The 72089-nt window shown below is 30.0% G+C and overlaps 8 protein-coding genes across 11 annotated transcripts; 4 read left to right on the top strand and 4 right to left on the bottom strand.

The window, feature by feature from the left end:
• The first annotated feature begins 11774 nt into the window (after window positions 1-11774).
• LOC113384105 (low-density lipoprotein receptor-related protein-like) lies at window positions 11775-40349 on the top strand. The gene is made up of 9 exons (XM_026622084.1): window positions 11775-11861; window positions 13434-13584; window positions 17718-17849; window positions 33106-33401; window positions 33478-33595; window positions 36640-36818; window positions 37176-37441; window positions 37511-37687; window positions 40120-40349. Exons 1-9 carry the CDS (start codon window positions 11775-11777, stop codon window positions 40298-40300), a joined length of 1587 nt encoding a protein of 528 aa, XP_026477869.1. The 3' UTR covers window positions 40301-40349.
• Window positions 40350-42376: 2027 nt separating this feature from the next.
• Window positions 42377-44631, bottom strand: LOC113375657 (DNA primase small subunit). 3 transcript variants are annotated; one of them, XM_026615582.1, is made up of 9 exons: window positions 44349-44631; window positions 44122-44278; window positions 43823-43998; window positions 43656-43754; window positions 43458-43554; window positions 43175-43385; window positions 42863-43071; window positions 42609-42793; window positions 42377-42518 (listed from the first exon to the last, which is right to left on the bottom strand). In XM_026615582.1, the coding sequence occupies exons 1-9, from the start codon at window positions 44470-44472 to the stop codon at window positions 42499-42501; spliced, it is 1278 nt and encodes a 425-aa protein (XP_026471367.1). In that variant the 5' UTR covers window positions 44473-44631; the 3' UTR covers window positions 42377-42498. The 3 variants fall into 3 exon arrangements, with proteins under 3 accessions (XP_026471367.1, XP_026471369.1, XP_026471376.1); XM_026615584.1 differs by having other exon boundaries at window positions 44355-44628; XM_026615591.1 differs by having other exon boundaries at window positions 43172-43385; window positions 44349-44494.
• Window positions 44632-44663: 32 nt separating this feature from the next.
• Window positions 44664-45802, top strand: LOC113375663 (coenzyme Q-binding protein COQ10 homolog B, mitochondrial). Its single transcript, XM_026615599.1, has 3 exons — window positions 44664-44800; window positions 44861-44974; window positions 45285-45802. The coding sequence occupies exons 1-3, from the start codon at window positions 44727-44729 to the stop codon at window positions 45739-45741; spliced, it is 645 nt and encodes a 214-aa protein (XP_026471384.1). The 5' UTR covers window positions 44664-44726; the 3' UTR covers window positions 45742-45802.
• Window positions 45803-45873: 71 nt separating this feature from the next.
• Window positions 45874-46782, bottom strand: LOC113378137 (peptidyl-prolyl cis-trans isomerase H). Its single transcript, XM_026618664.1, has 4 exons — window positions 46619-46782; window positions 46367-46543; window positions 46180-46300; window positions 45874-46046 (listed from the first exon to the last, which is right to left on the bottom strand). Exons 1-4 carry the CDS (start codon window positions 46700-46702, stop codon window positions 45874-45876), a joined length of 555 nt encoding a protein of 184 aa, XP_026474449.1. The 5' UTR covers window positions 46703-46782.
• A 95-nt stretch (window positions 46783-46877) lies between these two features.
• On the top strand, window positions 46878-48515 carry LOC113364118 (tRNA (guanine-N(7)-)-methyltransferase). Of its 2 annotated transcripts, none has more exons than XM_026606589.1 (6): window positions 46878-47131; window positions 47300-47424; window positions 47486-47784; window positions 47849-47950; window positions 48027-48138; window positions 48249-48486. In XM_026606589.1, exons 1-6 carry the CDS (start codon window positions 47004-47006, stop codon window positions 48353-48355), a joined length of 873 nt encoding a protein of 290 aa, XP_026462374.1. In that variant the 5' UTR covers window positions 46878-47003; the 3' UTR covers window positions 48356-48486. The 2 variants fall into 2 exon arrangements, with proteins under 2 accessions (XP_026462374.1, XP_026462373.1); XM_026606588.1 differs by having other exon boundaries at window positions 46879-47131; window positions 48328-48515.
• Window positions 48516-57265: 8750 nt separating this feature from the next.
• Window positions 57266-67777, bottom strand: LOC113384089. Its single transcript, XM_026622083.1, has 11 exons — window positions 67645-67777; window positions 63700-63923; window positions 63339-63504; window positions 62788-62952; window positions 61765-62024; window positions 60618-60834; window positions 59990-60142; window positions 58665-58762; window positions 58471-58590; window positions 58257-58407; window positions 57266-57340 (listed from the first exon to the last, which is right to left on the bottom strand). The coding sequence occupies exons 2-11, from the start codon at window positions 63801-63803 to the stop codon at window positions 57266-57268; spliced, it is 1509 nt and encodes a 502-aa protein (XP_026477868.1). The 5' UTR covers window positions 63804-63923; window positions 67645-67777.
• A 165-nt stretch (window positions 67778-67942) lies between these two features.
• On the top strand, window positions 67943-69451 carry LOC113363466 (tRNA methyltransferase 10 homolog A-like). Its single transcript, XM_026605967.1, has 4 exons — window positions 67943-68511; window positions 68610-68759; window positions 68844-69096; window positions 69167-69451. Exons 1-4 carry the CDS (start codon window positions 68071-68073, stop codon window positions 69304-69306), a joined length of 984 nt encoding a protein of 327 aa, XP_026461752.1. The 5' UTR covers window positions 67943-68070; the 3' UTR covers window positions 69307-69451.
• A 166-nt stretch (window positions 69452-69617) lies between these two features.
• Window positions 69618-71333, bottom strand: LOC113384071. Its single transcript, XM_026622082.1, has 4 exons — window positions 71268-71333; window positions 71019-71174; window positions 70570-70702; window positions 69618-70411 (listed from the first exon to the last, which is right to left on the bottom strand). Exons 1-4 carry the CDS (start codon window positions 71331-71333, stop codon window positions 69855-69857), a joined length of 912 nt encoding a protein of 303 aa, XP_026477867.1. The 3' UTR covers window positions 69618-69854.
• Window positions 71334-72089: the final 756 nt, after the last annotated feature.

Genomic DNA, 72089 nt, shown 5'->3' with positions numbered 1-72089 from the left:
AAAGACCTGACAATAAAATTTTAATTATTATTATATTTAAACTATCTTATATAACAATATTAGGTATATTGATCATAATCAAAATATGCGAGGAATAATTCTTAGATATTGTCTTCGTCACACACATATTTGAAGTGTTTAATCTTTAACCTTCCAATTAACCTATCTTATATCATATTGTATATTGTAATACTATTACTAGATCACTAAGATCTGCTAGTTTCCCACAATTTTAAAATCAAACTGTTAATTAGATTTTAATAGTAAAATCAAATCAAATAAAAACGTAGTGGTTACGGGCAAAGTGTGTCAATAGAGACTATGAAAATAATAAAGAAAATCACATTACTGTATAATTTAATAATAAATGTAATCGAGTTCCAACTTTTTTTTCTCTTGGATGAATATACCGACAATTTCTATGAAGTCTATTGTGCTTGAACTATAAACACTGTAATTTTCTTTATCATTTATTTTCATCTTCAATATCCATTTGTTTATTCGTTCCATATTCGAATATCCGTATGAAAGTTTTGTTCGTGCATCTTCTTATTTCGAACAAATGGAAAAATTTAGTAGAAGAAGTTGCGAATGCATGGAATAGACTAAATGATAAATATAGAGCAGAAAAAAACATTTATAATAAAATTGATAATAAACAATAAAAATTGATCTTGAATTTGAAAAAAAAACAAATCAAGTTAAAACGCCCAGGTTTATAATTAACTTTTATCTACCTACTAGTTAGATAATCAGAATACAATAAATGTATTAAAGAATGAAAGTCCGAATCCTAACCCTTAAAATGAATTAATTTTAAGTAACAATTTTTGAGATTGATTTAGTATGTTAACATGATTTGCTATTTATCAATAAATTACTATAAGTAAATAGTTAAAAAACGATTATTTTTCGGAAAGCTCTCTGGCAAGAATTATCTTGTTGAGTATGAATTAATAAATTATAATATTTGAAACAAGATTGTAAGAAATTATTTTTAGATTTGGAGTCCAGGGCAGATCCGTCAGATGAATTGAACTTCAACTAAATTCAGGGAAGAATAGTGCGAGACATTTTCACACCGCGGTGTCCGAAATGGGCTATTTTTTATCTATATTTTTAAGTAAAATGGACATTGCTACTGCACGATGTCAGGTTGTCCAGAGATATTCGAATTCATGACCTAGTCCACACAAGTCCATAGGCTTAACCACTACACTATGAATCACCCATTAAAGAACTTTATGAAAAAGCACCTCTTTCACATGATTCGTTTCACACATTTATGATGAATATGAAGAACATATCAAATGAAAACTCTTACAAAATATTAGTTTTATTACAATGCATTTAACGCAAATATGTACTTAATTTCATAACATATTATGGTGTATTGTTAGTGAAAACTCTATGAACTGTATATTTCTTTTACCAAAATGTCATAAAAAAATAAATATGGTTTTTGAACCCCTTTTTTTCGATGCATTGAATTAGCTCGACTATATTTTGTTTTCCTATTGATAACATACATATCAAATTAACAATTATAATTTATTCATATTTTGTTATATGTAGAACATCTTCCACATGTATCGTTATAAACTAAATATATAAATAAAAAAATTTAAGATCCATTAAAATGAATGCAAAACAATTGATGTTGAAATGATATTTGATGTGGATTATCTCTATAAAATTCCGAGGGCAGTATCTAAAAGGATTAATGATTAATTAATTATATATGTACGCGTTTAGTTTTGTTATGAACTCAGCGAGTTAAATTAGAGCCAAATGATCAGTAATGAGTTTGGATCCCATAGTAAAAGCTGCAAGAATTCATAAACTTGCATCCTATAGATATATTTGCAAGAGAGCATAAAATTCGCTCGCGGGCTTCGACTTGTACTACCACATGCCATATTTCAATTTATGGAAAGCAAACGTCTCGGTGATCAATTACTATTCGTTATTTTTTTTATTATCTTCTCATCCAAGTGAGCATATGCATGTTTTATTTCCATGCTCGGTAATAATCAAGGGCAACAGTAATTAGTACGTTAGTTATTATTTCTGCGCCTCGTTGGCTTACTATCTGAAAATGATTTCCCGGAAAAGCAAAAATTTCACCATAGACTTTCGCGGAATTCTTCATCCGTGCTCAGATAATAAAGTGATTAATGAATATTAATTGAGAATTTGTATATTGCCAATTTTGCACGCTTTGCATGTGTATCGGGATCGATAAACATCTGATCGATGGAATAATAGAACTAGAAAATAGATGATATAAATAGAATATGCAAAACAGTTATATTTTATATTTTATGTAGCTTGTTCATGAATTCAATTTTAAGAGTAAAAACAGATTTGAAAGCTCTAAATTTAGTGAAAATTATATTTCTGTCCAAATGAAAATGAAACATCAGTATGAAACTTTATATAATTGTTTAAAAATAGCTTATTATTTAATATATTATTATTTAAAAATTTATTACTATGATTATACTATTCATAGATTTAAACAATTGGTGATTTCAACAAATATTCAAATATTATATAAATTTTTAATATTTATTTCATTTAAGACAGATTATTAACTTCCCGTGGGGTAAGTTATTGTAATGGGCCGAAAATCGAAATTGAAAATTTTTACATTTCTCGACGTTTTGAAGGTTTCTGAACATTTTGGCATACCTCGGAAAAAATGGATGTGTGTGTGTATGTATGTATGTATGGATACAAATTTCCACTCGCGTTTTCGGGCGCACGGATCAACCGATTTGAATGGTTCAAAAATCATTCGATTCCTAATAATAGGGAGATGAGCTGATTAGTTTTTGGCAAAGGCAGGTCCAGCAGTTACGGAGATAAAGAGCAAGAGTGCAGAAAATAGAAATCGAGTTTTTGAGATAACGGAGCATCCGATTTGAATGTTCTAAAAAACATTCAATTAGTAATGATTGGGAGAATATATATATATATATATATATATATATATATATGTAGGCGGAATGAAAATGTTCTTGACAGATGTCAGTTGATTGACGCCAATGTGATGACTAAACTACACAGCATACTTGGAGCTACGCTTTTAGAATTATGGCTCACTTATGCCATATATATATATATATATATATATATATATATATATATTATATTTATATTTTTTTTGTTGTTAAGTGTTGCTGTTTGTTAATTTTTCTCTTATATTATAATTACTATACTAATCCACATATATTATAATTACCTAGATATACTGATTTTCATACTGTTTTTAGATCCACTGATGATGACATTAAATTGAATGTCGAAACGTTTGGAATTAAAGATTATTCTATAAATCTTTGCCTTTTCTTTGTTTGATGTATCGCCCTCAAGAACTCACTCATATATTTCAACAACAAAATTAACTACTAAATCATATATATATATATATATATATATATATATATATATATATATGTATGTATATATATATATTTAAAAATATATGTCGATTGACGATGCTCTACTCAAAGGCAGGATCGTGGTATGGAAGCACTTTAATATACCCTTCTTCCACTTTATATATCACTATTTACATTTCAAACTTTTAATGTACAAATTTAAATAAAAACTTTGAATTGAATATATATTTGGAAACATTTTTAGTTCAAATTATATAAATATTAATAATTTGTTCGATATGTACAAATAATATATTTTTGATGCAAATCGTAGCAGAATATTATTCACGTGATTGATGTGTTGTATGTAGAACATATATAGAGTGTCTCTATCATCATCTACTACCAAATTATGGGTTGGAATCTTCATGGTATGAGAATTGTTAGGATAATGCCAATTAAAAATCTATAAGTTTAATGCTTTCACTTAAATATCCCAAAATATTTATATTAATATTATTAAGTTTTGAACCGAACTTTACAATAAAATTAGCTCAATTATAATTCTGATATAGTGATATACTAATTTTTCAAAGCATGAAAATAATCAATCATTAGTAGAAAATCAAAGTAAGCTCATACTGTGATGAGTTATCATAACATCCATATTATGATTATAAAATCGAATCGTACTATTAATAACAATGTAGTATATTTTGAACCGATGAGGTATTTTAAATCGATCTAGCTAGCTCTGTATCAAATGCCCTAGAATCTCCGTTGTAATAACTTTTCGAACAGTCTATTATCGTCCGTCATGCCCTGCACCAATGAAACGGTCCATTAAGAAAAACGGCAAATACAAAAGGTTTTTCAATAGAAATAGTTGAGCATTACTTTCATTCCGAATTACCATATAACTGTTCATATAAATTGAATAAATGTGCGGCCAGGAATCAGGAATTTTGATTCAAAATTGGTTAGGAGCTCGATTGAATTGACTCGACTTGAGTCATCATATATTTTCGTTTGCATACCTAAAATAACTAAAATATTAAAATACTTTTTATTTAACTTAATGAATTTGGGAAAGAAAACTCAATTATTTATCAAGCAATGTTATCAACTTGTTACACAGGCTACAAGGCATTAATTCCGATTTTTGCTTTAGAACCATTTGAATATATCCTTTAGAAAATTTTTATATTTATTACGAGTGAAGAAATTTCCAGTAACGTTATTTTCATATCGTCTTCAACTATGTATGCGTTCGTATTCATATTATTTAACCTATTAATGGTCGTATTACACACTTAACTACAAAAGTTGTAAATCTAAAAGTAAATTATACGCGCTTATTATACTAGCATTAGAATAATATTTATTATTATCATACATTAAAATTTTATTCAGGCGTTTCATCTAAAATTGGTTTTCGAAATTATGCATACAACATCATAAAAGAAACATTTCATTTTCTTCAAAATGATCGTGTGAGAGTATAATTTCACAACTTAAAATTATCGATTTGTTGCCAGTTCGTCCACAAATCAATCGTGTCAAAAACAGTACGATAATTTTAGCATTCACGCTACTTCATATTAGTAAATTAAAACGTATAATGCAGATAATAAATATTTTAATCGCTCATTACTACTCGGTTATCAGATTTGATCCGTGGGAGAGCTGCTAATAATTTCACCGCCAGTCGAAAGATACTCGAAAAATAATACAAAACTTTTAATTACGATCTACGACCGCGCGGTAATAAATAACGTGTAATTATGTCTTGTGAAGCCACTTAATGGGACACGTAGCAATCGCCGACGCCGATGCGGTCGTAAGAAATTTTACGGGAGAGCTAGAAAACATTGTGAGGTCTTAGATTAAATCTAGGCACTTATTCAATATGATTTATATTCAAACTTGGAAATTTCAATATATGTTATTATGACTACAAAATACATAATTATTTTTACACTTATGCAATATAAACTGTAAGAAAAGTCATTGTTTCAGCAGTCTTATATATCTGTATTGACTAATTCTGATTATTCTGTAATTATGCAAGAAAAGCATTGTATGTTTAATTTTATTCTGATATATCACGTCATAAAAAGTAAGGTGACCAAATTTTTTTTAAGTCAAAACCGAAACGGCACTTTTTAGTTATGCAAATGACGGGGGAGGAGTTACTTTAAAATAACAAACGCTATTTAGGGATACAATAAAAAAACAGTTTTTTTATTATGAATCAATTTTTTTTAAACAAAATTGCGGGCTTTTAGTACATACTTTTTTATTACTTGTATAGTGTGAGTATATATAATATAGTGAGTATATATAATACTTTTTTATGTATGATACTATATCTTAAATCGATATGTTTTTTTTTTCGCTTTTGAGCTGTGTATAAAATTCTATTCAATTTTCTTCATAATTAATTTGATAATAAAATAGCTCTTATTCGTTTGTTTTCATAAGTCTTGTTAATTTACCTATTAATTATCAAAAAAAAACAGGACAAACTGAGACAAAAAATCTAAATCCGGGACAAATATTGCTTTTAGAAAACACAAGGTGGAAAACCGGGAATATGGACACCTTATAAAAAGGAATTGTTTAAGTTAATCACTATATGAAAATCAAAGACTTCCAGATTTAAAAAAATGACTGGAAAATTAAGTTATATTAGTGAACATACAATGTTCAAACATAAATATTATATTACAATTAGTACTAGATAGTTTTCGAAATTTATTAAATGTCCTAATTTGGAAGGTCCCAAATTCTAAAACACGTACAAGTAATTCATAATGAACGGCACATTTTATTGAATTTTACCGAAATTAATTTATCCGATTGAAGTTTTAAAAACTATTTCCTGCTACTCGTACTAAATTCCTATATTTTATTTAACAAAAATGCTGTATCTCTACCCTAATTATTTCGAAAAAAATCTAAATCGATCGTTAACTCATATTATTTTGTATAAATTGTATTTAATGTAATTGTATGCTTACTAATATCGTTGTTAAATAATTATTACCAAAATAATATTAAAGAGAATTTTAAACAAGTTATGACAATATTTATGATTCAGTATAACAATATTTGTAACATTTTTGGTACATAGAAAAAAACTTTGAATGTATTGCTTATTTGCCAATGAATTATTAGGAGTTCTTGTCACGAACATTCAAATGTGAAGGAATGATCTATATAGTTTTTACGCTGGATTAGAATCTTTATTCGATTCCGAATGATCAGGATTTTGAGTATATATCGAACCTGAATGTTATTTGCATTTGTACTTGTAATGCAAATATATCGCATTGAAACATTATTTTTGATTTTTTTTTTTGAAAATCAAGTGTAGACATATTCACAAAGATTTTTATATTTCAACTGTTGTAATTATGTACGTAGTTATAGAATTTATTAAAACTCCCCTTCGATAAGTCAGGTTGTTGGGTAATAATTTAATCCTTATAGCTGTGGACTGTATTAAACACTGATTTGTTTGTATATTATGTATTTGTTGCAGTTCTAATTACAATCACTGATTTGTTACTAAGTTATAAAGAAAGAAGATATATTTATTTTTATTGGTTATTTACATGTTGTTAAGCGGGCTTTACTTTTAGAAGTGAACCACTAGTTCAATTAAAACACTCCGCTATCCCCTCTACCAGAGGTAGCAACCATTCCGTGTAAAGCTTAATGCCTTGAAGTTTGTCACCTTCATGGCCAATATAATAAAACGAAAAGACGTCCGAACAGCATTATTGATCTACTCACATGCATCTCACATGCTTGCCATAACATAACAATACGTACGTATAAATGCATTATCACACAGTATAGTTCTGTTCTCTAGAGATATTGCGAGAAACAATCAATAAATAGTTTTACTCCCAAATTCCAACGACAAGACAAAGCATAATCCTGTAACTTTCGAATTGGTATCCACCAGCTTGAGATATATATATATATATATATATATATATATATATTTGAAAAATATAACTATTCACAAAATGAACGAAGCAACTAGATCTGAAATTTTTGAAGATTTTTTGAGTAACAATCAATAAAAATTTTTACTTCCAAATTGCAACTTCTGGACAAGTCATAGAAGGTCCTGCAACTTTCAAATTAGTATCCACCAGCCCTTTCTCTAGTCGATCTAGTACGCTATATCGTGAGTTTAGCGCGATTTATTATAATTGTTTAGAACGAAAGGCAAGCGTTTATCATAACTCGTGCATCTCGCAGATGAAGTATCATCCATCCGTGATAGAACTAAGAGCGCGGCATCAAATCATGCGTTGATTTACTACTAATGAACTCGTAAACGCGCGTTACGGACACTCCATTACACGAGTTGTCGCGGACGCCACGGGCGGCGGCGATTATTAGCTACAACCGCTACGGCCGCACGACACCGAGGGATAGATTTATTGCGGCTACTGAATTATATGCGAACCGGACGCCATGTGACGATATTTAGGTGGGCACGTAAACGAGAACATTATCTCATATTGGGTTATCTTACTACGAAAATAAGAATAAACGTAGAAAAAACTAATGCTATCATATTTACCAACAAAAGAAACAACTATATACTGCAAGGACCTCTTAATGTAGGCGATGTAAACTTTAATTGGGTTGACAAGGTAAAGTATCTAGGTATTACACTAGATAAAAAACTAAAATTCAATGAACATATAAAATCAAGAGCAAACTTGTCTATAGCTATTATGAATAAACTACACCCAATAATTTGTCCTCACTCCAAACTTAATATACACAACTAGCAAACTCGACGAACTCCGTTTCGCCACAAGATAGTTTCGTGAGAAAGATGAAGAAATTCTTTGTTTGTTTCATATTTGAAATGAAAAAAATTGATTTTATTATACAACAGTGATGAATTAATTTCGATTACAAAAATGAAGTGTTTTTATGTGGAGTTTCTCAAAGTAAATGGCACTAAGGCAGGATGTACCACTAATTTTCTTAGCTGCAAACTTTGCGGATCCCGAGACCTTTCCAACGAATGCAAAATTGTCGAAATCGGTTCGTGCGTTCTGGAGTTATTTCGTCAGGAAGGAAAACCCGACTTATTTTTATATATATATATAGAAGATAATCTATTTGAAATTATTTAAAACAGTTATTGATTATTTTTATTATTCGAATTTTTAATTACGGTGCGTGAAGTTCCAGCAGCTTGAATTAAGGCACGATGCCATGCACAACTAATTTTCTTAGCTATAAACCTTGCGGAGTCCAAGACCTTTCCAAAGAATGCAAAATTGTCGAAATCGGTTTGTGCGTTCTGGAGTTATTTCGTCAGGAAAGAAAACCCGACTTATTTTTATATATGTAGAAGATAATCTATTTGAAATTATTTAAAACAGTTATTGATTATTTTTATTACTCGAATTTTTAATTAAGGTGCGTGAAGTTCCAGCAGCTTGCATTAAGGCACGATGCCATGCACAACTAATTTTCTTAGCTATAAACCTTGCGGAGCCCGAGACATTTCCAACAAATGCAAAATTTTCGAAATCGGTTCGTGCGTTCTGGAGTTATTTCGTCAGGAAGGAAAACCCGACTTATTTTTATATATATAGAAGATAAACGACTATTATATTTATCATTAGTAAGACCAATTTTAACATATGGATCTCCGGTATGGGGAAACACAACAAAAACTAATTTAGCAATAATACAAAGACTACAAAATAAATACACTAGATTAATATTGGGAATTAGTAGAAACCCAATAACCAAAAGATATGTATCAAATGAAAAAAATCATAATTCTATCAATATTCCATATATAACAGAATACATCACAAAGCTCACTAATAATTTTCAATCTAATTGTAGAACACATGTTAATACAACCATAGCAAATATAACTGAACAAATTTGATAAATTTCTTATAACTTATAGTATAATTTGTACATTGTTATTTAGTTGTAAATATGTATATATTTTTATTATCTTTTGTTAACTAGTTATAAGAACACTTGATGGCAGTATGTTTTTAATAGCTCTTTTCATACTTATATAAGCTAATTGAAACAAATATATATATATATATGCAAACAATAGGTGTATACAATTTGTATCTTTATGTAAAAATCAATGTATGTATTTAAGTCAAATAAAGCAAATTTTCAAATTAAAAAAAAATTACTACCTGAAAGATAAAAATATAATAAGGCTAATATATTTTCGAATTTTGTAGGAATTTATATCAATAGATATATGAATAGCTGTGAACACGTCTCCAACTACCTATTGCCATATTACCTAAATTAACTTGGCCTAGTATAATTCAGGGAACATGTTTTATTGCTTAGAATATTCTATTCTTACAATCAGTAAAAATATTTAAACATGTTGAATTCCAAAAATTAAAATCTCATCAGGATTATATTATCTGGTCTGTACGTGAAACATGAAATATTAGCAGGATAGTAATTTTTTCTCGTAGTCGCGGCTAATGTTATTTAATTAATTCTGCTATTAATGAAGATAAATTTATAAATAAAAAAATATCTTTTGATCTATAAGTGTTATCAATTTTATCAAGAAACACTCTGTACCTTCATTACAATTGAATCAATTTCTACGAGATGAAGAGCTAAAGCTGCAATAAGCTTTATTCGTATATAGATTACTTTAATAAAAAAAGAAATAATTTACAGGAAAATAGATCTGGTGAATACTCTATTTGTCTCATGATATTTCTTTCATGAGTATTTGGGCGAAAAAGCGTTCATATTATAGGACTTATGCAACGGTGCTTTATCAAGAAGCAAAATACATTATAGTTTTCTTCCCACAAATTGAAAAGTTTTCTAAGCACAATCTTTCTGAAATGACGCATAACTTCTAAATAATATTCTTTATTTACTGTAAAACCATATATAACGATTTCTGAATGCACAACCACAGCACAAGTGACTTAGGGGACGATTTTATCCATTGAAGACTTTGATGTATGATTAGGTCTTCCACGACTTTTTGGCCCTCTGCCAATATTTTACAACACTCATAAGTCAAATTCTTTTTGAAAAACACTTGTCATACTCTTTATATACAATTTTAAATTATTCCGTTCAAAATACAAAAGTTAAGACAAAGCTTTTGTTCTATAATTTTGACCGTTGTAAAAATCGCCAAATATGCAGGTACCTTCGCAATTGAATGGAAATAACAATTATTGACGGTTAAAAATCAAACTTTGCACCAATATTAAATACAATTGTGCAAGCATTTCAGCGAAAATATACATTGCAGCCCACTATTAAATCAGCAATTCCCGGTATTTAGTTGACAGCATATATGTTAACTAATCTTTTATAGAAATCATCATATATTTTATCATGTTCTAACATTATGCCAATTATTATAATTTATGAATTTTCGATAACTCATATGTTTTGTCCTAAAAAAAATATCGTTGTATGCCTATTGTTTTTGTGCCTTACAAAGCTACGTTGTAATGTCAAATTCTTCTTGAGACAAGAGCTTATTGTATGGTATATTCGATGAATCAAATTATAAAACTTTTACAAGACGCTTTCAATTAAGTAGCAAACAATTAAATTGTAGAATGAAAAAACTATTGAACGATATCAAACGCACTTCGTTATGAGATACGTATTGTAATAAAAGTTTAAATAGAGTATTACTAACGGCTTAACGGCAATTTTACTATGTTGCTAATCTTTATTAACGTTTATTAAGACACTAATAAAACTAGTATCAGGTAATTAAGAAATATATTTGAATTAATATATTCTGAATGTGTGACGTACGTCGTTAGTCCTTGAGGTTTAATTCTTTACAAGTTTTCGTATTTCTTTTAATAATTAATGATCATTTAGTTCATAAAACTCATTTTGATTTGAGCTATATTCTATGTCAATTCTTCAGTTTAACGTTCTATTGTTTCAATGAAGATAAAATGGAATATAGAACCATATGCATTATAAGCCAAAAATACTTTATCGGATTATATTATAACATATTTTAAGTAGATGTACACAAGTTGCAAAAATATAGAAGAAATAACTACGTGCATTATTAAATTTCATACAAATATAAATTTAAATCAGTAATTAAAATTAGTTTAAATAAATAAAAATCAATACTGCAGTCTATGACGTCTGCATTGTAATTGCTTAATGGATTTTTTTTTCAAATTCAAGATAGTGATGAATCTCTTTGAACTGTGATCATAATAAAAATAATGCCTTTACCCAAATTAAGCCAATTTAACCATACTTAATTCAAAATTGGGATATCGTAGATATCTGTAGTAATGTGAATAAAATTTCAACCGAAGCCACGACTATAAAATGTCGTTAAGGATTGGAAGATGGTATACTCCGGACATGATTATTACCTCTGTGATACTCAAGATCACAAATACGATTAGGTCTGAGGTAATTCAGATAAGTCCCGGAGCGAAATGTATATATTATATATGCGAGAAGAACATAGTGCGTGATATGTAGATTATCAAACAAACACATCGTTTCCGCGGAGAAACTACACGGTTGCAGATCGATGCAAAAACTTTGAAATTTCTTGATGACTTAATCGTAAGATATTGGCGATTTAGATTAGAGTTCGTCCAATAACTTTAATAGGATACTTACGTGTGAGTGCATGGTGATAATAGGTTTTTTTTTTGCAAAGATATGGATAGAAACTAGTTGGTAGTTCGCATAGCGCAAATTAATATTCTATTATTGCATTAGTAATAAGAATTCGAATGATTATTAACAGCTGAGTTCTTTTTTTTCCTAAATTAGTTTTCGCATTTGTTACTTCAGTTAACAAATTAAGGTATGTCCTTATTATTCATCTAATTTCATGGAAAATAATGTACCAAATACAGTTTTAATTATTTTTTTCGAAAAATCCGAAGCTGTGTCATGCGAACGCTTTTAATTCTAGAGATATACCACGCCAAATGTTTTTCGATAATTCCTTAAAAGTTCTCAGATTTATAAAAGTAGATTTTCAATTCAACACTGATTAAGTCTAACAATATGGTTTTTTGTACAACATATATTTTTGTCAAATTTTGATTCATTTTGAAGTTTTTGAATACATGTTAGAATATAATGACTTATGCTCTCTGATTGCTGAGTTTGATATTTATTAATTTCTTATATATGGGATTCAATATAATTTCACCCTTAATTATAGAGAGTTTCAATAATATTCTGGTTATTTAAAATTATAAACAATGCTAAAACAATACGATGCCATTTACATAATCCTATTTTGTTTGTCATCTATTATCTCATAAGAAAACATGTCTGACCCATTGCTCTATTTAATGAACCATCTTAATAAGACCATATTTCAAGAACTAGAGATATTTCTCTTCATTACTACATACAAAAGTAACAGTTTTCTTGCATTGTATGCTAGGAACATAATACATTTGCGTAAATTTATAGCCGTTAAAATTCCGTAGCACAATTGAATGCCCAAGCCACCAGCTGTTTTGCATGCATTATTTCATTTGCTTACGTTCTTTGCATTTCACATGATGGTCTGGGAACATTTACTTAATAAAAATGCCATGCAGTTGGCAGAGGCATATATTACTTCCGTGTATTCTTCTGTATTTAATGCATTTTGTAATTTGTTGAACATTTTGATTATTATTTAATAGCCTAGGTTTGCGTAAAACTTAATTAAAAGTAATATTATCGGCCTCCATAAAGTAGTATTTAACTATATTTCTCCAACAAAGATCATGGATGTGATTTATGTATCAAAATTCATCTGTTATTCAAATGTGCTTCTGGAAGTATTCAACGTCGAGCGAATTCTGAAGTAATGATATGCAATTTAACTATACTTTTCCCAATCGAAGCAAGCGGACCTGCTTTAGACCAAAGTATCCAATAATATTTTTATCTGACTCCCTCATAATACCAGCAATAAAAACTACTTTTAACCTCTGCATTATTATACTAACAATTTCCTTTTTTCAGTCCTTGTGCAGTCACGGAAGTCAACTGATCGGATCAAGTTGTGTGGACAATATAGATTGTGAAGAAATCGTAGCTAATAGTAGGTGCTTAGAAGGCAGATGCGCGTGTAAACCCTATCATGCTACATTTAATATGACTGCCTGTCTTCCCGGTAAGCAAGTTAACTAATAATTTAGATCATAAAGCAGATCATTGTGCCATTATGTAGCTTCATGTTTCAAGTCATATTTAAAAAAAAATATTGAGGCCTAAATTAATATTCATTTGCAAAGTAGCAAACCTTATTACCGGAAATATTAAGTTCACATTAATTGATGAATGCTACCACAATTTTTAACATCTATAATTGTAGTGTAATTGATTCTTATATATAAAAATGAATCGCAAAATGTGTTGGGAAGCGCATAACTCAACAACGCCTGAACCAATTTGATCAATTCTTTTTTTAAAATGTTCGTTGAAGTCCAAGGATGGTTCTTACGGAAAAAATCGAATAATTGTCGAGAAAACCCTAAAAACAGCCCTCTTATTTTTCTCATATAAAAGTTTTTTAACTAAAACGTAAAATCAATTTGAGCTTTATTGCTATTAAAGATCATATTAAATTACAAGCACTCACTGTATACTCCTTTTAAACGATTATTTGAATTTTGATAAATCTTTCTGAAGTTTGTTAAGAAAATTTTCTAGGATGTATGTATTACAAAGTACTGGGATGTATGTGCAATATTGTAGAAATCTATAATATAAAATAAATGAAAAAAATTGAAAAAAAAAACGACATGCCATTGTTTGCATTGAAACCAAATGAAAACTATCATCTGCCAAAAATTTCAATTTACTTATTAACCTAGACAATATTAAAATATATATAATAAATGTATGATTATGAATAAGAAAAATGAAATGTCTACATTATTATTGCCAAAGAGCATCTGAGATGTGCCAGAAATTAAAATAATATAAGATACAGTATATGTATGGCAGATTGAATGATACACATATGAACACGATATGACAAATTAATTCACTTAAAATATGAAATTAAGTATTAATCAGGGACGGTCCTACCTTTAATGCGATGCATGCAAAAAATACTATCGCACACCTTAGGGGGCGCCAACACAATATTCGGATATTAAATTTTCAATATAGATTTTTTTCCAATATATATTTTCTTTGCATCTTTCCACAATATTTTTAAAATTCGTAAAAATTTCACTTTATACCAACTAATGAGAGAGTAAAGATGAATACATACAATTCGGCCCTCGCGATATCGATTAAGAGAAGTTCAAGATGCAACTTTGGATATCTTAAATAATAAAAAAATTGAATTTATTTAATCCAACATGAAGTACCAGTGTTATGTTATGGTTATGTTATACCGTTTAAAAGACTTCAATTTCCAATATAGTGTGGGAATTGAGACTCATCATTTTATTTAAAGCAGTTCTACATTTAACATTGCTCATATTATAAATGTATATGCATTTTGGCGTAAAGAGTAATTTAAAAAACAATAATTATTAATTTTAGGTAAACGGTAAATATTAGTATATTATATTTAAAAAAATGTAGACATGAGTACAGGACAACGTCTGTCGTGTCATCTAGTAATTCAATATAAATAATGTGAGTTCCCATAATGATTTATTGAAATTTATTTAACACTACACACAATTAACCAAAAAACTAGTCATTTATTTTAGAGAATCAGAAACTAATTCATTTTAAATATTATAAGGAGTTCCTAGACAAAAAGCTCCTAAGGGGACAATGTTCAGTACCTGTTAGTTCTGACAAATATCTCCTTTTTGTCATGCAGCCGTTCGTGGAATATAATATAAATAACGCGCGGTATCTGGTCAGTCAGCTCCGAGCGGTTATCGCAATAACGGTCGTCCGCGGCGCGATTCGTTGTCCACTATTTCACGAACCGCAACGGAACGATTGCGCCCGCAGCGTTCGCGACTGATAGCAGTTTTCATTTTTCTAGCGACTCGGACTTTTATTGCACCCGATTTGTTACTGCCTGATCACGAATAATCGAACTTCATAGATGAACAGCTGGTGGTCATGATAATAGAATTAGGCGAATAGTTGGGATATCTCGATAATTGGAGTAAATTGATTTCATGCTGGGTATTGCGTTCTCTTCTTGGCTTTTTAAAATCTATAGATTTTTCCGATCATTTAAAGCATGGGTTATATTATTTTCTTCGTACTTATTTTTCAAAAGCATTCAAAATAACTTTAGAATTTATTTAGACCATAGGTTCCCAAACTTGTTTGTGCCGTTGACCCTTGCAATGTTTTTTCTTTTGCTATGGACATCCTATATTAAAGTGATCACACGTACCAGTTTCGCCGGAACAGTCACGGATTTCCATCTAGTGATCCGGGTTTTTATAAATTCAATTTTCGATCCGGATTGTGCCGTATTCTCAAAAAGTTTAGATTTATATCGAATCTCCGCAATGCTTGAAACTAAAATTACAACTACCCATCAAATATCTGGAAACGATATATTTCACATCACTCAATAAATCTGTAGGATAACTAAGAAAAACCAATTTTATGCCAAATTTCTTTCTTTTTATGCAACATAGTTTCTTCGAAGACGATATAAAAATTAAAGCAAACTTCAAAATTTCGAAACCATTTATTTAGTACGATTTGTACTTTGCCACAAAAATCATCTCATCGTTTGGTAAAAGTTTCCTCAAAGCAACCATCCTTTTGAGATCTGAGATCGGTATATGGTCGCTGGGAAACAGATCTAGAAAATATGGTAAAAGAAAAAGCAATTTGGAGTCCAATTCATATTTTTCTTCTATATGCGAGGTTGATGGGTGGCTGGCTCCGCTCTCAATAAGAGTATTGAAACAGATTATACGTTTCCAAAAATGCATAATTCGATTTTGATGAAACATGACGTACATTGTTACAACACTTTACTAAATATTTGACAAAAATTTAAAGTTGAATCGTTCAATAGTTTTTAAGATATGCGAGGTTGATGGGTGGCTGACTCCGCTCTCAATACTAGTATTGAAACAGATTGTACGTTTTCAAAAATGCATAATTCGATTTTGATGAAACTTGACACACATTGTTTCTATACTTTACCAAGATTGTGACCAAAATTTAAAGTTGGGACATTCAATTGTTTCTAAGATATGCGAGATTGATGGATGGCTGGCTCCGTGCTCAATACTAACATTTAAAGTTTAAATCATTTCTAAATATGCCATGACCCCCATTTTCATTTCGGGGCCCCCCAAATTTTGTTTTCCCTGCCGTGGACCTCTTGAAAGTTGCCATGGACCCCTGGGGGTCTATGTGGACCACTTTGCGAATCACTGATTTAGACAAACTAATCAAGAACAACAATCGAGAGATCAACAACAATCGAAAGTTGCAATGGTATTACTGTTGAATTGCTTTGTATCTATGGGACGAGGTGTATACGTAAGGCATGTATGTATGTATATCTAAAAGTTGTTCAATTATAATAAATAAGTGCATTGCAATGTATGAAACTAATAACTTGAATACTTTCACGAAAGTTATCATTCAAATGTCTTCCTTCCAAACTTTATTAACTTCCCGTATGGTAAGTTATTGTGATCGTCCAAAAATCGAAATTGAAAATTGTTGCATTTCTTCACGTTTTGAAGGTATTTGAACATTTTGGCATACCTCAAAAGAAATGGATATGTGTGTGTATGTAAGGATACAATTTTTCGTCCACGTTTTCGGGCGCACGGATCAACCGATTTGAGTGATTCAAAAACATTCGATTTTTATTGATAGGGAGATTTCCAGCCATTTCGAATATATCTTCCAATGGTGTAATTTATTTATTCAACACGAAGACGAAGTTCAAGCAATGATGGCATTAATTTCAAAATTATTTATACTAACATTTAATTCTTAATATTACTTAAGCTGTTGCCAAAATTGGGTCACCTAAACAGAGCTAAATGTACAAAAAATGGCAGTTTCTGAGAGAACTAAGCAACCGATTTGAATGATTCAAACAACTTTTTGATTGTGTTGACAAAACAATTGCTTTTGGAAAAAAAATTTTTATTACAATTAAAACATTTAATATTCCTCGAACATTTCGTTACGCTGCAGGAACTTCCAACAATTTGCCTTAAGGCACGATGCCATACACCACTAGTTTTGTATTATTATTCAAAGTGATTCTATTTCAGTTCATTTACATTATAGAATAATTACACATTTGATATCAATATCTTTTCTATATTTCAGCAAGTCTTCTAGGCGCATCATGCGTAACCGAAGCACAATGCACGAATCGGGTGCCGAACAGTGAATGCAAGGAAGCTGTGTGCTCCTGCAAACACGGCTTCTTACAGTACAGAAAGCACACCTGTCTTGAAGGTAAGCCGAGATCAAAATGAAAAATCCTATCATTGACAATAGTATTGCTGTATATGTTAAAACGAAACAGACTTTGGGATCAGTTGTAGAATTTTCAATATGCCAATGTCAATATGCCTATACAGCATATATAAGACTTGGTGTACCTCTAATTATATATATAGTCTACTATTGTAGATTTATATAAATAATTTTATGATAATACTTCTAAGAAGTACAATTAATAAATAATTATTCAAAAAACATATAAACCATCAATAATGGTGAATAAAATTTGTTCAATGATGTACATTTCTTGAGCTAATATTAACTTGATTTGAAGAAAATTTATACAATTCTTCCCTATTCCCATCGGGCATCCCGATTAACTAACTTGATTTGAAGAAAATTTATACAATTCTTCCCTATTCCCAACGGGCATTCCACCTTAATTGCAAATTATGTGTATTCTATTATGCATTTCTAACTGCAATAAAACGTGACGTCTCAATGGTCACGATGCATTATATTATATGTGGGTAACCCGTTGCTCGATATCTCTTAAATGAATCTTTGCTAACAATTGGCGATGCTGGACGGTCCAGAAACTGAGTAGACACAGAGCTAATGATTTAGCAACATTTTGATTTTAAGAATATTTATTATCATATTTGCATGTGTAACATTTTAAACATGTCTCACAGCAACATATATTTCATTGCTGGATGATTGGAAATTAAGGAAATTTGTTCTCCTAATGTTCAATTTCTATTACTTAAATAACTGTTTGTATTTCACTGGTAAAATATTTCATTTAACACGTTGAGTCCTAGGGACGAACAGTCAACTTTGCGTCAACTTAGCATATGACTGGCATCTGACATCGGTCCCAAAGACCGGGGCTAGAATTTTGCATGGTTTGTATGATCGAAGTATGTATGTATGAACAGTACAAAATATGGTTAGTCTCAATGAAATGCTAAGGACTATAATTTTTATGTAATTTATTGAACCATTCTACATAAAAATGTGTTACGTGGTGAACGTTGGCTACCATTCGTCATTGCCGGCTGAACGGAAAGGGAAGAAAATTGAGCGCTGTGCTCACCGTGTCAAAGCAGTAAATGTTGTTGTGGCAACCCCAACGCTGCCAGCAATTAATGTTGTGCAACCTTGAGCTAACAACAAATATGTTGAGATCCCAACACTGGTACCAAATGTTACCAAAACCTTACAAAAACCGTTACTCTGACTTGCACGTGCGTCTTATCTTTGCATACAATGTTGCAAGGCTATGAATCATGCTAACTGCGTTGTTCATATTGACTGTTATATAAAATTTATAATATTATTTATAATTATTACAAAGGGGTGGATAGCACTACAATGTACACAAACTTATCCTACTTCGATCAGACTTTCAAAAGATTTTTTAGCAAAATATGTCTATAAAATTGTAAGCGCCAGATCGTATAGTTAAAATCTAATATGAATAAAATTGTTTAGTAAATAGAATAGGAAGCTAAGCTAAATTTAGCTAATTACATTATTTCTATAATACTATATAACTGAAGATGAGTAACTTATAAGAAAAACCAAATCGATATTAATGAATTAGGATGCTAAGAATTACTAAGCATGTAACACCTACTGTTATATGACTAGCGGGAAATGACTGAAATTCAGGTGCATCTGTATATTACATAAAAAGATGCTTCAATCATTATTCAAGTTTGAAACGTTTACCGACTGCTATATTAAAACAAGTGTGCCGGTCGGCCCCACACGCTTCCTCTATTGACACAGCACGACGCGACGCTACATAACGCCGGAAAATTATTAATCGGCCGACCTCTAATCCGCGGATATTTTATCGATATTTTAGTCTTAACGGTTAATTCCTTTTACATCCGGCAAAGGTTCGAATGAATAACTCAGCGCGAAAACTATGGAAATATTACCGGTAAATCGTTATTTGTACAGCATTACATGCAAAATATATATATATTTGTGAGCGCCGCGGATCTGGAAATTAATAACTATTAATAATAATATGATTTATTTTTAAGCTTTCAATTTTGAGATGATATTATAGTTTATAATAGTTGCTGCATTATTTTTCAGTATGGTATATTATTTTCATGAAACTTTAAACGGTTTCTAGTTATGTTGAAAAAATAATTACAAACTAGTGGGGTGTATGGCATGCTGGAACTTCCCGTACCGTAACGAAATGTTCGAGGAATTCTGAATGTTTTCAAATAGATTATTATTATTATTGTAAAAAGTTGAAATTATTTGTTTAATGTATATTAGAATTATAGTCAGAATTAAAAATAAAATCTGTATTATTTTCGATATACAAAAAAAAATTTTTTTTGAAAAAAGAAGAGAAGGAAAAAAAACAAAAATTTTTTTTCCAAAATCAATTATTTTGTTAAGACAAGCAGAAAGTTCTTCGAATCATTTAAATCGGACGCTTAGTTCACTCAAAATCTGCCATTTTTTGTACATTTAGCTCCGTATCTTCGAAATGGCTGGGCCTGCCTTTTCCAAAAACTAATAAACACTTCTCCCAATCATTACTAATTGAATATTTTTTAGATCATTCAAATCGGATGCTCCGTTCTCTCAAAAACACGATTTCTATTTTCTGCACTCTTTGCTCTTTATCTCCGTAGCGGCTGGACCTGCCTTTGCCAAAAACTAATCAGCTCATCTCCCTATCAATAGGAATCGAATGCTTTTTGAACCACTCAAATCGGTTGATCCGTGCGCCCGAAAACGTGACTGGAAATTTGTATCCATACATACACACACACATCCATTTTTTCTGAGGTATGCCAAAATGTTCAGAAACCTTCAAAACGTCGAGAAATGTAAAAAATTTCAATTTCGATTTTCGGCCCATTACAATAACTTACCCTACGGAAAGTTAAAAATTAATAAAACAATAATTATAATGGGCTGTGAAAATTGTAATGACCCTACACGTCCACATTAGCCTATATCCGAGTGGTGTTTTCATATGTACTTCCCATATTATTTCTTTTTACTTGACAAGTTCATCCTTGAGGTCATCAGTAGTTAATTAACAAACAGTACAGTACTGTTAGGCTTAGGAAAGATGTGACTTTAATTTATAAAACAGTAGTCAGTTGACGGACGACTGAAACGACGCATGTTCATTAATTACAATTAAATAGTAGTCAGTGAGGTGAGAAAGATAGAGTTCTTTCGAGTGATTTGTCAAAACTATATACAAAATTATGTATACAAATGTTCATTTTAAATTCAAAGTAGTGTATAATATGCAAATATCTACACTGAACAAGCCGATTTGTCGAAATATTTAGGTTAAACGTTAAAACTGGTAAAGAACTGACCTACACACAACGAATGTTGATATAACCTGTTGCATAAGCAAGAGTTATAAATTTGAGCATAAACTTGTTAGGTAATGCTTAGGCAAAGCTGTAATTTGCAAAATTATGTCGCGGTCACAATGTGTACTTAGTACATACTTTTGTATAAGTTAGAAAATAAATTGATTTTTTTTCTTTCGAATGCAAAACTGTAATGGCATTTTTGGAAATGAATACGCAAATTATCAACTTCCCGAAGGAGAAGTTTATGTTTTTATAAATGAATGTGCAGAACACTTAGTCACTTCATGCTTTAACAGTTTTTCTAAACAATTCTAAAACTGCATTTACTATAAATACGCAAAACAAAAGAACCAATTATTAAGTCACATGAATAATTAATTTTATATTTCCATTAAAGCCCTTAATTTACGCATATTTTCATATTGTTCACTATCAGCTGGAACATATAAATAATGACTTATATATGAAAACAAAAAATAGCCTAAAGAACGTATACTATACTGACGATGAAATCTATACTCTGAAACTGGTACTTTTGCTACGGTACTTTCCTTGACTATATCATGATTTCAGAAATCTTATATTGACTACAGAGATGAATTAAATCATATCCTGCTTATACCAAAGAACCTAATAAATAGGTCTTACTTATAACACAAAAATTTGTATTTGTTAAGATGCATGGTACATTATAAGATAAATTTTTGTTACAAGCTTATTCGGGTAGTATTAAAACAATTAATTATGTGTAATAATGCAAATATATTTCAAAAAAGCACATGTGAATGAAAAGCAATAAATTTTTATCATTTTTTCGAACGATCAATTAGCAATTGATTAGCATTGAATAAATTGTTGCAAGATTACAGCCAGAAACCAGAGAAATCATATTTAAGAAAGAAAAACAGTTAAATTTTATAGATCTTCTAAAATGTTGGTACATAATACAAGAGCTGCGTTGAAGTGTCCTTTAAAAAAAATTAGTCTTCTCGGCCAGAAACCAGAGAATTTCATATTTAAGAAAGAAAAACAGTTGAAGTTTATAGATCTTCTAAACTGTTGGTACATAATGCAAAAGCTGCGTTGAAGTGTCCTTTAAATAAGTCATGTAATAGTCTTCTCGGGTTAAATTGAATAAAATTTTCTGAGAAAACAGTGCTCTCGGGTTAAATTGAATATAATTTTGATTGTATATACCAAAATAGAAAATATCTAAAGTAGTACTAATTATTTGCATATTGTTTTGAATTCCAGAGCTCTTTTCTCATTAGTTTAAGGGAGTGATTGGCGCCAGTACTTGAGATTGCCATTAACATCATAGAAATTAATATGGTATTTGGATACGTACGAATTTTGTTAAGAACATTTGGGTCCGATTTCATGGAACAATATAACCTTCGGTCGATTTTTTCAATTGAAATCGATATGAAGTAGTAATTCATTCAAAAATGAAAGCATTGATACAAAATCTCAAAATCCATAAATAATAATCACTTGTCATCACTTACCATTTACTAGAATGTCCATTGGGGTCCCAATATTCCTGATGCAACTCTGTAGTCAGACTCATCCAAAGGTTCGGTTACCAGGCCGTACCCTGCAGACAGAATGTGGACATTATTGGTATTAAGTTCTATTTGCGTGCACATAGCTCGTGGGTACGGGATATAGCTATATTTGCGCAGTTAATATGGTAAATATCACGGTAAAACTCCATAATGCTAATATATATCATGAGATACTCACCAAGATAAAGGAATGTTCGTTTTGCGAATGCTTCCCGGATGATAAATGCGTTCAAGTGCTCTCAATATCCAACCTCTTCTATTTACAGTTAGATTTATTAAGAGTTCTGCAAATATTAAATTATTGTTCATTCTAACTTGAGTGTTTTTTTTTTAATTTTAAAATATAAGACTTGGTGGGTAAAACAATTAATATCTTGAATTTAGTTATTGATAAATACTTAATTTTTTATATATAACAAAAAAAAATAATAAGACTTTGCTCATTGAGCATGTCCATTCAGCTGTAAGTCATAACCAGATAATTATTTATTTAATTTGATCAGTATATGAAAAGGGGCTCGCCCGTAGGTAAGCGGTTAAGAGCGACGGGACCTGAATCAGAGATCCCGGGTTCTATACCCACTTTGAGCAGCCTGTTGTCAGGCAGCAGTGACAACAATTTTCACTTGGAAATATAGATAGCAATATATTTCCAAGTGAAAATAGCCCTTGCCCGGCATTGCTGCACCAATAAAAAGTCAGCTCTATTAGATTAAATCTAATAACAAAAAATCATCAAATATGGATGGATTAACGATCCATCCATTATAATCACAGCGATTTTTAACACTTTAGTTTATTAATTTGAAGATAATTAAATAAAATGCGCAAATTATTGATTGATTGATAAATCATATTTTAATAAATTGTTTAGATGTTAAGTGTCTAGCTTAATGCTTTTTCATAAATAAATACTCATATATATATATATATATATATATATATATATATATTATACACTTTTACATTAATATTAGTCCGAATAAGCATCTCGTTGAATACACCATAAAAGATATTTGCTTCTTGATTACTATCAGCACATGATAATCATATTGAATTATGCGAATTATTGCGTGTTTTATAGTAACATCTCTCATTCAATAAAGTATTTGAATTAGACATGAATTTACAACTCATGAAATTATACTTTAGAAACATGCCTTGGATATACATATATGATATTTCAATATATTATATTCTGAAGGCATTTTTGTTGCATTTGCTTGGGAATGCTGATTGAGTACTGTACAGTAATAAATGTGTATTATCGTATTCACACGAGTTTGTTTTCCGAGTTAGCAAAACAGGGGTTGAAAACCCTTTACACCTTGAGAAGGATCAATAGAATCTCGTTATCATAGTATACATACTATATTTATACAGTTTATAAAAATGAATCTCTTTTCGAAGCAGTTCTTAATAATTTATACTTTCAAATTCACGTGTAATACATATTAAACATTTTATTATGGATATAAAACATGCAAGCATACCTAGAGTGAGAACTTTTGCATTCGAACAAAAACAACTTAATATTTTATATTTTTAAATTCAACGTAATATATATTAAATATAGTAACTGAATATTGGTGTTAGATGCAAATTTTATATAATTATTCACGAAAATTGCAAATTATTTACTGAAATATTATATTTGTACCTTAGCTGCAAGAAGAGCACCTACAAATTTGTCATGGGTTTCCCTATAAACCACACAAAGCAGTAACTTAATGATATAATTATAAAACAACAATATCTTTATTTAACCTATTGAACTAGAATGATCTTACTTTGCACCCTATTCCTACACATTTCTCAATGGTTGTAAATCACTGTACAGTCTCCCAGTACAGATCGGAACATCAGTCGTTATTTCGGCATGTTATTATTTATTAAGTATATATGGAAGCATATGATACATTGACTGGACGAGACGATAGTCGATCCTGAATGCTTTTTGTATAATTATTTACACGCTCACCTCCAGACTTATGATAGGCCAAACGCCACATTGATGAATTGCCAAAGAACTACGACGCCTTGATGCACTGAGGTCGCTGGCTTCTGATGATAAAGCGAAACTTGCATACATTTATGGGGTTTAGAATATAATATAATATACATATATCTATTCTTTATCATTTTATGAGTAATTAATCGAGAGATTAACAAATAAATAGTTAAAATAGTACTTAAAATAACAAAGCTGCTAAGAATTGGGGGTCCCTATGACACCACAGAGAAACATACTAACTTTCATTACGTGCACATTATTTAATTAGACTTCTCCATAAAGACCTCCATCAAACATGCTTGCTAATTATTTTTGGAAATTGTCTAGAAACTATAGATCTTATGCATATGTATTACAAGGTCTATGCTAGAAACTCGTCGGTACGATTCCAAAATAAAGAAAATCGAAATTAATCATTAACTTATATCAATTTTATAAACACCCTTGTTCAAATTACAATTAAATTGATTCAACTTCTTTGGACTGGTCGTCGAGATTAATTTCCATGTTGATCGATTTATATTTAAATCTACATATGCTCTATTTTATCATTTATTAAAAACAATGCCTTATTTTAATTTTTTCACAGGAAGAAATGTTATAATTTAATTTGATCTCAAATAATATGTATATTTTAGCTCTCATGCCTGTTTTTATACACCTATAAATTTTAGTTAATAAGTATTAAGATATACACAATTCACATACATATTTGTTTAACACCAAATACACGGCGCGGCGTGAAAATCATTATACCAAAATAACGTAAATGCAAATGTGGCTAAACTAACACTTTTGTAATTGCTAAACCTCTTTAAATGAAGACTGTTATATTGTTATTTTTCAAGATAACAGTTCTTATTCTATCTCAATTCTGTCTAATACAAATCTTATTTAAATATTCAGATCTGGGAAAATATTCGACGAAGACACATTTGCATAAACAATTTTTCTAACGGAATGTAACAATGAAAAGGGTATCATAGAACATACTTCTAAAACTTCAACATTCAACAAATTTGAGGAAGGAGTTGACTGCCAAAAATATTAAAAGTCTAATTAATATAATAGACACTGGGTGGGGGAAATTTTTTGACTTAAAAATTAATTTTAATTTTAGATAATTATTGGCATATATGGTATAATTGCTCATGAATATAAAATATAAAAAATCTAATAAATTGCTGCTGCAAAATATTATAGGGGATCTAGCATAGTTAGAATAAGCCATTATTCTAAAGAATATTGTAGTGATCAATGACACATTGAAACATAGAAAGAAAATTCAGGGGCGGTAGATTTTTAAGATATATGATATCCAGAATCGTTTATTACACTTTATATGAATTCAGATAGAATAGTAAGCTTTTAAATAATATCCTTTTACCAATCATCCTTTATTTAACACGAAAATAGGTTATTTTCAACGTTCTACTTTACAACTAATTTTTAACTTCCCGTAGAGCAAGTTATAGTAATTGCAAAAAAATCGAAAATGAAAATTTTTATATATCTAACGTTTCAAAGATTTCTGAATATTTTGGCATACCTCAGAAAAAATGAATGTATGTGTGTGTGTGCGGATACAAATTTTCGTCGACGATTTCGGAAACACCGATCAACCGATTCGAATAATTCAAAAAACATTCGATTCGTATTGATAAGGAGACGTGCTGATTAGTTTTTGGCAAAGGCACGTCTAGCCGTTCAGAAGATACGGGGCAAAAAGTTAACTCAGTTTTTAAGAGATCGGAGCGTCCGATTTTAAAAATTTAAAAAACATTTTATTTGTATTGACAAGATGAAGATTGATCAAATTTTTATGAAGGCAGGTCTAGCGGTTTCAGAGATCTCGTGGAAACAGTAAAAATAAGCCATTTGGCGGTCAAAAATGATCATTAGACATATGCACATCAAATTATCAGATATTTTATAGAGATTTTAACAATAAGTATAAATTTTGTTTACATTCCTATGGGTTCCGTATCAATGTTTATCCGTTAGACGGCGACGCAGCGCTTACGCGCTTTGACATTTCGTCTCTATGCAGTTAAAGCAGTATGATTGCTTTGAAAAGAAGTTCAGAATTTCCAAAATATGTCAAATTAAAAACAACATTTTTTAATTTTTTTTTTTTCAAAAAAAAAGCAATTTTTGTCAAACTATAGTATCTCAAAAATCTATTTTTTTCGAAATAATTTTTTTTCATCGATGTTAATCTTTTTAAAAAAAATAAGAATTTTTGGTACGGAAAGTTCCAGTAATTTGCCTTAAGACACGATGCTATGCGCCACACTAGTTCATTTTGTTTCTCTATAGTCTACTCACTAGTATCGATACAATCGACTACTTTTCAGAAAAACTTAAAAAATTACCACACATTTATCAAGAAGCACCTAATAAATTTCATGGCTTGAGAACACCAGGAACAGAACTGACCGTGTTCTTAATAGACTGGGCGTTCACGGAAACGTGCAACGGGGTGGTGTTGCAGCGCGTAAGCGAGAAAATAATACAAAGGGTTCAATTATCGTCATTCTTGCTGTCTAGGTGGTAGTTCTACAAAAGACGCGCCATGAATAAATCATGTCGGAGCGGTGAGAAAGGCTTAACTGAATATACTGCACGAGGGCACGAGTGGCAGTTGCCTTTGCATTGAGTGGTTTAGAAGTAGAACCCGATCAGAAACCAGAAGTAAAGATCGGATCAATTGAAAAGATCGCAAATTTTAGTTGTCTTATTAAGAAATAATGATGATTTGTATTACTACATTTAAAAATACAGTCACCAATTTAGTTTAGTTAGTCAATTAATCAATCATTTTTCTTTAATTGTTTTTAATTTTAGTACCACTAATTCATATACATGTTCCAAGTTTCATTTAGTCCGTTTTTTAGTTAGCTCTTTTCCTTGTCTGCATCCTTTTAGAAGTTGTTGATATTGTAATGGATAATAGGGTTGATGAGCCCTTTCTCGAGAATTCCAAAGTCTGCCAAATATTATATCTTAGCATTGCATCCCTATTACAAAAGGGTTACTCCAACTCCTTAACCCGACTTCTATAAACACCCTGTAATTACCTGCGGAAACTAAACAAACTAACTACACGAATGAAACAGTATGTACTTTTAGCACTGAGGGTTGTGCAACCCTTTGACGACAATGCCAATTGTCGTTACAATATATGGATATACTATCTATAATATCCAATCTTGCTTCCCTATAAGGAAACTGCCAGCACTCAGTGTTGGCATGCCAAATGCTCACACTGCCTCCAGTGACTGGTGACGTCACAAGGATTTAACAACAAATTCGCCCATAAATTCAGCCATATTGATTTTTTGTACAGCGATCAGAACTATAAGCTCTCTAAACTGCGATTTCTGATTTACTAGTTCAGATTTCCAAAAGGGCTGCCCAGCAGTTAACCATTCTTCTTTGTATAGCTATGCACTCGTATATATCAGATACGTATACCTGTGCTATCACTATTAATTTGACTGTGATGCAGCAATGCCTACAAGAGGCATTGAGGATTTTCACTTGAGAATTATATTTAAGATGCATACCCGGAAATTTGAGGAATACTGCTTGAAGGCAAGCTAGGCCGAGGTTGAGGGTGAGGTTGAACACAGAACTAAGGTTTACTAGCCATCTAAAAACATCAATAAAAGGTCTTTCTTATTTACAAAATTACTACTAATCTATCTGTTCTTTTGTTAATTTCTTCCTCAGTGCTTTAAATTATCATTGGCTATCTTTTCAACTACTTATTTCTTTTATTTTTGCTTCATCTAAACCGGTTTGTTTTTGCTAATTCTAGTTCTCCTTTCATAATTTGACCCATGAACTGAAATAGCGATAAATGAAGCAACATTAACCGGGATCTTTGTAAGATGTATTTGTAAAAATCCTATAATTTTATATACATCCTTTATTAAACTTAAAATAAACTGAAGTATAAGTATCTCGTGCCGCATTTATTGTTACTCTTATTATTATGTTATCTTATCTGATAACTCAATAGCAATAATAATTCGTCAAGCTGGTTAAAGAACAGTTCCAAGTATATTGGGTCTTCCAAATACCATTACACTGATTGATATTCTTCAAATTTCTTTTTCAAATCATTTCTATTTCTCTTTGTTGTTATGGGTTTATTTAGCATACACCTGCTCGTCTTCCAGCATCAGTATTAATAATTCAAAGTGAGTGCCTTACAGCTTGATCACCGCCAGGGTCGACCCCTCGACACCGATAGTTATGCAAGCCCATTAGTGCAAACTGGTCTCGTACTACGAGATAGATTACTCGAGAGCTCAAGAATCCACAGAGATCTCGGACGCGCGTGTTCTGTCATACTAAATGATCTTACCGGGTGATAGGCGAACAGAATATGTAATAGCAGGCAATTTTAAAAATATACATAGTTTTTGGATATCGTTTATGTAGATATGAATGAAATACAGGACGTATGGTTCATACCTTGTTTCTTCTTTCCTATAAAGAACAAATTATTCTGTCTACCAGAAGGTCAGGATAAACAAATCATTGTTTTGAATTGTGCACAAGGAAGAAGGAAGGTTCCTAAGTCATCAAGAAGGCTTCCAGGTCTTTCAGAAGGTTTTTAGGTCTATCAGAAGGTTTTTAAGTCTTTCAGAAGGTTTGTAAGTCTTTCAGAAGCTTTTTAAGTCTTTCAGAATATTTTTAAGTCTTTCAGAAGATTTTTAAGTCTTTCAGAAAATTTTTAAGTCTTTCAGAAAATTTTTAGGTCTTCCAGGAGATTTTTAAGGCCTTTCAGAAGATTTTGAAGTCTTTCTATATACAATACTATAATCGAGAAAGAATTAACAACATTAAATTGATAACATTATTTATATATAACCGAATTTTATCTAGATAAGATAATCTTATTAAATTCAAAATACTATCGAAAAACATGGAAATCCCAAATTATTATTAAAATATAAATAATTTTATATGTAAATTTATATACAAATGTTTGTAATTAGATAATAGCAGAAATGCAAGAATTAAATCTTTATAATTTATTTGAATATTTTTACAAATAATCCCTGTAGTAATACATTGCTGTAACTTTGCTAGTCAAAAATGTTTTCAGAGAAAAAGCGGATATGCTTATATATTCAAAATTCTGATCCTAAGTTATATTAGTTTAGTTTAAAATAAAAATACAATTTTAATTTATAGTACATTGATGCTAATAAGCTTTTGCCTGACGCTAATAAGGTATAAACATGTTTTCAATAATTAAATAAATAAATATTAGTTTTTGAACCCTGCAAATAGATATAGTTCTAGTTTCCACATTCAATCCCTTGTATGAGTGGAAAGTGAAAATCAAATAATATCTAACATTGATAGATAATCAATGTATGTTATAACTGCATATTCCCTATTTAATATGAATCAAATCTGGTAACAAAAAATATTGCTTCTGATTTATCTGAAGATAAATCAATTTTCAAGCACAAAAGTGTCAAAGCTCAACGTATAACTACTTTTTAATCTACTACTTATAATTAAAATCTCAATGATACAGTAAATTTAATCGTACATCATTTACAGAACAAAATCATATAATTGTAGTCAAATATTATCTCACGTATAATTTTGCAAATTCATTAACCTAGAACTACTGCTACTATAAATAATGATTTTTTTTAATAAAAAGTTATTAATCAAATCAACAAAAAATAACACTTCCAACAATAAAGCACACACGATCTGTCATATCAATTCGACGGATGTTATGTGACAGGAATTGCCAATTTAGGAAATCTGACTAAATTATAACGGAACATTTAAATTTACGGTTTTATATTGCGCTTTTTTGTCATCATCTTGAAGAGGCACGCAATATAGATAAATTGTTTATTCGCAGTATATGGTTTCTTCTACGCGAATACGATTTCTGATCCAATGAGAAATCAGCAAGATAAATTAAAATTAAATAAATAAATTAGAATTGAATAAATCCACATTAAAAAAATGTACCAGTCGAACTCAAAAATAAAACCCAATAACTCCCAATAAAGATTTTTTAGTTATGATGATAAATTTATAGTCGAGTATTTTAACTCATTGATTTGAGAAAAATCGGTGATCAAAGATTCTATGACTCTATTACTGTATAATGTATGTCCAATGTTTCTCTTATGACTATAACTGCTTACATAAATTTGCAAAACATACATGTGGCGTTTAAAGGTAAATGTATTTGATTATCCAAAAAAGATTAAAATATATTAATCTATACTTTACTAAATTCCTATTCGATTTGGTACTCGTCCGAAAACGTCTTTATCCTCAAGTTCAAGTGTGGGATACGTGGGCGTTTAATATATGTATATTTATTATGTTAATTGCGTCGACAGTTTGACAGAATTGAAATGTATCTTTTTATTAACCGTTTTGTACATGGCCTGAGTTACAAAAGTGGTCTATATACCATTTTGAGATTTTTTCACGACTTAAGAATAACTGTAAGCTCTAAAAAGCAGATTGCACGTTGCTCTGCGTCAAACAGCTGTTCATCTTCACAAATCTAAATACGGAGTGAAGATAAATCATAGTTTTTTGTTATAACATTTCAATATTATCTCAAATAAAAATAATGCACTTAAAATTGATTATGGAAATTGATTTGATTATTAACTTCCCGAAGGAGAAGTTTATGTTTTCATCATAAAATCCGATTCGCTAAATTTAATGTTTTCTCGACGTTTCAAGCCATTCTGAATCGAATGAGACCAAATTTGGAAAAAGTATGTGTGTATGTGTGTGTGTGTGTGCGTGTATGTGAACAGATTTTTTGCCGAAAATCGACGTTTTCTCGAAAACGGATGGACCGATTCCAAAAATTTGAAAGACATTCGATGTATCTCGATGAGGACTATCGTTTGTTAGTGACGATCGGCCGAGACGTTTTTTTATAAATAGCAAAAAAGTGAAAAATTTTTCGTCCACGTTTTAGCCCGCAATTCTGAATCGATTTTGAAAATTCAAAAACCGTTCGAAAGATATTGGTTGGGAATCGTGCTGATTAGCTTTTGGTGAAGATCGGCCGGGCCGTTTTCTTGTAATAAAGTGTTAAAAAAAAATTTTTCCACTATTTTCATTTTTTTTTGACGGTAGATACCATAGTCTTCTAGATCATACTAAAATATTACGGTCCTACGATAACTAGTTTAACTTTTAACATTAGTCAAAGTTTGCAAAAATTGGTATCGTTTTTTTGGCATTTGTCAAAATTAGACCTTTCATCGACATTTTCTCAAAAACGCCTGAACCGATTTCAGAAATTTAAATGCCATTTTATGTATCTCGATGAGGACTATCATTTATCAGTTTCGTGCGACGATCTGCCAAGCCGTTTCTTTATAATTTAAAAAAAGTGGTAAAGTTTTCGGCCACATTTAAGCTCATTCTACCGAATCGATTTTAAAAAATCAAAAACTGTCCGAAAGATATCAGTTGGGAATGATACTGATTAGTTTTAGTTGAAAATTTACCGAGCCGTTTTCTTGTGATTAACTCATGAAAAAAAAATTTAAGCCGATTTTTATGGAACTTTTTTTAGCGATATATATCATAGTCTTATAGGACTTACTGCAATATTACGGCCTTACGATAAGTAGTTGAATTTTAAAAATTCATCAAAGTTTGAGAAAATGAGTAGTCTTTTGATGTTAACTAAAATGAAAATTAGACGATTTACTTGGTATAACGATAGAGTACTTGATCTTAATGAACATACTAAACCATTAAAGTCTTACGAAAACTGGTTCAATTATAAAAATTATTAATTTGTGGAAATTTGCTTTAAGGGAATACTCCGAGTTAACGTATTCGTTCGTTCATTTCAATTATGTGTAATAAATCCACTCGAAATACTTTTAATCACTCATAAATTAATCTATTTCTTATTGATTAAGTCGATTATTTACACATATCGGGAAGTTCATGTAACTTGCCTCAAGGCTAAATACCAATACCAACTAGTTTTTGTCTAAAAATATCAAATCAATTACGCGATACTACAATAATTCAAATTTATGGCATAAAATTTAATGAAATTTATTTACATGTTAATCCATTTAATTTTTCAACCGTTTGGTATAACTTTGATTCATAGATGTAAAATTCAGAATCAAATTTCAAATGTTTTACGTCCTTCTGTTACTTCACGAAACCAAGTCCATTCCAAACTCTGTAAAACTGCACCATTGTGTTCAATTGTGTGTACATATAAATTTTAAAATAACCTCATATATTTTTTTCAGCTGCTCGTCCAGGTAGCGTTTGCTACGGACACGCACATTGCAGAATGTGGGACGCTTCTAGTCGTTGTGATTTTCTCATTCCTGGTCTTTTTGGTCGTTGCCAGTGTGCCCATGGTACAAAACTAGTCGGAGACTCCTGCGCGCTTCCTGAAGAAGTAATCAACTTCCACATTGAGGTGGCCAAAGTAAATAAAACTTCCTCTGTTGCCAATTCTGGTAGAAGACACGGCAGTGAGTCTCCGAGCATTCGAAGGGTAGATGCTGAGTTGCCAAAGAGAAACCCAACGAGAACTCAGGTAGTATGATACATTAAATTGATGGAAGAGTACTAAAATAGTTCTATGTGGAATATAATGTATTGTTTTATTTCAGTCACAAAATTCACCTATACTGCAAATTAATTTCAAACGTGATACGTTTGGAGGAAATATTAACAAATTGCAATCTGGAGCCCATGGTAATCGACTACCAGTTTCCGCTTTAGTTAAAGGTAAAAATAAAATTATAAACTAGAGTATTCAAGTTATTAACGAAAATATTTAATGTTCTGTTACAAAATTAAGATACGCTAGTCCTTCCCGAGCATTGCTGCATCAAAATGAATAATAGATACATTCTAAGTAATCATATACGGATGACGTTAAAAATAAGACGTTGGGAGATGTTTCAGCTATAGAGTGAATTCCTTTATTCCCATAAAATTAATTCACAATTTTCCAATGATTAAAATATATATTTTCAATACACTTAATCAAAAAATTGGATTTTTCAAAAGGCAACCATGTGATTTATTATTTTCATTCATCCTTTAGTTTCTTCAAAATAATCATTGTTGCTTCTTTCGTGGCAGACTATATTAACCGTTGAATCTTATAATAATCTAGCCGATTCAGTAATATATTATCAAATCAATTTCCTTTGAAGTGGCACATAAATACATAACATGAATATGCATAAACATATTTAATATCTCATTACATCGTTTTACAACGTTTGCGTGAGGTTAATGATTGCTTCGATTAAGCACCAATTAAAAAATAATTAGCAATTAATCCGCAACAGTAATCCTTAAGAAAATATCAATTAATTTCTGCGAATTTAGTTTTATGTTTGTTACAAATGATCGGCGGTATAAAATATATCTAATAAGCATAGCTTTGTAAATACATAACATATCAAATTTATTGAATTCAACATTAATGACTGCGATGTAGGTATTAATACATTCTAATAATATTTTTATAGTCATTTGTTTGACTTAATTAATGTTCGGTATAACAGAAAGATACTTTAATTAGCATAATTGATTATCATGTAGACCGCTGGATAATGAAATCAAAGTTTTAACGTCTTTATTATTCCCAGAGTTTTAATTAATCAATCGCTTCATCTCTAACTGTTAATTGAGCGGTCTACGAAACATTAATCTTGATAAACACAATCTTCACTTTATATATTGTAAAAGACTATTCAGATTAACGATAATATCATAATAATGCATGACTACCGAATAAATTTTGTTTTTTTTTTTAGATTTTTTCGTTTCAGATTAGACCTAGGGATTGCCTTTCGGCCCGCAATGGGTTGTTGATTCAACTTTAAATAACATATTTAAATTTTCCCAAATTCAGAAAACCGGATAATGGAGCTTACAGATAATATCACACGAAAATTTCACACAAAATTAAAAACCAAAGTGAAGTTTATCGTATACATTGTTCGGGTTGTCATCTGTAATAAAACAAACGTAGTTTGTAAGATATTCATCACAACAGCTCATAGAACCCATAAGTTCTGATCGCTGTTCAAATAAAATTAACACTTTCGACTCGGGAGTCGGACTGCCAGTCGGTACGCTGCGCTCGGAATATTATAGTGCTATAGTTATCTCTCAACTCGGAATTTTTTTTGTATCGGATTTTTTCAAAATGTGGTTATATTGCTTTTAAATATAGTTATTATGATAATCAAATAGAAAATTTTAAAAATTAAAAAAAATTGCACTCAAAACCATGCTATATTGTTTAAAAAATCATTTCTTCACAGATCTTTATTAGAATTATGGGGATCATGAGCTAATAAATTAATTTTGTTATATATTTATTTATAAAATTAATAAATCAATCAATAAATGAATGTAATAGTAAATTAATTTTTAAAAAATAAAAAAAAACAAATGTAAGGCATCCGAGCGCAACGGTAAAATCACTTTGCCGCCGGAGCGGCGGCATCCGAGTCGAAAGGGTTAAAGGAAAAAAATCGTATACATAAAGGTGTTTTGCGTTTTGATTCATTGCCATAAAAGAACCAAAGTTCAAAAATTCGCTGAAGTGAAGTCGATTAGAAGTTTATCGCGTTTGTTAGATTTTATGCGCCCAATCTATTCTCATCTGATATATGTACATCGCAATGTACTAATCGTAAGAACCGGCATAACTGATTTTACAATATATATTCCAAGTGATATTTACTGGTTTGTCTTTGTATGTTGTTCCAATAAACATTAACTAACGGCTATTACTAGTAGCAGTTTGATACTGTCGATATCTAAGCGGGATGTTCAATTAGCGTTGTAATTTATAATCAAATATTATCGATATCGTATTTGTTATCGTTTTATGGCCGATATAAAATATTTACAAAAGTGGGTTTCAAACCTTATGATATTATCTAAACACATATTGACGTAGTAACTTAGTAAGCAATGTTGTTGAGCTGGAAAGCTTCAAAACTTTGTTCCGGCCGAAACATGTTCCGGAACTAAAGATGATTTCTGATAACGAGAATTGGCTGACGTATTGAGATTTTTCTTTAAATATTGAATATTTCGATCTTATTTTTGACGATATTTTACATGTATTATTATAAACAAGTGCTCAAACCAAATTAAAATATCAAAAACCGAAAAAAATGGTTTGTTTTTCTAAATTATAAATCTGAGCCTCAAACGCGTTCTGGTACCACTGAAACAGCACCACTGAATATAGATCAATTAGTCCAAGCAATCTAATTGTCCAATATTAAACCAAATTATTAAATTTCATTTATCATTATTAATGTAATAACAATTTTGGAACTAACCAACCCGCAAGGTGAGTTATCGAAAACGAAATTGAGAAACTTTAGGTATATAAATCTATACATATCAGAATCAGCTGGATCCTGCGAAAAATCTTCGATTCGTATTGACAATAGGCTGGAATTTTTGGTTTCTGAGAGACAAAAGTCAAACCGTTTTAAAGCTACAGAAACAAACTAATAACAGATATCTGTTAATATTATGGTAATTTATAAACTCAAATTATATAATTTGAAGCCTAAAATCGGTATCAAATAGTGAGAATATATGTTTTTTTGCAGAGTTTTTGATTGATTACATTTTAAAATTATAAGAATTATACATTTGTATATATTTATTTTTACTAATTTAATATTAGCAACTGCTATTAGTAACGGGAAATTCAAGTAATTTTCTTTGAAACGTAATGTCATTTATCTTCAATTACAATTATTTTTTAATTTATTGTTTATTAGGATCGACAAAGAAGCCGGCAACGATAGGAACGCCTTGCTTGTCTGATGTGCAGTGCAAAGCCGCAGATCCCAATTCACGTTGCATTCTCGGAATTTGCGATTGTGCTATTGTGGCACCAAATGCCACCAGCCCCAACTGTGGAGCCAAATACAATGGTTGCGCACCCACTACATTCCAGGTAATCACTCAAGGAATTCTGAAATTTTTTTTGGAACTATGTTCGGATTTTTGTAAAATTTCACTTCTATCTATCAAGAGCCATAAGAAAGATTTTAAGTGATTTTCCAGTAAAAATCCCGCACATTTTGATATTAATATAATTGCTATAAGCTAAGAGGTTATCATTTAACATATCATTTCTGAATCTTTCGATAATGAGTGATTCTATCGTATTATAAACATTGCTAGGATTCTTCTTAGAACATTATAATTAGTCTGATATAAGCAGGATTGCTTAGACGCAATAATGAATTCCGGAAGCCAGTTGCTTGCAATATATAAATTTACAATTTCATTCATTTACTACTTTTTTCAGTGCCGAACTGTAGGACGATGCATTAGCTATTTCTTCGTATGCGATGGTAGGAAAGACTGCCCTGACGGGAGCGATGAATTCGGATGTGATGGTCTATCTCGTCCTGGTTCTTATGACAGCATTGAGCAAATCACTGAATGTCCAGTACCATCATTCCGATGCGAAGTATCAGGACGATGTGTGTCACTATCGGCTCGTTGCGACGGATCACCGCAGTGTCCTCATGGAGAGGATGAAGCAGGCTGTCGTGTCGGCAAAGGACAAACGTAAATGAATCAATATTTTACCAATGAAGTAACAATAAAGATTCTTTTATAAATTATGATAATGTACAGATGTCCAGCTCACACTTTTGCTTGTGGGGATGGTCAATGTCTCCCCGAGTACGAATTCTGCAATTCTGTGATCGGATGTTCGGATGGGAGCGACGAAGCTCCACAGATTTGCAGGCATGGGCATGCACAATTATCTAGAGGTGCTCGAAACGGGCGACGAGGAACTTATAAATATAGGTAAAATAGTAAAAAGATAAATAATCTTTTGTTTATTAACTTCCCGAAGGAGATGTTTTCATCAAAAAATCCGATTCGCTAATTTTATGTTTTCTCGACGTTTCAAGCCATTCTGAATCGAATGAGACCAAATTTGAAAAAAGTATGTGTCTGTGTGTGTGTGTGCGTGCACAGATTTTTTGTCGTAAATCGACGTTTTCTCAAAAACGGTTCGACCGATTTCAAAAATTTAAAAGCTATTCGATGTATCTCAATGAGGGGACTAGCGTTTCTTAGTTTTGTGCAACGATCATCCAAGCTGTTTCTTTATAAATAGCAGAACAACGATTTTTCGTCCACGTTTTAGCCCGCAATTCTGAATCGATTCTGAATATTTAAAAACCGTTCGAAAGATATTGCTTGGGAATCATGCTGATTAGTTTTTGGTAAATATCGGCCGGACCGTTTTCTTGTAATGAAATTTAAAAAAAAAAATTCGACAATTTTTATGATTTTTTTTGACGGTAGATATCATAGTCTTCTAGATCATACTAAAATATTACGATCCTACGACAAGTCGTTTAGCTTTAAAAATTTGTCAAAGTTTGCAAAAATTGGTATCGTTTTTTTTGGCATTTATCAAAATCAGACTTTTCATCGACGTTTGCTCAAAAACGTCTGAACCGATTTCAGAAATTTAAAAGGCATTCGATGTATCTCAATGAGCACTATAGTTTGTCAGTTTTGTGAGACGATCTGCCAAGCCGTTTCTTTGTAATTTGAAATAGAGTGTTAAACTTTTCGTCCACATTTAAGCTCATTCTACCGAATCGATTTTAAAAAATCAAAAACAGTTCGAAAGATATTAGTTGGGAATAATACTGATTAGTTTTAGGTGAAAAACTACCGAGCCGTTTTCTTGTAATTAACTGTTGAAAAAAAAATTAAGCCGATTTTTATGAAACTTTCTTTAGCGATGAATACCATGGTCTTATAGAACTTACTGAAATATTACGGCCTCACGACAAGTAGTTTAATTTTAAAAATTCATCAAAGTTTGAGAAAATGAGTAGTTTTTTGACGTTTGTTAAAATTAAAATTAGATGGTTTTCTTGGTATAACGATAGATTACTTGGTCTTAGTGAACATATACTAAACCATTAACATCCTACGAAAACTGGTTCAATTATAAAAATTATTGATTTGTGAAAATTTGCTTTTAGAAAATACTCCGAGTTAACGTGTTCGTTAGTTTTCAATGATGTGTAATAAATCTTCTCGGAATACTTCTATAAATTAATTTGATTATTAACTTCCCGTAGGGTAAGTTATAGTAACGCAAAAAAATCGAAAATGAAAATTTTTATATATCTTTACGAGGTCTAGCCGTTCCAAAGATACGGGGCAAAAAGTGCCGAAAACGGTAACTCAGTTTTTAAGAGAACGGAGCGTCCGATTTGAATAATTCAAAAAACATTTCACTTGTATTAACAAGATGAATAACTGATCACATTTTCATGAAGGCAGGTCTAGCGGTTTTGGAGATATGGAGGAAAAAGTGCAAAAATGAGCCATTTGGCGGTCAAAAATGATCATTAGACATATGCACATCAAATTATCAGATATTTTATAGAGATTTTAACAATAAGTATAATTTTGGTTTACATTTCTATGGGTTCCGTACCAATGTTTACGCGTTAGACGGCGACGCGGCGCTTACGCGTTATATTTTGTCCCTATGCAGTTAAAGCAGTACGATTGCTTTAAAAAAAAAGTTCAGATCTTCCACAATATGTCAAAATAAAGAAAAAAAAATTTTTTTCAAAAAAAAAAAATTAATTTTTTTTTTCAAAAAAAAGTAATTTTTTGTCGAATTTATAGTTTCTCAAAAATCTTATTTTTTCAAAGTAAATTTTTTTCAAAAATGTTAATCGTTTTTAAAAAAATAATAATTTTTGGTACGGGAAGTTCCAGCAATTTGCCTTAAGGCACGATGCCTTAATTGCCTTAAGACAGAATTCCACTTACAGCTAGTTATTGATTAAGTCGATTATTTACACATATCGGGAAGTTCATGTAACTTGCCTAAAGGCTAAATACCAATACCAACTAGTTTTTCTTTAGTTCCGATATATGTTGATATATGTATTCACGATTTTTAGTGTCAGATACCACTACTGAAAGTCAAATTGAACCTTTGTGCCCCGCCCAACCCTATGTCAATTTTATTTTATATTAAATTTTAATATGTGTCATTTTTATTTTTAATTAAAATGTATGTATTGGCTTATCTTTTAAATTACTGAAACATGTAACATATTTACATATTAAAAAGTTTTTCTTCAGTATGCTTTGTATGACGACCGGTTAGTATGACGAGATTTCGGCGTCCCTTCGATGTCATACTAAGCGGATTCTACTGTATATTAATATGTAAATTATTTACTTACCAGGTACAGATTTGCTCCATCTCCTGGAGGTCACTTGTCAGCCCTAGAAGTATGTCCTTTAAGATGCCGAAATTCGCGATGTCGGGCTGCCGCCATAGCATGTTCAGGTCGCGATGGCTGTGGCGACAACAGCGATGAGGATCGTTGCACCATTTGTCGTGAGTCATTTTTCGATAAATTCTAGAAATTTCATTTTGATACATAAATTAGATAATATGTCATCACTATATCATCGTTAAGTTTCAATTTCAATTGTGGTCTCTGAACCAACTAACATTTATTTAAAATTTATGAACATAACACACTTCCTTACTGCGTATACATTATTATTGAAATTCACATTAAATTATTTTCAATTTATTACGACATTATTACGACTTGAATATATTAATATTCTATTATGGTCTATCTAGACAATATAATAATAATGGTCTAGGTTATAAACACTAATTCAGTTAAAATTACTTTCGACAACAAAACAAACATGAGATAAGCAGCGGTTAGTCCGTAACTAAGGCATACCACATTTTTATATAAAAAAAATAAAACTACAAATTTTATGTTTTTATGTAGTGGTATTACTATAAATAAAACTAGTGGTGTATGGCATCGTGCCTCAAGGGAAATTACTGGAACTTTTCTAACCAAAAATTAAACTTTTTAAAAAATATTAAACTTTTTTTAACTTAAAAAAAAAAATAGATTTTTGAAAAATTAATTTTTTTTTTAAAAAATGACTTTCATAAAAAATGTTTTTTTTATTTTGAGATATTTTGGAAACTGATTTTTTTTTCAAAGCACTTTTACTTTACTTTTTTACTAGATCTCCGAAATTGATAGACCCGCCTTGCCGTTTAATCAGATTAATAATCTTTTTTGAATTATCACAATCGGATGCTCTGTTCTCTTAAAAACTGAGTTACCGTTTTTGGCACTTTTTGCCCCGTATCTTCGAAACGACTAGACCTGTCTCTGACAAGAACTAATTAGCACGTCTCCTTATCAATACGAATCGTTGATCCCTGTTTCTGAAATCGTCAACGAAAATTTGTATCCGCACACAGCACACACACACACACACACATACAACCATTTTTTTATAAGCTATGCCAAAATGTTCAGAAACCATTAAAACGTAAAGATTTATAAACATTATCATTTTCGATTTGTTTGCGATTACTATAACTTACCCTACGGGAAGTTAATAATTTCATTCAAAACTCATTGGCTCCTCTCTGGCTGAAATACATCATGATCATTCGAATGTATCATAATACACCAATATATTAAATTTATTAATATATAATAACTTAAGTACTTAAATATATGCATACAAATGCTAAATGTACACAAGTTAATATAACTTATATGTTGATTGCAGAATTTTTGTAACTAAAATTAATTCTTATTGTTTTAGGATGTCCTGCTTTGTAAACATCGTGAACATAATCAAAATATTGAACAAAACATAAAAATTAGGATATTTTTAAAACTTCATTTAGTCATGCATAGATTGTGCAAATTTTAGAGTGAAAGAATCTGAAAATGAAGTTATCAAGATGAAACAAAACAAGAAATCATCTTATCCAAAAATATTGAAGTATTAAAAATAAAAAAACGCACAGTTTGAACATAGATAAACAATGAAAAAAGCATTGCCTTGCATTTGGCATTACTTAAAACGAATTTTAAAAAAATCATAATCATCATTAAAAAATATAAAAAATTGCAAGTTAGAGTTTGTAATACATATTTGCGATCTGAATTCAAAATCATAAAGTATTATCATCATCGAGTAGAATATGAATCACTATATCTTAAGATTTACATTTATATTCCTTTTTCTATAAAAAATTATGAAATTGTCAATATAGATATTATAATTGTTTGAAATTGAATTTTAAATTTTTATTTCATTAATAGAATATTATTTATTTAGGAAGATTGTGTAAAGTTTTATAAGAGCTAATTTTAATGAAGAAATTTTCAACTTTGAGAAATTATTTTTACAAGTAGCTGTAGATGATAAGTTTTGATATGTCTTGTTAATTTAATTTAAAAATAGACTATGTATATCATACCAAATAAAGAAATTTATTAATTAAAATTTAACAGTTATAAATACTAATCAACATCGCTGAATATTAAAGAAACACCATAACAAATAAAGAAAGTAGCATTTATAATATTTTTTAAAATAAAGCAATTTAGTTTAATGTGCATAACAATCAAAAACACATTTTTAATCTAAAAGATTATACCTGTTTATAAAAACCTACAAAATATTTTTACATTGTTATTGTAAGGGATAGCAGATTAAAAGTGTAACAAATTAATATAAATTAAATACAAATTATAGTTTGCATCTGTGAGTGAAAAAATTCAGAACTCCATTTTTATATCTAAAATCAGAAAAGAATAATTAAGGTTTTACTTTGTCAAAATACGTGAAAATATTTTGTTGTATTTTACAAATTAAATTGCTTTATTACCTCTGGCTTCTTGCTTTATTGACTTCAAAGATGTTTCCAGTTTCCGTAAAAATTCTTCAAAAACAACAATACCTTTGTATGCACTCGTTTTCTTATAGTCTTTTATTCTAGGTTTTTGAGACACAGTGTCATTTTCTACACTAGAGTTCTTCTCATCAAATGCATTTATATCATCAAGAAGTTGACTAAATATAATAATAATAAATTATATAGAAGAATTACATAAATTATAATTGAAATATATATTCATTTACTTAATTGTAGGAACAGTAGTTGGATCGAATTTATCAACATTCCTGGGATTAAATGGGGTGCAAATTTTTCCCGTTTTTGGATGAACACAAAATGGTGCCTTCAATAAATGGCCCATGCCTTTCGTAACATTAGCATCAAGTCTAGGATACACAAAATAAACTTGAACTTCTTCAACAATATATCTCATACGTTTATATACTGGATTACCCTAAAAATATTTAAATAGTATTTTGTCATGATATATTTAAAAAAAACAGTATTATTTATTAAATTATATTATGGGTTCATTAAATTTTTTATTATTATACTACCTGAATTCTACAGCTTTCAACATATGAAACAAAAACATTCCATCTATCTAATGAGGTTTCTTTTTTACTTAATTCTAATTGCATATTCAATTTCACAGCTTCATCAGGTATTAAATTCAATAATTTATTTAATCCTTCTGGAGTTGATAGCACATCTTGTTCTTCTAGACATATTTCTTTAAACACAGGTTCTATCATTTTTAAAGCTCGCCTGCGTAACAAAATGATAATGAAGATAAAAGCAATTGTCAATCATTAATAAAAGTGACAGAATATTAATTACTTTACACTATGATGCATTTTGTCTCCAACAGTCATACGTTTAGCAGTACCTTCGGATCCGGAAATGAGAGTGAGATATTCTGCAATTGCACTTCGACCTAAAAAATATATTTATTAAATAAGATACAAATTAAGATTTTGTTTTCTTCCTTCTTTCATTGTAGTTTTCTCACAAATTAGTATATTAATTAACATTTACCTTTATTATCTAAAAGTCGAGCTTCTTTATCACAAACCCAACAATGGATACCTCTTCTTCCACTAAAAATCCACAATAAATGCTCAAATCCAAAGTCCTCTATTGTGTACAAAAATCATATCAATAACTTTAATGTTGATTTTTACTAGTACATCAAGAGATTTTACCTCTTAAAGCAGCATCAAGGATTTTGCAAGCTATGGCCATATATTTCCAACATTTAGGGCAAACACTAGCACCACTGCAACATGTTCTAACATCATCATAATCTGTTAAATCTATATCAAACACTAATTCTCTTTGAACAGGTGTTATTGTTCGCACAGAGCGATGATCTTTAGGTCTAAAATTCAGAATATGTAAAAAATTAAACTATGTTATAGATATAGCCAAGTATAAACTATAATGAATTTTTAATCAAATCAATATTTAAAAACATATAAAGAATAATTAAAGAAGTATTCACTTAATATTTAGCACAGGTCCAATATCAATCTTAACTGGATTTTTAGAATAAAGTTCCTTCTCTAATTCCTCTTGAGTTTCGAATGACAAGTAACGAATATAAACATCATCAACAAGAGTAAAAGAAAATTCCCTATGAGTAAATACTTGCCCACCATCTGTAATAAACAACGCCGGTTATATAGAAGATTAATATTAGAATTGAATAAATTTGTAAACAAATGTTACTTAAACCATAAGATAGCCATCTGTAAAAAGGCAAGTGAGGGAATAGTCTTTTATAATACAAGGGCAGTAAATCAAGTAATGTTTCAGGATTATAAGAATCTGCACATTTGTTCTCGGTTTCCATTTTTCTAGCTATCAATTATGTACTATCAAGATACAAAAATATAAATTTCAGCAACACTATAAATTAGTTCGGCGTATCACAACCCTAGATAATATACTAATTACAACCACAGCATTTTGAATATGTTTTTATACACAGGTTATTTATCGTTGGCGCTAATTTTTATGTCAAATAAACTGTCAAAACCGTCAAAACGTTCGTGCAGAATTTTCAAGTGTTGGCTAGCACTACAATGAGTTACTGTCATACAAATAATGGCAATTTTGATATCATCATGTCCAAAAATAATAAACTATCCAGCGATTATATGTTCAAATTACAAAACAAGGTTTGACATAAAATTAATTTCTATATTAATTTTATAAATTATTTTTTGTTTTATTTGTAGGTTAGGTGACACACTAAATTCACTATGTGAAATTAGAATGTTATACCCCTATCGAACGGGACTTCTTCCCATGGGAATACCCAAGAGGTCGTATTCGGGAAGGCAATTAGTAGGGTAACTGTTTTAGTTAATAATTCTATAACACAATCGACTTTTCCACATATTGCTGTGCAAACAATACTCTATGCCAAATAAACATCTTAAAAATAAATGAAATCATAACGATCCCTATTCAGTAGTCGCATTGAAAATTATTATATAAGATTGCGATACAAATTTCAAGCATGCAATAATTACAATCAAAAATCATTATATAAGATTGCAATACAAATTTTAAGCATGCAATAATTAAAATCATAAATGCTCATATTTAGTTCAATCTATTTTACTGTCCTTTCAAGTTTTAATTGAATGTGTATTACAGATATTCTAGAGAGCAAATGTTTGATGTGGTTTCTGATGTTGAAAATTATGAAAAATTTGTCCCATGGTGTAAACGATCTATTATAACAACAAGAAGAAAAGGCTACATGGAAGCAGATTTAATTATAGGCTTTCCACCAGTTACCGAACGTTATACTTCTGCTGTGACTTTTACCAGACCAAATGTTGTTAAAGCAGAATCAGTTACAGGGATATTGTTTAATTATCTCGTAACATATTGGAAGTTCAGTCCTGGCTTGCAACATATAGAACAATCCTGTGTTGTAGACTTTTCAGTTCATTTTGAATTTAAGTCAGTGCTACATTCACAATTAGCAAATACATTTTTTAATAAAGTAGTTAATAAAATGGAAGAAGCTTTCTTATTGGAAGCTAGAAGACGCTATGGAGCTGCAAGTATGAATGCTTTACCATTACGAGTAACACAAGATAGATGACAAACTTATTATTTATAAATGCATGTACATAACTTATAATATGAATTATATATAAATAAACCAGACACTTAAAAATGATAAAAATATTTTATAAATCATTCACTTACAACTAAAATAAAAATATAATTAATTTCACATTTGCCCACATTGAGATATAGTAACCGAAAGTTTTGGTTTGTTATTAGGTCCTGTTGGAACATTTTCTATTTTTCTCATAACTAATAATCCATCTATCACACGTCCAAATACAACATGCTTGTTATCCAGAAAATTACATCTTGCACAAGTAATAAAAAACTGGCAACCTAAATTTAAAATAAATATTTAGATTCATTTAAACTTTTTAAAAAAATGTATCAGCAAACGAAATATAGTGAGCAAATATATTATGTATTAGACAACCATATACTAATTTGAAATTTTTTAATTGAAATTTACCATTCATGTCCCGTCCACTATTTGCCATTGATAGCAACCCTGGTGCATCATGTTTTATTGAAAAATTTTCATCAGCAAAGGTAGTTCCTCCATATATGCTCATAACGCCAGTTCCATCACCCTAAAAAATCATATTTCTTAAGATATATAAAATAGTATAGGGTTTTATGAAGTATTAATGTCCTACATTCACAAAATCTCCACCCTGGATCATGAAATCCTTAATTACTCTGTGAAAACTAGCCCCTTTGAATCCAAGAGGCACTCCATCTTTTTTATACTCGCCAGTACAGAATTGTCTAAAGTTCTCACTAGTTTTAGGCACCACATCAGCGAATAATTCAAAAATCATTCTCCCAATTTCCTTGTATATAATAAAAATAATAATATATTAATTAATTATTAAGCTTTTTATATATATTTTTAAATGAAAACTCACAATTGTTCCAACCATAACATCGAAAAAAACGACTGGATTATTCGGATGTTTAAGCTGAGATTGGATTTGAGCCCACGAAGGCATTTTATAACTTATTTAAATCTTAATTATGGAAGAAATTATCAGGTTTCTAATTAAAATTATATTGGATATTAACGAACTTTTGCGGTTAACCTATAATTTAACTGACAGGCGACCATAGTTACAGTGACTTCTTAATAGAGGGATACTGTCTACTTCTACAAACACGTGCGTAAACAAAAATGTCAAGCAAGTCTAACCAAAATCATCAATAACGATCTTTATTTCTAATTAAATTTACAACACGTAAATAATAGAATACAAAACACTATTTTTATACATTTCATCTATTAGGTAATATACAATGGAAGAACATAATACTTCTGGAGATAGTTGTGACAAAATGGAACAAAATGTTATAGCCCTGCCACAAAAAAGACATTACCGACAAAGAGCTCATTCAAATCCAATTGCTGACCACTGTTTTGATTAGTAAATATTGTTATTTATATTAATTGAGAAAGTAATATATTACCATACAAATTATTTGATTGAATTCATACAAAAGTAACATGCCATTATCTTTTATAAAATATTTAAAATGATTGTAAAAATGATATAAATGGATACTTAGCTCTCATTAGGCTTTTTCCGTTTTAGCCCTTCATGTCCTGAAATGTATGACTGGTCCACATTGTACCCTAAGTCTGAGTTAACAAATGAAACTGGAGAGACGAAATATGTTGAATTTGCTGATATAGGTTGTGGTTATGGCGGTCTTTTAGGTATACAATAAATGGTATAATATTTTATTATTGTACAGTTTATGTAACATTTCTACTTCAGTTACTCTTTCAACAATGTTTCCTGAAAAACTTATGATTGGGATGGAAATTAGGGTAAAAGTTAGCGACTATGTAATGGATCGGATTAAAGCTTTGCGATCACAAAATCCTGGCTCTTACAATAACATTGCTTGTTTAAGAACTAATGCAATGAAATATCTGCCAAATTTCTTTCTTAAAGGGCAATTGACAAAAATGTTTTTCTTGTATCCTGATCCACACTTTAAAAAATCCAAACATAAATGGAGAATTATAAGTAACTGTCTATTGGCAGAGTATGCTTATGTTTTAAGAGAAGGTGTAAGTTTCATTAAAAACACTGCAATAGCATCAATTAGAAATTATAATTTATTTTATATTTAAGGGTCATCTTTATACAATAACCGATGTCAAAGATTTATTTGATTGGAATGTGAAACATTTAGAAGAACATCCACTTTTTGAAAGAGTGCCTGAAGAAATATTGGTAAATATTCTTTATTTAGCATATCATAACATGTATAAAAATTATTAATAAATAATTAATTTCAAATTAATTGTAGGATAAGGATCCTATCGTCGAAAAATTATATGATAGCAGTGAAGAAGGCAAAAAAGTAACAAGGAATAAAGGGGATAAATTTTTGGCTGTTTTCAGAAGGATAGAGTATAAAGGTGAAATAAATACAGATCACACTAATTGTAAATATGCAGTACAAAAAAATGTATTAGTTTTATGAAGTTAAAAAATTAAAACAAATGTATATGTATATTGTATATTAAAGGTTTGTATTATCTAATTCATGAACAATTGCTTCATCCCAAGGCCCATAAATATTATTTTTATGACACTGCCATTTATAGTACAAAATTGGGCAAAGGACGTTTATGAAACACAATGCTAGTAGATATATAACTGTTAATGTTGAACTAATTGAAGACATAACAAGTATGGTTGTTACTGTAAGTAAGACACAAATGTGTCTGTTCAATTTTGAGACTAATACCGAACACAAGGCAAAACATTCCACTGATAATGTTAGCAATACAAAGGCTTGGTATGGCGATGACAATCTTGATGCAAGACATATTGAAGCAAACATAGCCGCATTCAATGAAATAGCACTAGATACTATTGCTGCTGCAATTCCATAGTCATAAAATATCATATGCAAGCCAAAAGCAAATGTTGCTGCTATATATATTGTATCAGTACTTATACTATCTGTTAAATTGTGTAAAATTGGTGAAGATATATAACCGAATACTAAAAATACTGTCACAGTCTTTATATCCTCTATAAATGCACTTTTCAAACTCGCTGACTGCAGTCTGATAAACATGTAACATAGCATTCCAAAAATATTCAATAAAACAAATATGCTTTCAGCTCTTATCCAATCATTGTATAGATGAAAAAATATAAGTACAAATGCTATAGTCATCGAGAACTCTTGAGTGACTCTGCCAGCACCAGTGAATACGTTCCAGAATGATACATTCTGAACATTAATATTTTTTCTCAACTCCTCTAAGAAAGTATGATCTGTATAGTTATCTGCATAAGAAGTATTTTCATACAGATTTTTCTTCCAGGGCTTCCTTGTTTCTTGATTAGATGTCATAATTTAAAATTAAAATTGAATTCCTTATCATTAGGCATGTTATTTTAAGCGGAGTAGTAGCTTTTTGACGTTTTTGACCTTGCTCATTGCATATACGGTCATACTAAATAGAGAGAAAATTTCAAGGATGTAGATGTACCAACAAAAGTCAATAAAAAACATCAACAGTGATATGCAAAATCATGCGGCCTATTAATTATATTAACCTAACATCCTAGACAATATTAGAATCATAGATAAAAGAAGAGTAAATTTATTGTATTCATTCATGCCTAACATTATGTTGACTTTACAATGTTTTGAATTTCGCGCTTTGAATTGTACAAGTGGCCACAGACATTTTGACGCATGTTGCTAACTTTAATTGCTTCGATTGTCAAAGAATTTTCGTGAATTAACATGTGCCCGAGTTAATTAAACTTTTTAATTAAATATTTGATTGGATTCTGTTAATTTGTACATCAACTCGTTTAATTAATTTAGTAGATAATAATGATATAAGAAATTCATCATTTTGGAAGTACCTAGGTGTACCTTGAATAGTTTGATAAGTATCTCTTTCAGGGCCTCCATTTTGAGTCAATTTTATAATTAAACAATTTATTTACAGCACCAATGTATCCTTTAATTATATACATGCAAATATCAATAGTATAATTTATATATGTGCTTTTGTAGGTTATACCTAAGTACTTCTACCACATATCTGTTTTTATCGAATTCTAAATTCACGAAAGTCTCTAATGTAAGTCGTTTGTCGTGTATTGTGTAAAGACTTTACTTGGACAATTGCAACAGGTCAAATTGACTTATAAAGGACTAAAGTTATGTAGTGGTTCTAAAGTAGTGATTTTGTGTCGAGTACTTGAGATTTCTGGCAGATGCTCTAGAGGTGGTTTGGGTATTGGATTAGTGTTCTGGGAGCTGCTATAGAGGATATCGAGCAATGTAAGTGCAAAGCATGTTTTATACAAAGCGAGTCAAAGAATATATTTCTGGAATTATATACAGGCATTTTTCGTACTACAACTTCTGCACTTATAATATTTTAAATATTCAATATTTAACTTTTACAATATGCATTCAGTTTATCTTAATTTCGAATTAAAAGCGGTCAAATAACTTTGAAAATCTTTATTTCGCCATAATATTGTTTGTCATCTTCAATAAAACTATGATTTGAATAGAAATAGATCTGAAAAGAGTTTACAATTATTGACCGAGTTTTTATTACATGCTACTTTTTATGCTTGTTATAATAATATTTCTTATTAATTATATATTTAATGCTTGTTTTTTATATCAAATGAAATGAATGAATGAAAATTAATTGGAAGATGCTTCAAGAACTTGTTTTTTTGTTATATGATATCATTCACAAAGCAGCCTGTATATATTTCTGTGGAATATTTTTTGATTTGTGCATTATTATTATTTCGCATACACATATCTGCTGAAAATAATGTTAATATTTAATAAGATATACTTTATTAATTTTTAATGCATAAAATACGATATATTCTTTGTTTATTCAACTACAACTATTATGCAAATAAAAGATTTTAAATTAATTTGGCAGACATATGTGTAAAAGACTATGTTCATATTCAATTTGTTATGGGGAAAACATGTTGATTCAGTTTTTTTTTTTTAAATTTATACAAGTGCATTTTATACTTGTTTTAAATATATATATGAAAGAAAAAAGTTTATATTTCTCTTATGTATCAAAGTCATTGAAAGTAATTTATATTATTACAATTCCATGAATAGTCTATCAGAAATTCTTTTGTTCTATAACAACACTATGAGCTGATTTTGTGTAGAATTCAGAATTTTTATATGTATATTAAATTTTTGTTACCAAATTATTAGTTAACCAATACAGCTTTTTGTAAGCATTGATTACTCATTTGTTGCAGAGGCCCTAGCATCTTTCGTTAGGTAACTCCTAAATTGATCGTATTTTATTACAAATTACAAATTTACTTTGTTACAAAAATCTCTTTTTTTTGTGACACCTCTTGTTCATTATTCTTCGGAAATTTACATTTCCAGTATCAAGAATCATGTGTTTTCCCTGTAGCGATATTGACTGCATGTACATTCTTATTTATGGATAACACGATTGTTGATTTTGATCAAAATATTTCAAATACTCAATACGACTTACCAAATTGTTAATTGAATGCAGCTTTTAAAAGTCTTTTACTGTAATTTTATTTTAAATTTATTCAATTATATTGCTGCATAGCTAAATGATAGATTTTTATTTTTATATTATTAAGAACAATTTTGATCAAGACTTGCAATCAAAGTTTCAAGGAGTTGACTTGAATGATTAGACGAAATATAGTTTTGTTTACAAGTTTATTATTCGATTCAAGTTGTAAAAATTATTTAACTCGATTTCTAAAGGATAACAATCAGCTTTAAACAGTTTTGAAGTTTTTAATGTTCAAGTTTTCGAACATTTTTCATTATTTCATTTTACCAGTTTTATTGAATTTCTTTTATGGCTTTTTCTAATAATTTGTATATTATTCAAGTCAACTAAAATTGTTTTTGTCTCGATTAATTGTAAAGGTTTCACATGTTTTATCAAGTCGTATAAACAATTTTGATTCGATTAATATCATTTTATTTCATCGAATAATTAAATAATTCTCTCGAATAATTTTATTTATTTTTCTAAGTCCAATTTTTCTGATTATAATTCTTTCGAATAATTTTTTTTTTCTAAGTCCAAATTTTCTGAAACCTTTTCAATTAAGACAGACGAGTTATTTATGCATGCTGTATTATCCCAAAGCCAACATTCGAATGAATGAGGCTCACATTGAATATTTCACAACGAGAAAATTTTATTGGGGCAAAGTTAAATATTTTAACTAAGTCCCAGTAATTTTTTCTCGTAGTGAAAATTTCAACGTGGACTTTCATTCGAGTGTTGACTTTGGGAATTGGTGTGAGGGAACACTAAAAAACATAAAAAAGTTTCAACGCTGAACAGAAAAGAGAAAAATTGATCTGGGACTTAGGGGGTTTTTTTTAAGGCTCCCACCTCCCCCTTCTTCCTCCTCCTCCTCCTCTTTCCCTTTTTTTTCCTTTTTTTCCGCTTTTTTTCACATTTTTTTTCCTTTTTTGGTGTTTTTTTCGCATGTTGTGGTGGTTTTTGGGTAGATTTTCGGGTCCGGCATGCATCTTTCGCAATGTGTCTCTCTGCGTGTAACCTCTCGCATCATGGACCTCAGGTTGACCATCACTTGGTGTGTTCGTTTCAGGACCCTTTGCGCTCGCCAACAGCCAGCCACCAGCACTGCTCCATTTTTTCTGCTTCAGAGTTGCTCGTCGTCGCCTTCAGCTGGACTCGATCCGTCTTACCTTGTGCCTGCCTCCAGAGCGATTTCACCGAGTATGCGGTCACTTAAACCGCTCGGCTATTTAAGTTATTGATGATAAAAGTTATTTTTATTCCTATATTGTATTAATATTGAATTTTAATAAAGAATATGTATCATACACATCTCTCTTATTCATCATCTGCCTCTACCCCTCTCTTTCCCCAGTGCTTCCTCTTTTTTTTTTTTTTTTTTTTTCTCTTTATGTATCTCTCTTACAGTCAAGTGCGAAACTTGAGTTTTTTGTTTTTCAGAAATATTCTAAGTGTCAAGGTCGAAATGCGACACCTGAATTTAATATTTTGAACTAATATTTGATAATTATGAAAAACTAGGCATTTGATTTTTTGTGCCTCTTCTGGAATCGAACCGAGACACGCTGAGCAATCTTAGTGGTCACTTAACGATCTCGGCCAATTGGTTACTCGAAACCGTAGTCTTTTGTAAAAATATAAAGTATTATTTTCAAACTGAAAGATATAAGTTTCCTAAAAATGTAGTGTGCCAAATGTGGGAATGGCCGAGGTCGTAAAGATACGGTTTAGGCCAGAATATCAATTCGCCAGTTCGCCAGTTCGAACCCCATTTGACTGAAAAAAATATTTGGAACCAATAATTTTTCAAACTGTGTAAATAAATAAGACATATAGATAGAATTAAATTTATTGAGTGTCAGTATTACAAAAATCGACATAATATATATGTGCATATATATAAATATAAATGTGTATGTATATATATATATATATATATATATATATATAAATAAATATATATACGCATATATATATATATATATATATATATATATAAAAGATAAGAAAAAGTAGGAGAATAATTTTTAATAAATTCATATTTACGCCTGGTTAGCAGTAAACCAAACCTACTTTGGTGTAATTTAAAAATCTAATTATTTTTCCGATAAAAAGACAGTCTATCAGGAGCAGCCAAAATTGGCCAAAATCGTGACTTTCAAATGCAATTTTAAGGCCCTTAATGAATGAAATTAATAATTTTAATTAATGCTTTGTGTAGACTAAAGTACAATCTTTATACCAAACCAAAAAAAAATACAAATTTATCATCGTCTTCATAGTTAAAATCAGCTTCAAAGTTGGCAATTTTTCAAACTTCAATTTGGTACCAAGGGCAGAAGAATTTTTTTTTCAAAAAAAGTAATTTCATATTCGGAATCAGCGCCTCGAAAACTATCAGAATCGGTCAAAACATTTTGAAAATCGCGAAAAAAAAATTTAATTTCATTAGTAAAATTTTGGTTTTGCTACCAATGATTTCGATTTTTCGCAGCGGTATGTGGATTTATCCAAAAACGGATGATATTTTCGAAATCAGCGTCCCAAAATCAATCAAAACCAATCAAAACATTTTGAAAATTGCGAAGAAAAGCCGATTTTTTTTTAAAAAAATCGATTTTGCAACCAAAGATTTCGATTTTTCGCGGGGTGTGTGTGGGTTTATCCAAAAATAGATAGCATTTCTGAAATCAGCGTCCGAAAATCTTTTGGAATCAGTCAAAATATTTCCAAAATAGCGAAAACAAGTCTATTTTTTTGCTAAAAATTCCGATGTTGCAACCAAAGTTTTTGTTGTTTTCCAGTGGTACACGCCCTGAAAGCTCATCAAACAGGATAATTTGGTCCTTTTCATCAAAAACACTTTGTCCAACTAGTTGTTGATTATATTTTTCCACTACTATAGGGGAGACCTAGGATTTATGGTTCCTTTTAAGGCAATCTTATAAGTCTTAAGCGCCTGTAATAAAAATTAAAAATTATTCTAAGGATAGGTTTTAACTTGATATTATTCAAATTAAGTAAAATGGACTGCTATTCATGATTTTTTTATAAACTCATTTACTCAATTTGAATATAATAAATATCAAGTTCAAATCATTGACTATTATGAAAGTTTTTGCCGTTTTATTTTTATAAAATATTCAAAGATATCTATCCACAGATTTTTGAATAAAGTTTTTGCCGTTTCACTTTTATGAAATATGCAAAGATATCACGGGTTTTTAATGTTTTTTTTAAACACATTTCACTCAATTTGAATATAATAAATATCAAAAAACTTATTCGTGCTATTCATGCTTTATCCACGGTTTTAACTTGATATTTATTAATTATCAATTAATATTAATTAAAATTCAATTATTGTCTTACATTTAATTACATTATGAAAAAACATAGCAATATTCGGTTCGGTTCTATATTGAAGAAGCAATTATTTAAACTAAATGTATTAATAATGCAAGATGTAACATATTATTAGACCAACTTGCCTTTTTAATGTAGATTTAATGACTAAATATGATTCTATAAAAAAACATAATTTTTACCTAAATTTTAAATATATTTTTTCGACATATGCATATGCATTTTCTGACGTGGTCCACCTTCATAACTTGGGTGCTTCTGATCAAATTATGACATACAAATCAACATATATTTAATATATACATATATTTAATAGCACCTGTAATAGAAAGAAAGACAATAATAATAGACTATAAAAAAGGTCTTGAAAATCGATTGAAACTTAGTAAAATACATGGATAAAAAATCGATTAAAACTTAGTAAAATCCATGAATAATAATAATAAAGTCCATGAAAAAGACCTTACAATCGAATAAAACTTAGAAAAATACACATATAAGTTTTTTGCATATTTTTCTATAATACAAGTATCTATTACAATTTACAATTGAACAAAATTATTGCAAAATATCAATAGTCTAATAATTAAATTATCAAAAGAATTTTGTGTTTCATAGCAACTAAAAGGAAGTAGTAAACAAGAGCTATTTCTTATTATCATCACTGTACAAATATATATATATATATATATATATATATATATATATATATTAGAGATGGGTAACTCACTCCAGAGTTATCACTCCAATACTCCCTCGGAGTAAATCCGAGTGGAGTTGTCTCACAGGATTTGTCATATCTGACTTCCCTAAACTGGTACTAAAACTGTTACTGCGTTTTTGCTTTGGAAAAGAAGCTGTGGCGCTCTCGTCTCACAGGCGATTTTATGACCTTTTGGTATGTTTTTTCCAGAAAATACAGAAATATTACTTTAAAGATACAGAACAATGAAGTATTATTATTTGGTGAAAATATTTTATGATAAATGTTTTGCTTTTATTACAAAGTTTACTACATTATTTTTATATAAAATTAATCCAAAAATCAATTATTTTCTCATCAAACGAAAATAATTAAATTGAAATTGATTCTCAAGTTTTGCGTTTTTACTTTGGTCAACACTGTTCAAATTACGAGTCATTGAGTCGATCATGTGGTCGACCGAAAAATTTTACAACTCGTCATTTATTTGTGAATTTTTTAGAAAAATTATTTTATTGATATTTTTTTATTTTATTTTATTCATAAATTTTTATTTCAAAAAATTAAATGGGATTTGACAAATCCTTAGATGCATAAACAACGCACTATAGAACACATTTGTGTCGAGTATTTCGGTTTCAAAGTTGTGGGAGTCGTCCTAATATATATTAGGACGACTTTGCAACCAAAGATTTTTCGCTGGGTGTATGTGGATTTATCTAAAAACGGATAGCATTTTTGAAATCAGCGTTTTAAAATCTTTTGGAATCAGTCAAAAGTGCGAAAACAAATCCATTTTTTTGATAAAATTCCGATATTGTAACCAAAGATTTCGTTGTTTTGCAATGGTACACGCCCTGAAAGCTCATCATGATTTGCAAATAGGATAAAATCGCCCTTTTCAACAAAAAGACTTTGTCCAATTAGTTGTTGATTATAATTATAAACTTCAAACAAAAGTGTGAATAGCACTCTATGGTTTAAGAATTATAAATCAAACTTTTATCTATTTTCTGTTTTAGTTCGAGCTAGAAACTGTTAAAACCTACGGAAAATGTTAAAAATAATCCATGGATAGATATCTTAAAGTATTTTATAAAAATAAAACGGCAAAAACTTTGTTAAAAATAATCCATGGATAGATTGATAAATATCTTTGAATATTTGATAAAAATAAAATGGCAAAAACTTAAAAATAATCCATAGATAGATCCATTATTTAAAAATAATTTATTAATTTGCTTCTTAAAAATAAGACTTTCCATATATACGGATCAATGTTCATATAGAAATCGTACAGTTTATTTTTAATTCTTCACTAAATGTTTTCAAATTAAATATGAGATTTATTTATTTTTATCAAATATATATCAATATCAAATTTCAAAATTGCTTGTAGAAGCAATTGAAATGAATTACTCTACTTCGATTTCAGTCAAATTTTACTAAAAATACATTTTATTCATTGAGTAATAAATACGGTTGCATTTATTCGATTACATTCTCAAAAATACATTCTCAAAAACACCGATAGCGGCGATGACGGCCGAGTTTTCTTTATTAGTTCAAAATAACGGCATTTACAAAGGATTTTGGGTTTAATACATATTGGAATCCGCGAATAACAAAATTTTTAACCGCGAATATAGGAAATTTTTTTGGCCGCAAAAAGCCAAACGCGTATGAAGAATAAGGAACTTCTACTATATATATATATATATATATATATATATATATATATATTTATATGTGTATGTGTGTGTGTGTAAATACCTTAAGTTGTCCTTTAGTGCTGGATGCGTCTATCTTGTTTATACCTGCCAACATACTGATACGTCTGAGAGAGTCGCCGCAACAGTTCCTGACATTTTGCATTAGTGCATATTCAAAGAATTAGTTGTTGTCCATACCACTGATTCTGTTCTGGCCACTGTGCTCCTCTTGATCGCCGTCACTCTTACCACTGAGCTATCAGATAACATACTACAATATGTTATGAAATTGCAATGAGATTCAAGATTCAATAAAGTGAAGTTCCTCACATACGAACTTTTCCTCCTTCTGCCATCTGGGTCTCACTGTTTTTTTTAACCAAAATTCTATGACAGAAAAATTGTTAACATCTGCGGGAACAGAACCGACGACCTTGAGGTTACCCCATATCGTCAACCGGTGACCTTACGGTCTTGACTAATCAACCACTCCACAAACATTGATTTAAACGTCATTATATATGTTACAATAAAAATGCAGTGTATTTTATACACCGATTAAATTGCTGCAGACGAATCGCGCACGTTGCGAACAGGATGCGCCGAACGGATTCAGAAATGAAGACGGTTAGGTTTTGCCTTATTCGAAATGTTATTCCCATAAATAAACAAACAGATAATAAACAGTGGTATGCCCATGTCACATCTTTCGGCTTCCTCCAATACACGAAGCAACATAAGGTTAAACGAGAGAATTGGCAACTGAATGGAATCCTATTGGTAACAGTTTCCGCCATAAGCGAACAAGGAGCAGGATCTGCACAGTTGATCAAATCTTCAGCCTCATAAAAAGCCACAAATTATTAAACAGTCTCAATTCTGTATCAATTGTATCATTTATTTACTGTTGTATCAGTATTTACAACTGAACAGCAGAAGAACAAAATTTTTTTGAAAAGTCAATCACTTCTTAGGTTTTTATTCTTTACCTTTAAGATCTGTATGTATTCGACAAGTAAGGAACATAATAGAAAAATTATAAATACTTACATCAAAATAAAATATATTAATAAATACTTTTAATACATCAATAAATTTAGTATAGCATAATTGCTATTGTTTGTTAGATGTTTTTATAAATATTATTCATTCTAATTATATTCTTAAGTTACTTCAGAGGTATCTGATGATGAATAAATATCAGGCAACGTCAGACAAGTTTCATTAGATGATGTGTACCGTATTAGGCTCGTCGATACACTACTAGATTCGACTGCTGCATGCAAGGAATCATAGAGAAGTTCTTGAATTACCAAAGATAAACTAAAAATACGATCATAATTATTCTTTTTTGTCAAAATATATATTTAGTAGTCTACAACTCACTATTGACTTTCATGCCTTGAGTCTTTGCTGTTTATGCTTTTTATTTGGGAATATTCAGGAACATTCTCTTCTGCAAGGGCTTCTAAATTTTTTTCAAACAACTTGCACCAAACTACATCCCTTTAGAAAAAGAATTGCTTTATATATGATCTATATATATTATACAAGCTATAACTATTATTTTAAAGAGTTACCATAAAATCCTGTCGAATAATTCACATAACATAAAATTTTTTACTTCAGGCTTCAACTCCTTTTCACTTCCCAAATTATTGTCCGACAATGGAGGAACCTAAACATGAAATCATCAATATTTACCTAAATAAAAAAATTATACTTATTTCAGCTAAATTCTGAGAACATATTTGAATATCATTTATAGATTATTAAAATGTGAATATTTCATACTTCATTATTATGATATTTATACATTAATTCAATTTTACTACATTTTTTTTATTTAATACTTAGGAGTTAGAACCAAACAAATGTGTAAAATAAAGTTAGAATCATATTAGAATCTTTACGTTGGAATTGGGAACATACAGGGTCGGGCATTCGAAGTGTAACCAATTGTAAAAACATAAATTCAGTTTGGAAAATTACTTTTACTCGATTCAAAGTACAAAATGTCTAAAAATAATACCAAATTTAAAACCAATTTACTTTTGCTCGATATGAGCACTTTTTGCTGTGACTGTGGCCTTTAGACGGTCCAAAAACGAATCGCATTTGGCCAAGCGTGCTAAATTTCCGAACGAGAAAATTTTTACAGTTGAGCAATTCGTAAACTCTCAAAACGATAGGGTTTACTTGACCGACAGTTCAGACAAGAATTTGAGTCATCGATTGGCCACCAAGAGGCAGCCCCCTCCACAGAAAATGGTTTGGGCCTCTGTAACCGCAGATGGGCGATCTCCAATCGTTTTCATCGAGCCTGGCGTCAAGGTAAATGCGCAATATTATAGGGAAAGTATTCTGAAGGTTGCTTTGAAGCCATGGGTAAACAAAGATTTCGGTGGCAGACCATGGACGTTTCAACAGGACTCGGCACCGTCTCATAAAGCTCGAATGGCTGAAAAACAACGTTCCGAACTTCACAACGTCCGCACAATGGCTCTCGAATTCACCAGACGGGAATCCTATGGATTATTCTCTTTGGGCCATTTTGGAGAGCAAGGTCCGAACTAAGGGGTACATTCGCCAGTGGGCCAAAATACCTGAAAATCATGTTCGACCAAATACGATTTGTTTTTGGACCGTCTAAAGGCCATAGTCAAAGCAAAAGGTGGTCATATTGAGCAAAAGTAAATTGTTTTTAAATTTTGCATTATTTTTACACATTTTGTACATTGAATCGAGTTAAAGTAATTTTCCAAACGGAATTTATGACTTTTTCAATTGATTACACTCCGAGTGCCGGACCCTGTAGATACACCTAAATTTACCGACATATGTAATTTGAACAATTCTAAATATGTTTCTACTAAATGCTTACTTGCATTGTATTTATACTTACTTGGGTACAATTGTCATGTTGTGAAAGTAATGGAAAATAGTGAAAACTATATGACATCAAAAGACTATTATCAGCAGTACAACATCGTGCCACCCGAGCGCATATGTCTAAAGAAAGACAATATTCGATTTCTGGCGGTGGAGATGGTGGAATCTGCAATTAATAATTTAAAATATAGGAAATGTAAATTATATTTGGATGTCTTCAGTTGAACATGCATATAGAAACATCGCTCTAATCTAGGAAATTGTTATGAAAGAAAAGTTTCATATAAATTATGTTGTGCGCAGTCCATGGACTGCAAGCATTATTGGAATAAGAAATATTATAATATTAGGTTGTCAAATATCTCCCTTCCGCCTTTTTGTATTATAAACCAAGAGCAAAAAAGCGGAGATATTTGACAACCTAATATATGCTGTCTTTATTATAGTAGGTTAAGCTGCATACTATAAGTTAAACAATTAAAATTCACGAAACTTGAACAAAAAAACGCTAAAATAAACTCATAACATTTAAAATAAAAAAGATAATTAGCCAGTTTATATCCGAACTACTTAGGACTATTTTCACCAATAATAGAATACTTTTTAAGTGCTTAACTTAAACTTTTAAGGTCTTAACTTACTGGTTCACTATATCCTTCTTCAGTGATGGTAAACCATCCTGTGGTTTGCCAAACCACGGGGTGTTCCATCACTTTAACTTGGCACTCAATTGGCACATTAACTATGCAAGCTGGACCTTCTGATATTAAGTGAATTCGTACAGTAATTGTACGAAAAGACGATATGTATCCTTTACAAGGCTCAACTTGAATGCAAAGTATGCCATTTAAAATATAACTAAAATAATAAAAGCAATTATAGGCACACACTTATATTAAAAATCTGATGTTTTCAAAGTAAATGTTAACGCCAGGACCGACTTTTATTAATTCACTAAGGAGTAGTTTAAGTTTTTGTCAGAAAATAGTTTTCTCGAGGTTCGAAGTCATTCCGAATAGTTTGAGACGAGATAGATTTTTTTAGCTTCGTCGAGTTTTTCTCAAAAACGGCTGCACTGAATTAAAAATTGACTGGTGGTGTATGGCATCGTGCCTTGAGGCAAATTGCTGGAACTTCCCGTACCAAATTGAAATTTTGAGAAACTTAATTTCGATATTCAAACTTATTCGGAGTTGCTCCGTAACTCCAAAACTGCTAGATCGACCTTTGCCAAAAACTAATCAGCACATTTTCCTATCAATAGTACTTGAATGTTTTTTGAACCATTAAAATCGGTTGATCCTTGCGCCCGAAAACGTGGACAAAAAATTGTATCCATGCACACACATCTATTTTGTCTATGGTATGCCAAAATGTTCAGAAACATTCAAAACGTGAAGATATGCAAAAACTTTTCAATTTCGATTTTTGGAGGATTACAATAACTTACCCTACGAGAAGTTAAAAATTCGATGTGACTGGTGTTGATTAGTTTTGGAAAGATTTTCACCCGCAATTCCGCAAAAAAATCATAAACCAATTTTGAAAATTTAAAAGCCGTTGAAACCGATCATTTGAAAATCGTGTTAATTAGTTATTGGCTAAGATCGGAAGGAACGATTTCTATAATTTAATTTTTTACTTCTAATAGTATAATCAAAAGGGCGCCACTTGTGTCGGCCCATGAGGCAGTAGACGTTATAAATATTTAAAATTAAGTTTGGCGATCCTAAATAAATTTTTAAACTTTCAGTTCATTTTTGATTATAGAAAACTAGTTATATTTACTTGCTCCATTCATATTGAACACATTTATCGCTGGTATTTTCCATGTGAAGGACCACATCTCGCTTCGAGTGACTATGAGAGACGATATTTATTCTAGTTTCAGATAATATAATTGGAACATGCGATGGCAAATAACCACATCGAAGTTGACGCCTCGCAAGGTGACGAAATGCACTTGACAATGGTGCAGAGCTTATTGTTACCTCGCCAATTATAAGCAACTGAGTAACAAAATCCCCAGTGTGTAAAAGAAGGATAATCTAGATAATAAAGTAGATATACAGATATTTTCTTTATAATTATTTTCTCAAGAATTTTGTACACACTTTTTTATTTTAGTAACAAAATTAGAACATTATTATTTTCTTATTTAGGCAAACTTGGTATTGTAAATATTTTTGTTTTTTATATTTACAACTTCATTTTTCCATATAAATATTAAAACGGGTGAAATATGCAACATTATACAAAATTATGTGGAGATTTTTTTATAAATATGTATTATTGATAAATTTGTGGGAGACATAATGTCTTCCCAATATCATATAATATATCAATACATATTTATAAAAAAATCTCTACATAATTTTGAAGGCAAAGGTTCTTCAACAGAAAAATAGCCATTATATATAAGATAAAGTATCAATATATTAATATATATGGTGTGGTATAGGTAACATCTGAGATGCCATAATCAAGAAGATAAAGATTTTAAAGCATTTTTCATTAATCCATACGTTTGGACATAAAATTGTATGTGAAACTAATCATAAGCATAAAAACAAAGTATAAATAAATAATATAATGTGTTTTAATACCACGTTCATTTTTGTTAAAATTATAGATTCGCTGATGATGACAGAATTTCAAATCTTTTTTACTTGATGTTAGGTCCTTTAAGATTTTATTTATACATTTCGGTATTAGCTATTCTTAACACATACACACACATACACACATATATATCTATATATATATACAGATATATATATATATATATATATATATAAATTAAATTTATACCTGTTCCAGCTGCAATTGATATGGTTTAAACATTATTACTACAGGATAAACGGATAATGGTTGCACTGTCCCTGAATTTTGTTTAATAGAAAAAGCTGGATTAGATGTTGTAAATTCAACAGAAAAACTCACCGGAACGTCATAACTATTACAGATCCAAAATATCTAGAAAAAATTACTATTTTATTCAGAGATACATAATTAATAAATAATACATATGTTATATGTAGAGGCGTGTGAGAGTCGATGTATACCATGTGTTTACTTTTAGTTTATATTTTATTAATTATATTATTCATCCAACAATGTGCGGATTGTATTAAGACCATCCATCCAAAAATTATTGTTTACATTAATAATTTTGGTTCACAAATAGCAAAATATTTTATGTAAAAGGTTTGGAATTGAAACAGTAATTTGACCAAGAATAATTTTCTTTTAGATATTGATAATGTTTATATAATTTAAATCGTCCAAGTTTATTATTTGCTTATTTTGTAATTAAATAAGTGATTTATTAATTAAATAAGTAAAATGATTAAACGAGTTACTTGTAAAGGAGGGTCAGCGTCGGCAACACAAACGGGGTGCAGTTCATAGAAAAAGTCAGACTCATGTTTCTCTGGATTTCTATGAGCCAAAGGAAGTAATATGTGCCTGTCTTTTGGTAGAACATGCACAGTCATATACATAATTATTTTACGCTCATTTTCGAACCTGTAATATAATATAGAGGGTGAAGGTTTAATAATAATACCACAGTTTGAATGAAAATCAAACATCAAATTCTGGGCACCAACCGGGAAAAAGACACTAACATATATATATATATATATATATATATAATATATATATATATATATATATATATATATAATATAATATATATTGTATATAATAATATATAATTACATAATTTCATATGCTAGCTCATGTGTTCCTCGCAGGGTATAAGAAATGCAAAATTCAATTACTCCATATGCTGCTTTTTCAATGTTCATAGAATTTGGTGTCATTTTAAATAGCTCTCTATGGGGACATGTATCATAAGAAGATTTATATAAATTAATATTTCCGATTTTTTTCTCAGATGCTTTACAAGTGCAAAGTTTGCGTCTGCGAAAATTCACTGAAGCCTGAAAACAACTTGCTAGCACATCAATTCATAAATAAAGTATAAATATAGTTAGTTGTTATAATATTATTACATTACAAGAATATTTATTAATTATGATAAGATTCAACACCAGATCATCAGTTCCTTGAACGGCTGCTGGCGAAGACATGCGTACATTCATTGGTTTGTTTGGTTCGGCTAATTCAAATGCCAGATTAAGACTAGTTTTATGAACAACATACAATCATTATTATAAAATAATATTATAATCTATTAAATAATAACAATATAATGTGTCACATATTATAAGGAATTATTATAAATATATGCACTAAGAATTATTTATCTATTTTTGAAAAAAGCGTCTGGAGCAATTAGGCGCAATTACAGTTTCTTTATCAGTTTTTTATATATAAAGTGTGTGCCAAAATAAATTGATATATATATATATATATATATATATATATATACTAGCAAAGCCGACGAACTCCGTTTCGCCACCAGATGGTTTCGTGAGAAAGATGAAGAAATTTTTTGTTTGTTTTATATTTGAAAAAGAAAAATTTGATCAGGAAGGAAAACCCGACTTATTTTTATATATATACAGAAGATAATTTATTTGCAATTATTTAAAACAATTATTGATTATTTTTATTATTCGAATTTTTAATTACGGTGCGTGAAGTTCCAGCAATTTGCATTAGGGCACCACTGATTTTAGCTATAAACCTTGCGAAGCCCGAGACCTTTCCAACGAATGCAAAATTGTCGAAATCGGTTCGTGCGTTCTGGAGTTATTTCGTCAGGAAGGAAAACCCGACTTATTTTTATATATATAGAAGATATACAGGGCCGGTTCTACCTTGCGATACATACAAAAAATGCGGGCGCACACCTTAGGGGGCGCCAGAACGAGATTTGGATATGAAATTTATAATATAGTTTTTTCAATATCATTCAAAAAACATATAAGATGGGGGGGCGCTAGACAAAAAATTGGCATGCGGGCGCTGAGTACCCCAGTACCGGCCCTGGGGTACTCATATATATATATATATATATATATATATATATATAGATATATATATATAACAGTTTGTACAAAATAAGCAAGTTTTGATTCATGTGAGAAGTCCAAATTCATGCTCTGTTAAAATATATCTTATGAAATTAATTGTTTAGAATTAGAATCTAACGTTTTAATGTTGAGAAGATCCCACAAAATATCTGTAGAGAAAGTAATATTTCCAGAAATTTGTTGTAACTGTTCGATCTAAAATATGATTAGATTTCAAATTCAATAAATTCAATTTAAAATACTATTCCAAAATGTAACTATATACCTTTAAATAAGGTAAGCATTCCTTTTCTACAGGTTCAATATATTCTGTAGTGTTTTGAAATATATCAAAAATGTATTTTTCAAAGGATACATCAACATTTGCTACGGCTTCTTCGGATTGTGTTTCATCCTCTTCATCAGCCATTTTCATATGGAGACTTATTTTAAATTATTTTGTGAATATCGATAAATAAAAAATAATTAGAATACTTTAATAAATTATTACGCAATATGATGTTTAATATAAATGCAATGCTTTTGTTTCCATTCAAATAAATTCTTGACATTTTCTATATTTAGTAGATCTAAAGCACAAGGCAAGCTAGTTTTATGAACAATACTATATGATCTTTCCGGTATACATGTTGTGATGATAAAAACTTGAAAGGTTTATTTTAAAAATAAAGTTTATTATTCCAAACTTTCAGTTTAAGATTTTTTCAAATAAAGCAGGAATATGATATTTTCAAATTATAGTTTACATAGTGATTCACAAAGTGATTCACTTAGACTCCCATGGATCCCTGGCAACATTCAGGAGGCAAAAGAAAAAAGCAAGCAAAAAAGCTCTGGGTCCATGAAATGAAGATGGGGGCCCAAGGCCCACAAAACATCACGTGGTATTACGTATTATATACGTAAGGCGGCGTCCATTATAATCACGTGAGGTATTTAGGGAGTGTGGGGGGTTTGACAAAAAATTACAAAATATCACGTGGGGGAGCGAGGGGTATAGTAATATAATATGTGTATTTATTTCTTAACTATAGTAACGTGATAAAACTAACATTTTTGAATTTTTTTTGAAAATGTTTAAACTTTTTTTAAAAAAAATACTATTGTGATGTTTGGTGAGGGAGGGGGAGTAATTTTGAATATCACCACGTGTCACCAAGTGGGAGGGGGGCGTCCAAAAAACCTTAAAAACTCGCTCAAGTGATTAATAGACGCCCCCTAACGTTCGTTAATATCTATTTACTAACATTATACTATCAAAAGTAATATTTATAAGCAAAACTAAAAAGTAAATAAAAATATCGTTCTTTTTTTATAAAAATGTGTAAGTTGTAGCATAATGTATAAGTCGGCATTCGATTTGTGATCGCAATATGGTTGAGCTTATAAAGACCCAATTTGCTGACCTTATTGAAAAGAATATTTTTTATGCTGTTTATACTCTAGTATTTCTGGATGATTAGCGTGGATAGATATCTTTATTACTTTATATATAGATATAGATATATAGATATTTATATTACTTTGCGAAAAAATCCATGGATAGATAGATATCTTTGGATATTTTATATGAAAACCAGTGGTGTATGGCATCGTGCCTTAAGGCAAATTGCTGGAACTTCCCGTACCGTAACGAAATTTCGTTACATTAATGTTCGAGGAATATTAAATGTTTTTAAATAGTATATATATAGATATATAGATATTTATATTACTTTGCGAAGAAATCCGTGGATAGATAGATATCTTTGGATACTTTATATAAAAACTAGTGGTGTATGGTATCGCGCCTTAAGACAAATTGCTGGAACTTCCCGTACCGTAACGAAATGTTCGAGGAATATTAAATGTTTTCAAATAGTTTTTTCAATCATTAAATCGGATGCTTAATTCTCCAAAAACGGCCATTTTTTGTACATTTAGCTCGGTATCTCCGAAACAACTGGACCTGCCTTTGCTAAAAACTAATCATCACTTCTCCCCGTCATTACGAAATGAACGATTTTTAGATAATTCAAATCGGATGCTCCGTTCTCTCAAAAACTCAATTTCTATTTTATGCACTTTTTGCTCCGTATCTCCGAAACGGCTGGCTCATCCTTTCCAAAAACTAATCAGCGCATCTCCCTATCAATAGGAATCGAATGTTTTTGAACCATTCAAAACGGTTGATCCGTGCGCCCGAAAACGTGGACGAAAAATTGTATCCATACATACATACACACACATCCATTTTTTTCTGAGGTATGTCAAAATGCTCAGAAACCTTCAAAACGTGAAGAAATATAAAATTTTCAATTTCGATTTTTGGACGATTACAGCAACTATTACCCTACGGGAAGTTAATAAAAACGGCAAAACTTTGCGAAAAAATCAGTGGATAGATATCTTTGGATACTAGCAAAAAATAACATGCTGATTTTAAACTCAATTAATAAATGTTACGAGTAACTTGTTGTTTTTTCTTGAAATATTTAATAATAAAATTTGGTATAGTTAGAATTAAAAAAAAGATATCAGGTAAATATAGCCTAAAAATAGGTAACAAAGCCCAAGAGGTCCACGAAACAAAAATGTTTGGAAACCTATGGATTTTGAACTCTTCAATGCATAGATAAAAGAAGTGTATATGCTTCAATAAGCATCAAAACTTTGCACTTACCTGCTATTTGTGAAAAACTGCTCGGCCGATCATCGAAAAACTAATCAACGAACAAGCTTCATCGAATGGCTTTCAAATTTTGGAAATCTGTGCAGCGGTTTTTGAGAAAATGGCGATGAAATCGTCAAATTTTAGCTCACTTACAAACATATATATGTAATATTTAAATATAATATATGATATTTTTTAATTTTATTATAACAAAGTAAATATTTATAAAATATCTTTCACACCTTGACATTACTAAAACTAATTTTTAAACAATTGTGTATCACACACACATATATACATAAACACACACACAAATGTCAAATTACTTCACCACGTGTTGTAAGCAAAGCAGCTGTCATATTCTGTGTCAGTTCAACATATGCCTAACCTAAAATTTAAATAAAAAAATAAAATTCTTTTTAAAATTTAAGTAAAATGTCTCAATTAGTTGAAGAAACAGAACCCACAGATAAAAAGATTAAATTAGATACTAAAGACGAAGTTAAAATAGATTCAAATGGAAATTCAAATGAGGAAAGTACAACAAATTCTGAACGAGTTGAATCACCCACATCAAATTTGATATCAGAAAATTCTGTTCCCGACCATAAAAATGAAGAAAATGCCGAACAACCTATGTCCAAGAGCAGAAAAAAGAAATTACTGAAGTTAGCAAAATGGGAAATAAAGAAAATAGAAAAGCGAAAACAAGAACGTGAAAAACAAAGACTAAAAAAGCAAGAAGCTCGAGAAAAGGGTGTCCCTTACAGAACTGGACCTTCCAGGAAAAGTTTAAAACATGTAAAAATGGCAAATAGCAGTTGTCGAGTAACTGTTGCAATTGATCTGAGCTTTGATCACCTCATGATAGATAAGGTAAATCATAAAGACTGGAATATGATCTAAAGAAAATCATAGATCAATTCTTAAAATGTTTCTGATCCTGATTTTTAATAATATTTTTTAATTTTCAGGATATAGCGAAAGTTGTAAAACAGCTACTGCGAACATATACTTTAAATCGCAGAGCACTGAATCCAATGCAGCTCTGTTTTACTGGCTTGAAAAAGGGTGGGAAAATGCATGCAGCTATGTCTAAACATGATGGTTATAACAATTGGGATGTATGTATAATTCACATAATCATTTCATAGTTAGATCAGGGTATTTTATATATAAATTTGTTGTAACTATTTTGCTTCTTCTAGCTAAGAATAGAAGAACAGCCATATTCTGAAATCTATCCACATTCAGATATATGCTATTTAACAAGTGAATCTGAGAATGTTCTGGAGTCTTTAGATCCCAATACAGTTTATATAATCGGTGGCTTAGTAGATCACAATGCACATAAAGGTCTATGTTATCAACTTGCGAAAGAAAAGAACCTAAGGCATGCTCAATTACCATTAGAAAAATTATTGTTAATGAAGACTAGAAGAGTTTTGACTATTGATCATGGTAATATAAATAGACTTACTTGAATTTAGTATTGTGCCAACATACTGCTATAACATGTTAATTTTTGTAGTATTTGAAATTTTACTCCGTGTTACTGAGGGTAAAACTTGGACAGATGCTCTTCTCCAAGTCTTGCCAATGAGGAAAGGAGCAAAACCAGTTGATGATAAAATTGATACACAAGAATGTGTGGAAACAAGTGTAAATTAAATTAAATACACAAATGAAGGAATAAATGCATTAAACAAAATGTTGAACAAAAAGGATAGTTGTTATTTTTTATATAAAATAAATAAACTTCAGTAAAGGTGAATTATAGAATAAAATGTTGTCGGTCATACCTTGACTATGGTCAGGCCGCCTTATGGATCTCACTGGCAGATATATCTGCATTGAAAGAAATTATTTTTTTTTCATATTTATATTCATAAATAAATAATATAAAATTATAATTATAGAAGTATAAAATAGAATATCAACATTATAGTATTTAATATTTTCTTTTTCGTTTCATATGCTTTATGTACTCTACATCCATTTGACTGTTTTTATTTATTTGGTTTGTAATAGTCATAAAACTGATCTTAAATTAATTCTGTACATATTCTGCTCATGTATGATCAAATAAATTAAACAATACCACTCATCTCTGTACGAAGCATATGTAAAATTCTTAATCTAAATTTAAACATATTTACAATGGACTAAATCACATTTGATACACAACACTGCACCATTATATCTTAAATAACATTTTTTTAAGTAATATTCAATTCATCACTTTCTAATATTTCGAATTCACTATCCGAATCTGATTCTTGTCGGATTACAGTTTCTTTGGGTAAATTACTTGTACTAGATTGTGAAGTACTTGTAATCATATTAGAAACTATGTTCCATGGCATGTTTGTGACGTTTGTCACAATATCAGAAATAATATTACTCTGAGGTTCACTTATAATTTTTATTTGTTTATTTATTGTGTCATCTTCAAATGTAACATTTTTCTTAAAATTCAATCCCTTTTCAAAATAATCATCTTCCATCATACTATCACCGTTGAAATGACCACTAAGAAACTCTATGCCTTCAGTAGGAATTAATTTTGTATCATCACCGCTTTCACTGGAAGTATCTGAGATGTTTGGAGTTTTATCTAATAAGAATGCTTCAGTTTTATCAGATTCTGCATCAGAATCATTTTTCGATTTTGGATCTTGTGCATAATTGAGTAATTCTAAATTTTTCTCATTTAATTCTGGTATAAAATCTTCAAATTCTTTAATATTTGATGACCATGTTGATTGATTACAAGCTGAAACAAATAACATATATAACTTATTGCAAGTCATTCGAACATTACCAAAATGTAGAGAAGTCATATTTATCAATAAATAATGTTAATAGAGATGCTTAATGATTTGCAGGTAGTAATTGGCCATGAATTTTATACTTTAATATAAATGTAATTACCTTCTTTCACATTTTCAGGTAAGTATTTTTTTCCTATGAAGCATACAGCTATAAGAATAAAAAATAGTGGGCCTGAAATAATATTTCCTAAAATTGCAAGCAGAATGAAACTAGCACTGCTGAACGCACAGAACTGTAAATAAAAGGATAACAAATTTAATATGAGAATAATGCTTCAAATATTAATTTATTATACAATTTACTTAATCTTTTAAATCATGATTCTGTTGATATTTACTGCTCAATATTTGTTTAAAATATATTTGAGAGATTTAGTAGTTAAGACATATTAAGAATCAATCAAGACAATTTAACTTAAGAATCTTTGGAATAAATTACTAGCAAAAGCTGATTAAAAAAAAAAGGAAAAAATAATTATACTATTAACCTGAATTGATAGGTATTACTATTATTAAGTCAAGTGTAATTAGGCCTTACTAGTTGCCTACCTTTCCAGGGTGATCTTCACGAAATTTCTTGATTTCTTGCAGTGATTTTTCCGAAATAGCGGGACAATTAAAAACTATTGACTCATTTCGAACTCGTTCGGAAAGCACATATAATAAAAGATAATACTTAATAAACCATATGGTCGTATGTCGTACCTGCGAATAGATGTTTCGTCAGAAATATCACAAAATCCAATTGAAATTAATTATTAACGAAATCACATACCAATAAAACAACAACACAATAACAAACAGAGCACTACCACGAATTAAGTTATGTGGTCCGCCGAAGTAATCACTGACGGCTGGGAGCATTTTATTTGATTTAAGTATTAGTAAACGAAACCTTTAATATAAAAGTAGTAATAACTACGATTAACACCTTTGATTTTTTTATAATTTATCGCATATCAATTTATGAATTGACCGGTCACACTGAAATTTTGTCTATAGTTCCGTCTTGAGCAAATATGCGCTATTTTGCGTTTCAATTTCGTATATGTATTACAAAGCGCATCTGTCAAATCGTTGACACCCGCAAGTTGTCGGCTATGCTCGGCGTCAGCTGTTTTCAAATATATATCAATGGTGTTCAAAATGGGAAGACTCTTCATTTGTTACCTAGACAATACATAAATGTTTATATATATATATATATATATATATATATATGTGTGTAAACTTAATTAAATATATAAAATAAGTAAAACGAGTGTGATTATTAATTCGTAATATATTATTAAAAATACTATTTATTTTGTAACTATTGGATTATTAAACAAACTTCATAATATTGTAACTTTTTGCATTTACTATTGGTCTTTTCAAAAAATTCAAAGTTCTTAAATGTGTATTTGCAAAATACGCAATAAAAAGCATAAACAAATAAAAGCAAACTATGCCAATTCACTAATCTACCTGAAAAATGAATGAATGATTCTAATTTCCAAAGAAAATAAATAAATGAAACAAAGAAATAACATTATTTGTTTTAATATATTCATTAAATACATTATTAAATACATTTGCGTAAAAGTATAAAACTGAGTAGCTATCATATATTTACTGGAG

Source organism: Ctenocephalides felis, unplaced genomic scaffold (genome assembly GCF_003426905.1).
Source record: "Ctenocephalides felis isolate EL2017-DRISC unplaced genomic scaffold, ASM342690v1 CF-g0.4_SCAFFOLD_00845, whole genome shotgun sequence".
Taxonomy (NCBI): Eukaryota; Metazoa; Arthropoda; class Insecta; order Siphonaptera; family Pulicidae; genus Ctenocephalides; species Ctenocephalides felis.
Note: the sequence above shows the minus strand (reverse complement) of the source record. Positions and strands in the feature narration are given on the sequence as shown.

Excerpts from the sequence above, each read along its gene's own strand:
- LOC113384105 (XM_026622084.1), top strand. The coding sequence starts at position 11,775 with ATGTCGTTAAGGATTGGAAGATGGTATACTCCGGACATGATTATTACC. Across the intron at positions 33,596-36,639 it reads AGTTTCCGCTTTAGTTAAAG|GATCGACAAAGAAGCCGGCA; the intron begins GTAAAAATAAAA and ends ATTGTTTATTAG. Across the intron at positions 37,688-40,119 it reads CGAGGAACTTATAAATATAG|GTACAGATTTGCTCCATCTC; the intron begins GTAAAATAGTAA and ends TTTACTTACCAG.
- LOC113375657 (XM_026615591.1), bottom strand. The coding sequence starts at position 44,472 with ATGGAAACCGAGAACAAATGTGCAGATTCTTATAATCCTGAAACATTA. Across the intron at positions 42,794-42,862 it reads ACTACTGTTCCTACAATTAA|TCAACTTCTTGATGATATAA; the intron begins GTAAATGAATAT and ends TATTATATTTAG. Across the intron at positions 42,519-42,608 it reads AATAAAGCAAGAAGCCAGAG|ATATAAAAATGGAGTTCTGA; the intron begins GTAATAAAGCAA and ends TTCTGATTTTAG.
- LOC113375663 (XM_026615599.1), top strand. The coding sequence starts at position 44,727 with ATGGCAATTTTGATATCATCATGTCCAAAAATAATAAACTATCCAGCG. Across the intron at positions 44,801-44,860 it reads TGTTCAAATTACAAAACAAG|GTTAGGTGACACACTAAATT; the intron begins GTTTGACATAAA and ends TTTTATTTGTAG. Across the intron at positions 44,975-45,284 it reads TCGGGAAGGCAATTAGTAGG|ATATTCTAGAGAGCAAATGT; the intron begins GTAACTGTTTTA and ends TGTGTATTACAG.
- LOC113378137 (XM_026618664.1), bottom strand. The coding sequence starts at position 46,702 with ATGCCTTCGTGGGCTCAAATCCAATCTCAGCTTAAACATCCGAATAAT. Across the intron at positions 46,544-46,618 it reads ATGTTATGGTTGGAACAATT|GAAATTGGGAGAATGATTTT; the intron begins GTGAGTTTTCAT and ends ATTATATACAAG. Across the intron at positions 46,301-46,366 it reads AGGGTGGAGATTTTGTGAAT|GGTGATGGAACTGGCGTTAT; the intron begins GTAGGACATTAA and ends ATGATTTTTTAG.
- LOC113364118 (XM_026606589.1), top strand. The coding sequence starts at position 47,004 with ATGGAAGAACATAATACTTCTGGAGATAGTTGTGACAAAATGGAACAA. Across the intron at positions 47,132-47,299 it reads GCTGACCACTGTTTTGATTA|CCCTTCATGTCCTGAAATGT; the intron begins GTAAATATTGTT and ends TTTCCGTTTTAG. Across the intron at positions 47,951-48,026 it reads GAGTGCCTGAAGAAATATTG|GATAAGGATCCTATCGTCGA; the intron begins GTAAATATTCTT and ends AATTAATTGTAG.
- LOC113384089 (XM_026622083.1), bottom strand. The coding sequence starts at position 63,803 with ATGACACCAAATTCTATGAACATTGAAAAAGCAGCATATGGAGTAATT. Across the intron at positions 63,505-63,699 it reads GAGCTAGCATATGAAATTAT|GTTCGAAAATGAGCGTAAAA; the intron begins GTAATTATATAT and ends ATTATATTACAG. Across the intron at positions 60,143-60,617 it reads AAGAAGGATATAGTGAACCA|ATTCCACCATCTCCACCGCC; the intron begins GTAAGTTAAGAC and ends TATTAATTGCAG.
- LOC113363466 (XM_026605967.1), top strand. The coding sequence starts at position 68,071 with ATGTCTCAATTAGTTGAAGAAACAGAACCCACAGATAAAAAGATTAAA. Across the intron at positions 68,760-68,843 it reads ATGGTTATAACAATTGGGAT|CTAAGAATAGAAGAACAGCC; the intron begins GTATGTATAATT and ends TGCTTCTTCTAG. Across the intron at positions 69,097-69,166 it reads AGTTTTGACTATTGATCATG|TATTTGAAATTTTACTCCGT; the intron begins GTAATATAAATA and ends TAATTTTTGTAG.
- LOC113384071 (XM_026622082.1), bottom strand. The coding sequence starts at position 71,333 with ATGCTCCCAGCCGTCAGTGATTACTTCGGCGGACCACATAACTTAATT. Across the intron at positions 71,175-71,267 it reads TTCGTGGTAGTGCTCTGTTT|GTACGACATACGACCATATG; the intron begins GTTATTGTGTTG and ends ATCTATTCGCAG. Across the intron at positions 70,703-71,018 it reads GTGAAGATCACCCTGGAAAG|TTCTGTGCGTTCAGCAGTGC; the intron begins GTAGGCAACTAG and ends TTTTATTTACAG.